This window comes from Meles meles, chromosome 21 (genome assembly GCF_922984935.1).
Source record: "Meles meles chromosome 21, mMelMel3.1 paternal haplotype, whole genome shotgun sequence".
Classification (NCBI taxonomy): Eukaryota; Metazoa; Chordata; class Mammalia; order Carnivora; family Mustelidae; genus Meles; species Meles meles.
Window position 1 is genome coordinate 29,219,727 of NC_060086.1, and position 60,948 is coordinate 29,280,674.

General features: G+C 43.4%; 1 non-coding gene across 1 annotated transcript; it reads right to left on the bottom strand.

Annotated features, from left to right (window-relative positions):
• Window positions 1–45,294: 45,294 nt before the first annotated feature.
• On the bottom strand, window positions 45,295–45,366 carry TRNAA-AGC. The gene has a single exon. It is a non-coding gene; the product is annotated as a tRNA-Ala (tRNA).
• Between the last annotated feature and the right edge of the window lie 15,582 nt (window positions 45,367–60,948).

Here is a 60,948-nt window from a genome sequence, read left to right on the forward strand (position 1 = left end):
CCTCCTACACTGTTGGTGGGAATGCAACCTGGTGCAGCCACTCTGGAAAACAGCATGGAGATTCCTCAAAATGTTGAAAATAGAACTACCCTATGACCCAGCGATTGCACTACTGGGTATTTACCCTAAGGATACAAACGTAGTGATCCAAAGGGGCACGTGCACCCGAATGTTTATAGCAGCAATGTCTACAATAGCCAAACTATGGAAAGAACCTAGATGTCCATCAACAGATGAACGGATAAAGAAGATGTGGTATATACATACAATGGAATACTATGCAGCCATCAAAAGAAATGAAATCTTGCCATTTGCAATGATGTGGATGGAACTAGAGGGTATCATGCTTAGTGAAATAAGTCAATCGGAGAAAGACAACTATCATATGATCTCCCTGATATGAGGACGAGGAGATGCAACATGGGGGGTTAGGGGGATAGGAGAAGAATAAATGAAACAAGATGGGATTGGGAGGGAGACAAACCATAAGTGACTCTTAATCTCACAAAATAAACTGAGGGTTGCTGGGGGGAGTGGGGGTTGGGACATTGGGGAGGGTATGTGCTATGGTGAGTGCTGTGAAGTTTGTAAACCTGGCGATTCACAGACCTGTACCCCTGGGGATAAAAATACATTATATGTTTATAAAAAAAATAAAAAATAAATAAAAAATTTTAAAAAATAGAATATTTTTTTAAAGATTTTATTCATTCATTTAAGAGAGAGAGAGCACAAGCAGGGGGAGAGGCAGAGGGAGAAACAGACTCCCTGCTGAGCTGGGAGCCAGACACGGGCACGAACCCAGAACCTGGAGATCATGACCTGAGCTAAAAGCAGACACTTAACCATCTGAGCCACCCAGGCAGCCCCCCCCCCCAAAAAAAAACCTTAAAAAGAGAGAAAGGATAAACCTAAATGTATCCATTAACAGGGAAATGGCAAAAATAAGAAAAAAAGACAACCAAAACACAATTATATTTATAATCCATGAAGTCTATGGAGTGCTCGGGCACCCTAGTGACTCAGTTAAGTGTCTGCCTTCAGCTCAGGTCACGATCCCAGTGTCCTGGGATGGACAAGATGGGGAAATGAGCTACTAAAAGACACAGTTAGTGCAGAGTGGGTGCTTGCTATTATCAATACTAATAAATGGTTGTTGTTGTTATTATTATTATTACTACTGGCATCAATCTGGAAAGATATACACAAAAATAAAAACAATGATTACCCTGAGAACGGCATGAGGAAGGGAAAGGAGGACAAGGAAGTCTTTAGACCTATCTGTAATTTTCAGTATTTTACAAGGGCAATGTTTCAGGTATTGTGTAACCAACAGGTGACAACAGCAAATAAATAGTTAAACAGGTACAGTGAAGCAGTAGAGGTGCTCAGATATCATGGGGCACAAAGTAGAAAGTAGTCTGTTCCCTCTGAAGGTGGGCATGGTGTCAAGACAGTCTTCGTGGAAAACGCAATTTACTCCAAAATCACCCACACCCCTCCCCACTGATATTTTCTCCATACACGATTTTTCCTCTGTCCCCTCTGTCTGAAGAAGCAGGCCAGGAGGCCCTCCTGAAGTTCCCCACTGATTGATGAAGGTCCTCCTGAGAGGCTGGAGGCTCTGGGGCTGTTTCCAAAGTTCCCAAGGACTGAGTGGGATGGCTGGCCCAGTTGTCTGCCTGGCCTGGCTGAGTCTTCCTGACACCCAGTGAGCAATTCCCACCCTGCTGAGCCGTCCATTAATAAACTCTTGATAACAAGCTACCTTCCGACTAAAGGATCCTGCTACTGATCACTGCTCAAGGGAATCTGTATCTTGTGAAGGGGGTTGGCTAGTAATAGTGATGGATGACGGGGTCCCACCATCCTTCCTCCCTCATCTGCCCTGATCTGCCAGGTTTCTGGTCTGACAGCAGCTGGCTGCCAAGTGGAATGAGGAAACCCACTGGGGGACTTTCAAATAGAAGAAACTAAAACCCCCAACACCTTGGGGCTCAAACCATAGCTGGGCTTTTATTAACTCCACATCTTAACCAACTGAGCTAAATGCCTACGATGAACCAAGCATCTCCTTTCAAAACAATAAACTCACCCAGGGAAAGCAATTAACTGGACCAATAAAGGTAGGAGGGAAGAGAAGAAACATTTATCTATAGTCTCCTAATTACTTTCCTATTTTCCCTCCCATTTAATTCCCCTAAAAAATCTTTTATTTTTTTCTAATTTTTATTACCCAGAATTATAATGTCTTCACCATTATTATTGACCATTTTATGGATGAGAAAACTGAGACAGAGAGAGGTTCTATGACTTTCTCAATACTACATAGCTAAGAAGCTAAATGGATTTGGTCCTTAATAACATTATCACATATTGCACGGAGCACTGGGTGTGGTACAGAAACAATGAATTTTGGAACACTGAAAAAAATGAAATAAAATTTTTAAAAAAGATATTTTTAAAAATATCCATTTTACAGATGAGGGAGATGAGGGTTAGGATACAGATTAGGTGGCTCTCTGGGAGGGACATGTAGCTGAAAAGTGATACGGTCATTATTCTAAACTCAAGAGCAGAGTTCTTTCCCGACTGGATGCCCAGAGACAGAAGCAATATCTCACCCTCTTCATCACTCACTAGGATGCTAGATCAGACCCTTCCTGATCTTCTTACATCACAATGCTTCTTGAAACCTGGTCCTAGGGCGCCTGGGTAGCTCAGTCAGTTAAGTGTCTGCCTTCAGCTCAGGTCATGATCCCAGGGTCCTGGGGTCAAGCCCTCCACTGGGCTCCTTGCTCAGCAGGGAACCTTGTTCTCCCTCTCCCTCTGCCTGCTGCTTCCCCTGCTTGTGCGCTCTCGCTCACGCTCTCTCTCTCTCTCTCTGTCAAATGACTAAAATCCGAAAGAAAGAAAGAAAAAGGAAAGGAAAGGAAAAGGGAAGGAAAGGGGAAAGAAGGGAGAGAAAGAAAGAAGGAAGGAAGGAAGACAGACAGGAAGGAAAGAAGGAAGGGCAAAACAGCTGGTCTTTTCCACAGTGGAACTGAACTGGGGCTCCACTAAATATGTCATAATACATATTCCTGGGCCCTGTCCTCAGTCTTTGAGTCACATATTCTGACCACAACATCAGCAATCTGCATTTGAAATAAACACCCCCGAAAGAGTTTTATGCAGGCTGAAGGTTGAGAACCTTATCTCAAGCATCCTTCCCTAATGCCAGTACATGTATCTTCATCCATGATGGACAAAGCAGCTTTTGAAAGAATGCTGTTTTTTATCAGTTAGCAAATTTTTTTCTTTCATCATCATTTTACCTTTATGAAGTTCATTTTTGTCCCCTGAATCAGAGGGCTAAAGTTGGCAGCCTCAAATTTTTCTTTAGCCAGCTAGTCTCCCTACCCTGACACCTCACCTAGGGTTTTATAAAGAACCTGGTCAAAGCCCAAAAGACAGAACCCCGGGTTCAAATCTTGGTTGCCCTAGTCTCCAGCTGTGCCATTTACACACTCTGGATCTCAGTTTCCTCAACCACCAAATGGGGTAATGACAGTTCATGCCCTGTAAGTATATGAGAGTATTCAACAGGCTCACGGATAGAAAGTTCACTGAAGAGCATCTGGCATAGTGTAAATATAAAGGTTAACTATATTAAAATGTAGATTTCTAGATTTTCTTTTTCCCATGACAACACTTAGCTGGATCCAAGTGGTATTCGCCCACTTTGGACTTGGGCATCCCACAAACAGCACTTAGTCACCTTGCCATCCCTCATGGGGATTCTCCAGGTGGCCCGGCAGGCCTCTGTGTTGGTGACATGGAGGGCTTAATTAAAAGCACATGTCATCACTGCTCCTCCCAAGAGGCAGAATTTCTAACACTCTCATCCATACGCCAGCCCAAACCACACCTGGCCAGGAGCCACCCAAGGACTCAGCATCCACATTCCTGGGGACGGATCTGGAGCAAGAGGCTCCATCAAGCCCTTCAAGACAAACCCCTGTGCTTCCCTGTCCAGTCTCATGGCTCCCTCCTTATCCAGCAGGACTGCTGCAGGTACTCAATGATACTGCATCATCCCATGCCCTGGGCTTAGAGATAGCTCTGCATGATCCTTCCAAGATCCTGTCTTCTGGCTAACTCACCCTCTGTCCTTAGTTTCAGTTTAAATGTCACTTCCTCCAGAATGCTTCCTCAGTCTATGGAGGCTAGATTAGCTGCCTCCCTCTGTGTCCCCAAAGTCTTCTGGACCTCCTAAACACACTGGATTTGAGTTACCTGTTAATTGTATCTCCCCTTACAGACCTGGAGATCCACAAAACCAGAGGTTGTGCCTTGTTCACCACACAATCCTCAGGATCTAACTAACAAAATACTTAGCATATAGTTGACTTTCAGTATATATTTGTTGAATGGGTGACTACAAACAGGGATTCTGCTGAAGTTCAGGAAAAGGGACCAGAATTCTGTTCACAAAAGAAGAAAAAGAGAGAAAAAGACAAGCATTTGTTGAGCATCTACTATATGTGAAATTCCACAACCACCTTATGAAGTGGGTATTACAAGACCACTGCAAACAGGAAAACCGAGGCTCAGAAAGGTTAAATGATTTATTTAAGGTTACTGAGCCAGAGCAGAGGTCAGCAAAGTTTTTCTGTAAAAAGGCCAGTTTGTGAATATTTTCGGCTCATAGGCCATATGATTCTCATACAACTACTCCATTCTGCCATTGTAGCACAAAAGCTACAAGATGTAAACAAATGGACTTAGCCATGTTGCAATAAAATTTTATTTAGAAAACAACTGATGAGCAGAAATTTGACCCATGGACCACAGTTTGTGAGCACCTGAGCTAGGCATTGATTTAAGGCAGACTTGACCCCATGTTTGTCCATAACTCACTCAAATCTTTCAGACAAGAAGCTGGAGAAAAAATAGAGGAAAACAGAGAAAAACATGGAGATGACCCAGGAAGGGATGGTCACTTTGAGAAAAGCTAGAGCAAATTTAGTCCATCTGATTGTAGAAGCTTATGTCATTTACTCAAACATTCACTGTATACCTACTGTGCGCTAGTTCTTTACTAAATATTCAGGGGACCCAACCATAAATAAGGCCAGACCCTGGCCTCTGTTAGCCTGCAAAGTAGCAAAGGAAATGATATGTATGCATTTTTTTAAGATTTTATTTATTTGAGAGAGAGAGAGAGTGCGCGCATACACCTGCACAAGTTGGGGAGTGGAGCAGAGGGAGAAGGAGAGAATCTCAGGCTGAACATGGAGATCGTGACCTGAGCTGAAATCAAAAGTCAGATGCTTAACCGAGTGAGCCACCTTAGAGCCCCTGTATACACTTTCCTTTAATCATTAAATACTTATTGAGCACCTACTTTGTGCTGGGGGTGAGAAAACAGCAGCAAACAAATCAAGGCTTGGTCCCCTGCTTTTAGGCAGGTTACAACCAGCTGCAGAAAGGAACGTGAAATAATAATCACACAGATAAATATTTAATTACAAATTGGGATAAATGCCATGAAGGAAAAAAACATCATGCTATGAGGGAAAATAACAAGAGAAAATGCGCTTTGGGTGGGGGGCAGGGGGCTGATCAGGAAAGAAATCTCTAAAGGAATGATAAATGTCCCAAAACTGAGACAGCAAAGAGTAGAGGCAATTCAGAGGAGTTGAGAGAGGCTTCTGGAAGGCTGCAACATTTGAACATGACCTAAAAGGAGGATGAGTGGGACTTGGAAGTGCAGGTACCAGGCTGCTATGTGCAGCCATACAAACTGTGCACTGCACAAGTCAAGGGGATACCATCACATAATCAATGGGAATGGCACTCCCTACATTTGTGAAGTTGTACAACTCGGTTGGGATGAGGAGAAAAAGCATCCCTAAAAGAGGGAACTGGGAGCAAAGGTGGTGTCCAAGAACCCCTTAATTTCACCAGAACCGCTAGCAAACTGCCCTGGCTTAAATGCTTCATATTCTGTATTCTGCCTCCTTCTCCTCCTTGGGCTGCATCATGGGGCATTCTCTGGCCTACTCAGCAGCTGTGATGAATGTTCTCTCATTGCCTGTATCGATTCCCCCAGTGAGGCTCTTGCCTGGTTCCTCATCAACCCTCCTTCTGGCTGCAGTGTGTTAAGTGGGCACTCAGCCCCATACTTATTAGTGAAATATAATGAGCTGGTGGCAAAAACTTGCTGATATAAAATTCATATTTATTGAATATGATTGTCCTGAGCATGCCCCTCATGTCTAACCTACTTGTCCTAGTGGCTGGGACCATTCTGGGTTATTATGTTATAGTTTTATTGATGGCAGCCCATTTGCTCATTTCTTTGGCCAGAAAATCACAGCCCCCACCACCACCAATCTCTGCTGATCAAGTACAGGAGGATTCTCTGCCTGGCAACTGTCAGAGCTGAGAAGGGGAAAGCTGAGGCAAGGGTCAATTTATATGCCTATGAGGACCAGGTGAGTCTGGCAAATGAGGGCACAGGGCTGGGGGACAAGAGAGGATGATGAATTTGAGAACACAGTTCTAAAGGGAATGGACCTACTCAGTCCCTTGCCATTGTCACCAGAAGCAAATGGGACCACAGGATAACCAGATCTTGGAACTTGGGAAGGCGGGGGACTGGTGTATAAAAACTCTCAATTTTTAAATACCTGCAATTAATCTTTAAGGATGTTAATACTGTGCAAGCTAAACAAACCAGGTATCAAACCCAACTCTTGGGCCACCGGTTTCCAATTTCTGAGCAAGGGGAAGCTAAAAAGTCTGAAAATACGACCACCTCTCCTGGTAGAAACCACAAGGCCTCTGACCTGAAAGAAATCAACTCTTGTAAAGCAATACAACTTAGTAGTTAAGAGAAGGCTCTGAAGTCAGACAGATCTGACCTCAATGCAAGATTCACCCTATTGTGTGACCCTATGTCCTTCACCTTGCTAAGCCTTGGGTCCCTCATTTGTAAACTACAGGGAAGCCCATCTGCTTTGCAGGGTTATAGTGAAATTAATATAACCCTTTGAAATTAGGCATGACTACATGACTTTTTGACCAAGGAAACCTGAGCACAATGACATGTATCATTTTGAGACAAAAACTTTAACAGCTGGGGCGCCTGGGTGGCTCAGTGGGTTGAAGCCTCTGCCTTCGGCTCGGGTCATGATCCTGGGGTCCTCAGATCGAGTCCCACATCAGGCTCTCTGCTCCTCAGGGAGCCTGCTTCCTCCTCTCTCTCTGCCTGCCTCTCTGCCTGCTTGTGCTCTCTGTCTCTCAAATAAATAAATAAATAAAATCTTTAAAAAAAAAAAAACTTTAACAGCCAAAACACAATTCGCTGTGTGTCTTTTCCTATATTGTGACCACATGTGAAGACTAGATTCTCTGCCATCCTGGGTCCCTTAGTAATAGTGAAGAGCAGACTCTCCTGTGGACCTCCAGCAGACATAAAGCATGAATGAAAAATAAGTTCTTGAGGAGCCACTGAGTATTTTGGAGTTTTTGTTACTGCAACAAAACCTACCTTATCCTGACTGGTATGTATCCCATAAAGTCATTTTAACAGTTAAATTAATTTAAAAATAAATACATGTAGAACAGTGTCTAGAACATGGTAAACCCTTTTATTAATCAGCTTTGTTATATCTCAAATAACCCCCAAACTTCAGAGGCTTACAGCTACACAGTTTTACTCCTTGATTTCATTAAGGGCAGTCCCCATCTGGGATAAGCTGACATGTGCCACTCTTCTAGCAAAAGAATAAGAACAAGAGAGCTGGCAAAAACAGGCAACAGCTTTAAAGCTTTTATTCAGACAACTATCTTATCTACCGACATGCCATGGGCCAAAGCAAGTCACATGGCCAAGCCCAGTATCAATGGGCAGGAATGTTGCTTCTCCCATTGGGAGGCTCTTCAATCACATGGCAATGGGCAGTAATGTTTAATTCTCTTATTGGGAAACAAATAAGTGAGAAAAAGTATAAAATCTAACACAACCATTGGTAAAAGTTAGCTATTATAGTTCTCATGCATGACAGAAGGGGCCCCAAAGAGAAGTTTGGATTTTTATGGGCAAAGATAGATGGAAGGACAGAAAATATGGCTTTGGGTCTGCCTCTACCCGGAAACCTTGGGGATCAGGACTATAGGATGGAACTAGTGAAGTCAGTTTCAAATTGGGTCCTGGGATCAGTGATCCAAATACAGTTTTAGGTCCATGGGATTAAATATGATCCAGAGTAACTAAGAAAGATCTCTCCACATTGTGACCAGGATACATCAAGAATGGACTCAGATGCAGTGCTATTTCTGCACCTCAAGGATTTGTCTTTTTTGGGAGCAGAGACAACTCTGTGACCAGAGACTGGAGTTTCTAAAGGTACCAACACAGCAGTCACAGTAAACATTCCCTCTTCTCATGCCTTGTCAGACAGCCAAGATCAGTCAGAGGACACAGAGTGGCAGCCAAAAGGACTGGTTAGGATCATAAGAGATGCCCCTGGGACTCAGAAATTACGGGGGGAAGATTCCAGAAAAGGCCCACTGGGGTTCTGCACTCTGCAGGTAAAGCCAACAAAAGCCAAATTGTCCCAGTAAACAAGATCCCATTGGTCCCCAAAGGCTGCTGGAGGCCTATAAAATCAGGTCACTAATAAAACTGTTTATTAGTAAAGGTAAGATACACACAAATGAAAAAATTATTTTTGGGCAGTAAAATATAGAAACATCACTTGACACTCACAAGGCTTTTTCTTATATTGGTAGGCTTGAGGAAAGGAGAATGTTGCAAAGGGTAAGGCCAAAGGTGGCAGGTGTGACTGCTAACTAGGGTTAGATGGGGTGGGAAAAGGAGTAAAGGGATGGTGACTTTTCCCTGCTGGAGCTCCGAGCAAACAACCCATATTAAGGAGATGAGTAACTATGGTTTGGAAATTAGGGTGAACACTGATGTTATTCAATAACAATTATTACAGTCATCTTAAAAGCTTGTTATTTGGTTGAACAGCATCAAACTGCTTCCTTATAGGTCAGAACTGGTTAGATATCAGCAGTTTCAAATGGTTCAAACTAACACATACCAGGCATTGTGCTAAGCAGCTAACAGGTATCATTTTATTCAATACTTATTCCAGCTCCCTGAGGTGAGTCCCATGATTATCTCCATGTGACAAAGGAAGAGACTGAAACCAGCAAAGTTAGGTTACTTGCTCAGAGTATAAAATTGCACGTATAAGATAAAAACCCAGGCAGCTGAATCCAGGGCTGAGGTCCTTAGCCACTGGACCCTGGCTAGTCAAAGTGAGGTCTAAGAACCAGCAGCAGTAGCATCTCTGGGAAAATGTACAGTCTCTTTTGCACACCCATGTTTGTAGCAGCATTATCCACTATAGCCAAAAAGTGGAAAGAATTCAAACGTCCTTGAATAGATGAATGAATAAACAAAAGTGGTATATCCATAAATGGAATATTATTCAACCTTAAAAAGGAAGTAATTCTAACACATGCTAAAATATCAATGAGCCTTGAAAACATTATGCCAAGTGAAATAAGTCAGACACAAAAGGAAAAATACAGGCATACCTCAGAAATATTAACAGGTTCTGTTTCACACCACTGGAATTAAAGCCAATTATCAGAATAAAGCAAGTCAAATGAATTTTTCGGTTTCCCAGTGCATATAAAAGTTGTTTACACTACACTGTAGTCTATTAAGTGTACAAGAGTATTATGTCTAAAAAAACAATTATACATATCATAATTTAAAAATGCATTATTACAGGGGTGCCTGGGTGGCTCGGTCATTAGGCATCTGCCTTCAGCTCAGTCATGATCCCAGGGTGCTGGAATCAAGCCCCCTGTCAGGCTCCTGACAGCAGGAAGCCAGCTTCTCCCTCTCCCACTTCCCCCTGCTTCTGTTCCCTCTCTCGCTGTCTCTCTGTCACATAAATAAATAAAAATCTTAAAAAAAAAATTACTGCAAAAAAATATACTATCATCTGAGCTTTCGGGGCGTTTTAATCACTGATCATAGACCACCATAGCAAATATAATAATAATGGAAAAGTTTGAAATACTGAGAGAATTACCAAACTATGACATAGAGATACAAAACAAGCTGTTGGAAAAATGGTGCCAATAGACTCACTTGACACAGTGTTGCCACAAAGCTTAAACTGTAAAAAAAAAACAAAAAAACGCAGTATTTGTAAAGCACAATAAAGTGAAGTATAATAAAATGAGGTATCCCTGTACTGTATGATTCCACTTTATGAGGTACCTAAAGTAATCAGATTCATAGAGACAAAAAGTAGAATGGTGGTTGCCAGGGCCGAGAGAAAAGGGAAATGGGGAGTTGTTATTTAATGGGTACAGAGTTTGATTGGGATGATGACAAAGCTCTGGAGATAGTTGGTGGTGATGGCTGCACAACAATGTAAATGTACTTAAAGCCAATGAACTATACTTTTAAAAATGGTAAATTTTAAATGTATTTTACTGCAATTTAAAAAAATAATAGTAATCCCCCCCCCCCCCCCAAAAAAAAAATCCGGTTTCAGACCACACTCAAGACTAGCCCAGGCCTTGCCTTTTTAACAAGATCCCCAGGTACATGTATGCACATTAAAGTTTGAAAAGCAATGCCACTAGAATATTCTGCTGCCTGGGTGCAAAAAAACCATTTGCTAGGATAGCTGTGAATGGGAAATAGTACAAGGTCACCTCAAGGCAAAAAATAAGGCAGAGAGGCCCTGAGCACAACCTCCACAGGTTTTCTCCCACCCTCAAGATGAGATTTTGGTCCAGCCTCCTCCCAATCCTGCCTAGCACTGGGAAAAGGTGCTTGTGACTAATGGGGTCTTGGCCTGCCAGTCATCAGCTGGGACAACAGAGCTCACCTCCCCACCATGTTTAGCTTGGCTGTTTGGAGCCCCTTGGCCACCAACAGAAATCACCATAGTACCTCTGAGCTCTGCTACAGATGAAATTACTTCCTTCAGAGCGGAGGAAGTGGGGCAGGCAGGGAGCACTCACAGGGCTGGTGAAGCAAACTGCTTTGGCAGCAGCTGTTTGATTTGGGGAACTAATGAGACTCGAGGAAAAACCTGCCAAGGGATGCCAAATACTCGTTTGCTTATGGAGCTGATATAGTCTTGGCCAAATTGGACAGCAATGCAAAAATGTCCATCATTTTTTGTTCAATTCTGCAGCTCTGTCTTGCGTTTCAGAAGGAGATGGATTAAAATGATATCTGTCCCCAAGCTCCCTCTCAGTTCCACAAAGATTCAGGGAAGACAGGTACTTTACAATGTTGGGTATTCCTAAAGATTATCTGGACCCACAACTGACTGATTCACCACCAAGCCTTGACCTCCCCTCTTCCTAACCATTTGGCTCTGTTTTGCTTTTTGTAGCCAAAGCATATCTCCTGGCAGCTCGTATAACTTTTAAAAGCCACAAACCCAGGTAAGCAAAAATATAATCTTTCTTATTCCCTCATAACTGCATTTTATGATTTTCTGGAGCCCCCACTCTATCTGGCTGCAGTAAACCTAATCCTGTTCAATTGAGGATAAACATGGACAATTCAGGAAGAACTCGGCAAATTCAAGGCTTCATTGGTTATTTCATGGTCTGTTCCCTTCTGCCTTCTCCTTCAAATTACATCTAATTTCTGGGAGGCTCACAGAGCATCATGACATTGGTGGGGGAACTACATGGCCCTTGGTTATCCCTTCAGTATCCACCGAAAAACTGTTCTGTCTTCGATCAAATCACTACTTTTGTTGGCATCACAGGGACTTCTTAATGCCTTCTGGTTTCTGGTCGACGATAGCTATTCCCCTCATTCTCACTCCAAGACTCAGTGCCCCAACCACTTTGACCTTGGATGACCTTGGGCACAAGGGAATGTGTTCTCTCCTCCGCCAGGAAATACCAGAGGTGTTGAGAACTCAGTGAGCCTGCTCCTGCCCAATCTGCTCAATCAACACTCCTAGCTAACTCTAATCTACTATTTCAAGGCAGGCTGGGTAGGAGCTCCTCTAGGAGATTTGACAGTTGAGGCTCAGGTCCCTCTGCTCTTGGACCCCTAAACCTACCTAGAGTATACTCAACCTCTTCCTCCTTGACGCTCAGTTTGGGAGGAGGCAGGAGACAAAGCCCCTTCTAAACAATACTTGTGACAGATTAGCTTTCCCAAAGCCACAGCAACTTTGTCTTTGATCCCTCATCTTATTACAGTGTGACCTTTACACTCAAGCACTAAGTAGTGGAGTCTATGTCCCTTCCCTTGAACCTGAGCCAAACTTTATGACTGTCTCAATAAACAGAGGAAGGCAGAAGAGACATGATTAGGTTAGATCACTTAAATGCCATACGTTTCCACTTTGCTCTCTTGGGACATTTGTTCTTGGAACCCAGATCTATACTATAAAAAAAATCCAAGGGGCATCTGGGTGGCTCAGTGGGTTAATCCTCTGCCTTCAGCTCAGGTCATGATCTCAGGGTCCTGGGATGAGTCCCACATTGGGCTCTCTGCTTAGTGGGGAGCCTGTTCCCTCCCCCGCCCCCACCCCCGCCCCCGAGCCGACCTCTCTGCCTACTTGTGATCTCTATCAAATAAATAAATAAAATCTTAAAAAAAAAAAAAATCCAAGCATCCCATGGAGGGACTCGTGGACAGGGACTAAGATCCCTGGACACTGCCCCAGCTGAGCTCCCCACCAGCAGCCAACACTAACCTACCAACTGTATGAATTAACCATCTTTCAAATGGATCCTCCTAACTGCCCTCAACCCCTACTCCACCAAGTCATTCTAACTTAGGAGCCTTCTATCAAACCCTGCCCAAATTGCAGAGTAGTGAGCAAAATAAATGAGTGCTATTGTTTTAAGTCACTAAGCTTTGGGGTGATTTGTTATGCAGCAATAAATAACTGTTACAATACTTATCAGCACCTAATTCTCTTGTTTCTCCTTGTTTTTCTCCCTTCCAAGGGAAATTTTTATCACTTCTACAATGATAAAAATGCCTCTTCATCTGCCCTTTCCAATTTCTTTTATTATAGCATAAACTTTACACCCCAAGCTCTTTAAGACTTAAGCCTTTGAACCATTAAAAAAAACAAAAAAACAAAAAAACGTGGCTCTCATAAAGCAAAAGTCTTGGCTTTCAAAATTATTATCAGGTTCCAGGAGTTTCAAAAGCCTATTTTGAAACTCAAAAGGGGAGCATTGTCTTTTTTCTTCCTTTCTGCATTCGTGCTGTGACAGCCTTCCCCTGAGGGTGATGAGGATGCAATATGGCAGCCTGAGGTGGGAAAGACAGAGATATAAGGAATTTCCAGGAGTGGTGGAATGCACTGAATAATATTTTACAATCATTTCATTTTTACCAAAACAGATGCAAATTGCCAGTGTACAAGATTATTCCGTTTCTTTATTTTTCTTTAAATCAACTCAAATCCAACTCTGGGTCCCCATCCTACTGTACCGGTGGGAAAGCAGACCTCAGCCATTACTAGAACACCTTTCCTGAGCCCTGCAGCCACACCTCTGAAGGTCATGTGAAAATCTTGAGGTCTTACTCAGCCCAAGCTCTGTTTCTTTGACCTTTGCTATCACTGCTAAGACATACAGGTCCAAGCAAAGATTTTTGTGAAAGGCCAGATAGTAAATATTTTTGACTTTGAGGGCCACATAATCTCTGTCACAACTACTCAGCTTTGCCACTGCATTGCAAAAGGAGCCATAGGTTGGACAAGTGAATGGTCATGGCTGGGTGCCAATATAACTATTTATACAAACAGGCAGCGGGCCATAATTTGCTGACCCTAGGTCTAAGCAGACATAATTCCCCTGAATTCTCAGTTTTTGCCCCAGAGAAGGGCATAGAAATTTTTTGCCAAGGTTGGAAACCCTGATTCCTAGGGTTCAGAATCCCAGGCAAATTGTACATGTATAAGGTGTCACTTCTTTTTTTTTTTTAAGAGTTTATTTATTTGACAGAGATCACAAGTAGGCAGAGAGGCAGGCGGGGGGGCGGGGGGGGAGAAGACTCCCTTCTAAGCAGAGAGCCCGATGTGGGGCTCAATCCCAGGACCCCAGAATCATGACCTGAGCCAAAGGCAGAGGCTTTAACCACTGAGCCTAAGGTGTCACTTCTAAGCAAGGTGGCAGAACCAAGTGTATTTGTCAGGGTTCTCCAGAAAAACAGAACAAATAGGATATATATAAACATATATAAAGAGATTTATTGTGAGAGACTGGCTTAGGTGATTATGGAGGCTGAGAAGTCCCACAGTCTGCAAGCTGGAAACCCAGGAACCCTGGAGTGGTTCCAGTCCAAACCTAAAGTCCTGAGTACGAAAAGTGCTTATGTCCAACGACAGGAGAACATGGATGTTTTAACTCAAGCTGAAAGCAAATCCCCCTTTCCTCCACCTTTGTGTTCTACTCTGGACCTCAGTGGACTGGATCATGCCCACCTGCGTTGGTGAGGGTAATCTTCTCTACCCAGTCTGCCAAATAAAATGCTATTCTCTTCCCAAAACACTGTTACAGACACACCCAGACATAATATTTCACCAGCTGTCTGGGCCTCCCTTAGCAAAGTCAAGGTGACACATAAAATCAACCATCACACCAACTAATCAAGTGACCTGCCAACCTTCAACCGCCCCAGACTCTAGGGTCATGTCCTTTCTCTGACCTAGCCTTCCAGTGCCCTCCCACCTCCACCTCCTCCTTTATATTTTCAGTCATTTCAGGCATTTTATAAAAGACAGGAAGAGCTATCTACTCTAAGCAGATTCTTCTTTCGATCTTGTAAATACTCCCAAGGGTTAGGAAATGCGATGTCTAGCAATCTGCTTGAAATGGGAAAAGGGAAACATAAAGGTACAATGAACACAAATTAACATACCAACACATTATCCTGCCAAATATTATATTACACTTATCTATTTACTTGACTTTCTCTCACCCATGCTGTGAGCTCCTAGAGGGCAGAGACCAAATCTTACTCAATGCTGTCATTTAGTTCAGCCCCGGTACACTGTAAGTGCTCCATAAATATTGCTTGAAACAAATAAAGTACATGCTGCAGGAAAATGTGGTGGTGGAATTCCCAGAGTCATTCCCAATAGCTTACTTAACACTAACATAGCTGAAGTCCTCCATATTTACAACTTTCAAAATGGCAGGAAGAAATTCTGGTGAGTGCTAGTAATTCAAATATTAAATAAGAGACAGCCTTAGTTAGGTTAGAGGCAGATGCTCTGCACACAGTAGGATGTGCACCACTGAGAAGGGGGAAAAGCAGGTTTAATTCAAAAGATAACAGAGAAATCAGGGGAGGCATTTGTGTAGATTCGGAACACAGCCCTGCGCCTTTCTGTTGGCTTCTGAGGTTAACAAGACGGTTCTCTGTGACACTGCTGACAGTTCAGAAAGAGAAATTTTCGTCAAACACAGAAACGGACCGTAGAATGGTGGGAGCAGGCCTGAAACAGGGAGATGCTGGTCAAAGGGTACAAACCTCCAATTATGAGATGAATAAGCTCTGGGGGCACCTGGGTGGTACAGTCAGTTAAGTGTCCCACTCTTGGTTTTGGCTTAGATCATGATCTCAGGGTTGTGAGACTGAGCCCAAGCTCAGCAAGGAGTTTGCTTGGGATTCTCTCTCCCTCTTCCTCTGCCCCCTCCCCATTCATGCTCCCTTTCTCCCTCTCTAAAACAAACAAACAAACAAAAAAGATGACTAAGCTCTGGGGACCTTTGTGAGTACAGTTAATAATGCTATGTTGGGAGCTCAAAATCTGCTGAGAGAGTAGATCTTAAACATTTCGGCATAAAAGAAAAAAAAGTAGTTATGTGAGATGATGGATGTGTTGATTAACCTGATCGTGGTAATCATTTCATCAAGTACACATATATCAAATCATCATATTATTACACTTTATACAGTTTTGTCAACTATTATATTAAAAAATCTGGATTTTTTTTTTTTTTTAGGGAAAACTAGAGCTTTTCCTTTACCTTAATATAGATACACCCTGGGGGCGCCTGGGTGGCTCAGTGGGTTAGCCTCTCCCTTCCGCTCAGGTCATGATCTCAGGGTCCTGTGATCGAGCCCCACATTGGGCTCCCTGCTCGGCAGGGAGCCTGCTAACCCCCCTCTCTCTGCCTGCCTCTCTGCCTGCTTGTGATCTCTCTCTCTCTCTGTCAAATAAATTTAAATATATATATATATATACACACACATATATAGATAGATAGATACACCCTGCCAAACTACTCTGCCACTTAGCAAGCCTGTTTATGACCCTTTGGTGCTTTTACATGAACTAGATAAAATAAAAGGAAAAGAAAGGAAGAGATTTGCCTAAAGTCAAAGAGCTGGGCAAGCAATGGAAAAGAGAGTTGTGATTAAAAGGCACATGTGTGGTATGTGCACCAATGAAAGTCCCAAAGTAAAACTAAGGTTTGTTTTCGAAGACAGAGGTCAAGACTGCACAAAATCCCCTCGCAGAAGCCAAAAAGGAGCTAGCAAGAAAACGAGTCTGACAATCCCAGCACAGCCACTAGGAGGAGCTAAGGGTCTCAAACAGCTTGGGTACTGCCCAGTTTTATTGAGAATCAAGGGGAAATTTTGGCCTGCTTCGGAAATTGTCCATCCACCTGTGTATCACATCTCCACTGTCACCTGGTGCACCGTCTTGTCTCACTAAATGACTAAGGAAAGGTAAATGCTGCATCCTGTCATGCAAATATTTGGAGCCTCCAGCACTGAAGAGCAGTGTTAAGGTCAATCCTTACGATTAGTGCCCCATGACTACCTCTTGGTCTCTTCTTTCAGATTCAAGTTACTCAGGCCCTCACTGGTAACTTGTTCCCTTTACTGAGGTCTGTCTACTCCTGCACTGTTGATTTGAGCCCTGGGTCCAGCTCCCGTCTCACCATATGCCCTGCCAAGGTCTTTACCTCCCCAGTCCCACTGCTATCATCTTGTTTGAAGTATTCCAGCAACCTCTGTTTTTTTTTTTTTTTTTTTCTTAAGTACACTCTATGCCCAGTGTAGGGCTTGAACTCATGACCCCAAGATCAAGAATCACATGTCCTACCAGCCAGGTAGGACATAAGGCACCCTGTAACAGCCTCTTCATCTTGGTCTCTCTGCCTTTACGCTTGCCCTCCATTCCCCAAATATCAGCCAGGGTAATCCTTTAAAAACCAAAATCTGATGCTTAAAACCCTCCAGTGACTTTATGACTAGAATAAAACTGAACATCTTGACCTGGGCCCATGGGTCCCGGTCCTGACCACATCTTTGCCACACTGCCATTCTTTTTGTTCTTTAATGACACTAAGTTAGTTCCTATCTCAGTATCTGTTCATAAGTCAGACTTGGTCCTGAACATTACTTGACTCCCATGGGACATATCTTTGGCCCAACAAAATCTCCTATGGCTCTGCTGTAATAACTTAGTACTTTGCCATGAGGATCTTGGAGAATGCACTGGAAAGCAGTGTCCTTGGGAATGGGTGGCTGATCTGGTAACCAATGATCCTGTACCAAGCAGAGTCGCTGATGAGTCCCTTTGAGTTACTAGGCAATTTCAAAGATTTTTTTTTTTTTTTAAGATTTTATTTATTTATGACAGAGAGAGATCACAAATAGGCAGAGAGGCAGGCAGAGAGAGTGAGAGGGAAGCAGGCTCCCTGCCGAGCAGAGAGCCCGATGCGGGACTCGATCCCAGGACCCTGAGATCATGACCTGAGCTGAAGGCAGCGGCTTAAACCACTGAGCCACCCAGGCGCCCAAGTTACTAGGCAATTTCAACCACCATACCTCTACCCTCAGCCTTCATGAGACATAAATCAGTGGCCTGAATGCACCACCTTCTCTGAATCTTCTGAGTATATTCATCACACTGATGTGTGTCAAACCTTTCAGCACAACTCAGAAAGGAGAGAAGGCCAGAAATTGGATGGTGGGGAAGAGGGGCAGCTGTAAATCAAAGAAAGATGAAATTAAACATGCTGTCTACAGAGTTCTTTCTCCTATGCTCCAGGAATGTTCTATTGGTCTGTCTAGCTAAGCTATGTTCTTGTGCGGCCTGGGAACAAACATTTTCCAAGGAAGGGACTAAAGTGAAGGAAAAAGAAAGAAAGAGAGAGGGGCACCAGGGTGGCTCAGTCCATTAAGCATCTGCCTTCAGCTCAGGTCATGATCTTGGGATCTTGGGATCTTGGGATCCTGGGATCAAGCCCTGAACTGGGCTCCCAGCTCAGTAGGGAGTCTCCTTCTCCCTCTCCCACAGCCTCTACCCCAGTTCATGTTCTTTCGTGCACTCTCTCTCTCTCAAATAAATAAAATCTTTAAAAAAAAAAAAAAAATGCTTGATCAGCATTAGTTGGGTCATCTGCCTAATAAGACGCTTGCCATCCCCTAAAGAAAGTGACCTTGCAATAATCACCCCACCTTTTTGCCTATCATAATTTCCTCGTTCTTGCTCCCTTCTGCCTCTAATAGTCTTTCTTTTTTTTTTCCTTTTAAAGATTTTATTCATTTATTTGACAGAGGGAGAGAGATCACAAGCAGGCAGTGAAGCAGGCAGAGACAGAGAGGGAAGCAGGCTCCCCAATGAGCAGGGAGTCCGATGCGGGGCTTGATCCCAGGAATAAGATCATGACCTGAGCCGAAGGCAGAAGCTCAACCCAGTGAGCCACCCAGGTGCCCCTCTAATAGTCTTTCATTCTGTGCAGCTCTTCACAGCTCCTTTTTATCTGCTGGATGGGATGCTCCTGATTCATGAATTGTTGAATAAGGCCAATAAGATACTTAAAATTTACACAGTTGAATTTTTTAATACTATAAAACTCATTTTTTTCATAAGAACCTAAAGCCAAAGCCATAGTCTTCAAATTTTTTTTCTTGCACACACCATTAATAAAACGTCATTGAGCATGCACTCCCAGTACCCACATACATGTATACATTGATTATATGCATGTCCTGTTATCCTGTTATATGGATATATGGGATGATTATAAAACATCCATGGAGGCAGGGGTGGGGGGATTTTTTAAAATGAAATGAAAAAGAAAAAGAGAAGTCTAATTTTTCTCCCCTTACCCCAAGAAATGTCTCGATTTAGAAGTCCATTGCCCTAAATAGTGAAGGTCCCCCTACAAAAAAATTTGAATGTAAGTCACTTATGCAAATAAATATTCCTTAAGGGGATTCATAATTACCTAACCAACCTATGCAAATCAGTGTCTCCTTAAATCTCTAATTCCCAATAAACCACTTAGACAAGCTAAGGTATTCTCTCTTTTCTTAAAGATTTATTTATTGGGGCACCTGGGCGGCTCAGTTGGTTAAACATCTGACTCTTGGTTTTGGCTCAGGTGGTGGGATGGAGCACCACATGGGCTCTGTGCTCAGCACAAGGTCTGCTTCAGATTCTCCCTCTCCCTCTATTCTCCCAGCTCTCTCTCTCTTCCCCCATCTGTCTCTCAAATAAACAGCATATTAGTCATTAGTTATTTATTTGACAGAGAGTGTGTGTCCATGAGCAGGAGGAGGGGCAGAGGGAGAGGAGAAGCAGACTCCACGCTAAGCATGGAGCCGGACACAGGGCTCAATCTCATGACCCTGATATCATGACGTGAGGCAAAGCCAAAAGTAGGACCCTCAACTGACTGAGCCACCCAGATGCCCCCAAACTATTCTTAAAGACGCAACAGTCTAGTAGCTGCAGTTCCCTACGTGCAGTCTGTGGACCAGCAATATGAGCATCACCTGACAGCACAGGAGAAATACCTCATCCCAGGCCCAACCTCAGATCTGTAGCATCAGCAGCTGCATGTGACTAAGATATCCAGATGAGTCTTGAAAAGCATTGATCTAAAACATTGTCTCCCGGGGCGCCTGGGTGGCTCAGTGGGTTAAGCCGCTGCCTTCGGCTCAGGTCATGATCTCAGGGTCCTGGGATCGAGTCCTGCATCGGGCTCTCTGCTCAGCAGGGGGCCTGCTTCCCTCTCTCTCTGCCTGCCTCTCTGCCTACTTGTGATCTCTTTCTGTCAAGTAAATAAAATCTTAAAAAAAAAAAAAAAAACTAGAAGGCTCCTTTAAAAAAAAATTTAAAAAAACATTGTTTCCCCAAATTCCCCATTATAAGAGCCACCTGTGATATGTGACCAACACTATATCCTCCATTCCCATTCCAGACCTCCTGAACCAGAACCTTCTGTGGCAGGGCCTGGGAATCGGTATTTTTAAAATTCTCAGATCAGGCAAGTTGGGAAAAGCTGTATCAAACCCTCTTCCTTCTTCAGAATAAAAAGTCTAAAGAGGCAGGTGCACAAGAGAAAGCATTAAGCAAGACAGGCAACAACCACCCTCCTACCTGTGCACACATCTGGCAAAACTCAATGAGAGGATGGCAAGGCATGTACTGCAGACAGGCCAAAGCCTACTTCAGTGAGTACCTTCACTTCCACAGGAGAGAAAAAAGGTCGGTTTTCCCTATAATCATTGATTAATAGAACTTAAAATGGATATGACATGAGTTTTATGTAAAGTCTCTGTAATGAAATCACAAATAGGGGCTTGAAAGGGAAATGGAATAAATTATTCACAAGGGAAGCCTCAGCTTTAGAAGTCTGAACTGGGGTCTATCATTTAGTGGGCAGGATCAGTGAATGTGTGCTGTTCACTTGCTCTAACTAGATATATCAGGTATCTTCTCAACACAATGCTATTTAGACCAAAATAACTTAAGTGGATAAAATAAAATCCAAGTAAGCCACTGTCCGAAATGGTCTTCAACTGTTATTTGGGAAATGTTACTCTGAAGAGTTTCTTTGCCTGGTTTATTGTCTCAATTTTACCGTGCAGCAGCATGCCCATTTCACAGAAAAGAAAAATCAAAGCCAGGTTAACCATCTCGCAGTCATAGCAGCTACCACTTATTGAGTGCCTACTATGTGCCAGGCATTATGCTAAGTGTTGCACAAAGATACTATCATTACCACCACCATCCCCATTTTAACCTCTGAGGCTCAGTGAGGTTAAGTAACCTGCCCAAGGTCATGCAGTTGGTAAAGGGCACAGAGCCAGTACTGGAATCCCCATTTGCCAATTCTACAGTTTGTATTTTTAACCCATATGTTATGCTGCCTCCTTTTCCCAAACTCACACACCAGGAGATGCCAAGGGCCATCCTCATGTGATGATAGCTTTCTGGAAGTCCTCCCTTTGATCAGAAAAGATCTATTGAGTGTTTACTACATGCTGTGTATAATGCCACCTGCTAGGCACCCATAACTTCCACCCTCAAAGCATTCATGGGTAGATGCAGAGATATGCAAGCATCTAAATAAACTGTATATATGTAAGTACATACATATACGTAAGTATATGTTAAATGTAAATGTAAATGTAAATGTAAATGTTAAATGTTGAGGCACAGAAAGAAAGCAGACAATTCTCTCTGGACTGGAAGGACTGAGACAAATGTGTGGAGGAGACCTACCTGAAAGAGAGAGAGTGAGTGCTGGACAGAGCACAGGCCAAAGTCTGAGCCTCACAAGGGTCCAAGAAGCTCTTTATGCTGCAGTTTCTCGGTAGGAGGAACAGCAAGGAGCATGACAGAAAAACCCACTGTGGAGAATATCTATTGTTTTGTCTTCCCCACAACTTCCTTCTTCTGGTCATTCATTCTTTCCCAGCTCTGTCCACAACATTTCCATGAAAGCTGCCAAGTTCCTTGACCTCAAGCCACAATTGATTAGTGAGATGGGCACCTGACCCACGTTGAGTCAAACAGAAGCCAGGAGGTGGCCTCTCTCTTGTTGGTACAACCATAATTTGAAAGTCAACACCTGTGGCCACTATGCTTCCTACCATATGGAATAAACACATCCATCACAAGAGAATTAAGCTAAAATGTGGAGAGGAACAAAAACAAGAAAACAATAGTCTTGCTTCATCAGGCCCAATGGCCTCACACCCTGCCTGTGGCTGTTCAATCCTTGCTTGGATTCTGTGCACCAACAGATCCCCTATTGACCTAGGTAACCTTGAGTTATGGTTCTGTCACTTTCAACCAAACCAATTTATTTGTGCTTTATAGTTTCCAAAAGATCAATCAATTAGTACCAATTCTTGATTCTTCTGTTCCCTATGAATTCAACTTCATTCTGAAATATCTGTTCAGCAACTAGCACGTGTCAGACCAAGCTGTAACTAGGATGAGGTGACTGAAATTTGCTGCAGAGCACCAAAACTTAGATTTGAGTATCAATGGATTGAGAGGGCCTTGAAAAAAGTGGGTGAAGCTCTCAACCCTTAAAAAGAAAAAAATACTCTTTATGCTGGTGTTGTCAGTCAAATGTGAAGAGAAGGATGTCACAGTATACTACTGCTTAATATTGTAGAAAAATATGTGAAAAAAAAGAAAAAGAAAAGGTGTGTAAAAAACGGTGATGCATTTAACTTAAGATTTAGTGCAGAGTTGTGGGGCACCTGGATGGCTCAGTGGGTTAAGCCTCTGCCTTCCAGCTCAGGTCAAGCTTCAGCTGCTCAGCAGGAACCCTGCTTCTCACCCACCCCTCCACCCCCACCTCTCTGCATACTTGTGATCTCTGTCTATCAAGTAAATAAATAAAACCTTAAAAAAAATTTAGTGCAGAGTTGTTGTATAACCAAAATTATAGAAAATACATCAAACATAATATAAAACTTAGCTTTCCCAATTCTAAAACTCCATCTTTCCATTTTTATTGTTGTTCATTTTTTCTGCACTGTCTACAATGAAATCTTGGTCCTCTCTTAAAGGAGATTCACTTGCAGTGGGCTGACCGAAGCATAAATAATCTCTGAATAACAAGGACCCCCTATAGTTAAAATAAGCAGTTACCATATGGTGCACAATGAGAACCCTTTAGGCCTCTTCTCAGGATGGCTATGACAAGTTCAGCCAGTACTAATGAATCCTAGAGATGCAGACTCCCTGCCCTCAAGGAGCTCTCAGTCTGACTGGAAGCCTCAAACCCCTTCCAATCAAAGTACTTTTCTGGTACTGAAGCTAGTGAAAGAAAGTGAGATTCTCCCAGGACTCCCACTAGGTCCCCCATGAGGTCCCAGGCCTAGCAGATGCCCTAGGGGCTCCTAGCACTCCTATTATGTGGGGAGGCATTTTTACTATAGATACCTTCCTCTAGAGCAGGAATCTGCAAACTTTCTGGAGAGGACCAAACAGCAAATATTTTAGGCTTTGCACATCATGCAGTCTCTGTTGCAACTGTTTAGCTCTGCTGTTGCAGCACAAACACAGCCAAAGACAAACAATATGTAAATACACAGTATCTGTGTGCCAATAAAACTTTATTAGCAAAAATAGGTGGTGGGCCAGATTTGGCCCTCAGGCCACAGTTTATTGACCCTTCCTCTACGTCATTTAGGGAACAGAAATATGCTAGTCCTAGGCCTTCTGCCTACTCTCAGCCGTACTGACCCCTGCTGGCTGTTTCCCAGGATTCTGAATCAGTTGGCAGCTAGCCATTGTTAGCAGGACACTGGATGGTGGGAGGAAGTGCAAAGCCAGGATATTTCTCCTTTCCTGCCCCATGGCTTCAGTCAGCTTCTCCAGCAGCAGCTCTGACTTCTCTGAGACTTCAGCCCCCACAAGACATATGTCCCTTGTTGTTCTTCTAGAAGAACCCAGCCTTGGGTTCTGCCAACCCTATTCCTTCCCTTTGTCCTTCCGTCCCTGATGATAGAGGTGGCTTCCCGCTTTGGGTTGTATCACAGTGCTCTGCTTGGCTCCCAGCTCTTCCTTCTCATGTGTTATACACCCCTGAGTATATAAATTTTAAAAACTTGGAGAAGTTTCTTCTCTTCCTCCCCTCACCATGATTTGGACCCTGGTTGATCAAGGAAGCAATGATTATGTCTTGACTCTCCAAAAGCAAACAGTGCTAAGAAACATTGCTGGCTGGGCCCAAGCAGGTTTTAAAGATGATATCCTTTCTTGGCTCTGTTGGAAGAAATAATGAGTTTTGCAGAGAAAGCACTTTGCTTTGAGAGTGAATCTTTCAGCAGTGCTTGACCTGAGATGATGGATGGCTGTGTGCATGGAAACCATTTGGCTACTGTGGAAGGATCACAGAATGGGGTTGGGGAAGTGACAGGAGGTGGTGAGTGAGAGTACCCCATCTGTAGGAGACTGCATGAACACCTCATAACAGCCAGATTCTGTTCAATGCAAAAAGTTGGTGACTGTGACAATGCTGTGTGTTACGCACTATCATTAATAAAATGAAAGTAAATACACAGAAAGCTAAATGTTTTGCATATTTATCTTGGTGTTTCCCAAACTTGCTTATTAAAATTACCCATTCCTGCACCCCACCTATTTTATTAACTTCAGAGATAAAGCTTCAGAGAAGCTGAATTTTGATAAACAGCTGAGTGATCCACTGACCAGGTAAGTTAGGGGCAAAATGTATCATCTCATTCCATTTTACATGGTACTTGTGAAGTAAATACTCTTACCCTCAATTCACAAATGATAAAACTAAAGCGCAGAGAGGCAAAGGGGCTTCAAAAGGACCACACAGCTAGAAAATGGCAGGGCTTGATTCAAATCCAATTCTGTTTGGCTCCAAAGCCCACAGTACATTTCCAGTTCACTGGCCAGCTCCAATGAGCTATACACTTGTCAGGCATCTCTATCCTCACCATAACCCTATGGAGCAGGGATTATTAGCCTAGGAATAAATAGGAGGTGAAATGGGGATTTGAACCCAGCTCCATCCACCCTCTTACCCATGTCCTCTCCCATCCTCCTTTTGGTTCCTGCTTCTCTGCACTTTCAGTGATGTGTCCAGCATCTATCGGAACTAAAGGCAGGTGCCTGTCTATCCATCTATCTATCCTCAGGCAGGAGATGAAACCAATACAAAGGAAAGGACTGTATGTTGGGTACTAACCTTTTCCCCACTACATGCACGATCACACCCATATTCACAAGTCCATGAAAGAAGTGCCATCAGGAGTCTCATTTCACAGTTAAGGAAAAAGAAGTACCATTTTTTAAGTCACTCACCCAAAGTCACACAGCCTAGACTGAAGCCAGACAGACCAGCTCCCAAGCCTACTCCAAGGTATGTCCACCTTGGGGACTGGACATGTGATTAAGCCAAGGGTCAGAGAACATGATACTGAAACAAAGGGAAGCTACATCAGTCTTTAAGCTCCCTCCATGTCTCTCCCTGTCCTTATGGTGGTTCCTGACCCTTTCATAAAATATGTCCCAAGTATTCTAGGTTCATGTCACCCACACTACTGAGAGCATCAGAAATAGGGTCTCCTTGGTAGGCACTCAGAAGAATGAAAAATAGTATGTCCACACAAGGACTTCACGTGAATGTTCACAGCAATGTCATTCATAATGACCAAGAACTGTAAGTAATATAAATGCCTATCAAGTGGTAAATAAATAAACTGAGATATACAAAGGGAAACAGTCAGCAATAAAAAGGAACACTACTGACACATGCTACAACATGGATGAATCCCAAAAAACATTATGCTAAACAAAATAAGCCAGACGTAGAAAATACATCTATTGTGTGATTTCATTTATATGAAATATCCAGAAAGGGCAGATCTATGGAGATGGAAAATACATTACCTCCAGCTGGGGCTGGAGGTAAGACTAAGGATTAGCCAGAAATGAAGGATCTCTTGAGGATGGCAAAAATGATCAAAAACTGGGGCACCTGGCTGGCTCAGTTGGTAGAGCAAATGACTCTTGATTTCATGGTTCTGAGTTCAAGCCCTATGTTGGGTGTGGAGCCTAGTTATTTAAAAGAAAAAAAATCTAAACCTAAATTGTGAGGGGTGCCTGGGTGGTTCAGTCAGTTAAGTACCCACATTTGGGTCAGGTCATGGTCTCAGGATTGAGACCCACATCAGGCTTCCCGCTCAGCACAGAGTCTGTTTCTCCTTCTTCCTCTGCCTCTCCCACTATGGTCGGTCTCTCTCTCTCTCTCTCTCAAATAAATAAAATCTTTAAAAAAAAAAACTAAATTGTAGGGGCACCTGGGTGGCTCAGTTGGTTGAGCGACTGCCTTCGGATCAGGTCATGATCCTGGAGTCCCGGGATCGGGTCCCGCATCGGGCTCCCTGCTTGGCAGGGAGTCTGCTTCTCCCACTGACCTCTCTCCTCTCATGCACTCTCTCATTCTCTCTCTCTCAAATAAATAAATAAAATCTTAAAAAAAAATAAAATAAGGTAAAAAAACTAAATTGTGATGATATGATAGACTCTAAAAAATCACTGAATTGTGTACTTAAAATGGGTGAACTTTATACAGATAATACCTCAATAAAGTTCCTTTTACAAGTAAGAATAGGGTCAAAGGCTGTAAGGATGATCACTATCACCCTTGAATCCAACCATATAGCTACAGCCTCCAGAAACCATCCAGGGTAAGACAAATCTCTGAGGACAAAAGTTGGGGAAACAATGGTTGATCCTCCCCAGTGAGACTCTCCCTCCAACAGGGGTTCCAGCCTTTATTTTATTTTTTTTTTTAAGATTTTATTTATTTAATTGACAGAGAGAGAGATCACAAGTAGGCAGAGAGGCAGGCAGAGAGAGAGGAGGAAGCAGGCTCCCTGCGGAGCAGAGAGCCCGATGCGGGGCTCGATCCCAGGACCCTGAGATCACGACCCGAGCCGAAGGCAGCGGCTTAATCCACTGAGCCACCCAGGTGCCCCCAGCCTTTATTTTCTTAAGGAAGGTAACATGTCCTCCCACCTTCTCTGGTTCTTCACCCTTGGGGCATTCTGCAATGTCCCAACTAAGCAATGTTTTGGAAGTCTCTCTCCAGATCAATCAGTTGGTCCCTCAGAAAGCAAGGACCCAGGGGCACATGGGTGGCTAAGTTGATTAAGTGCCCAACTCTTGGTTTTAGCTCAGGTCATGATCTCAGGGTCCTAGGATCAAGCCCTACGTCAGGCTCCCTGCTCAGCATGGAGTCTGCCTGAGATTCTCTCTCCCTCTCCCTTTGTCCCTCCCACTTGTGCTCTCTCTATATATAAAATAAATAAATAAATGGGAATGGAACGGAACAGAAGGGAAGGAAAAGAAAAGAACCCAGCAAGTGTTTCCATTTATGTCCAGATGTTTTTCTGCTCATTGTGGGGGCAGGTGGCCAGCCAGGTAGTGGAAAGCTATGGGCTCAGGGCTGCAGAGGCAGGTGTCTTATGCAAGAACAAGCAAAATATAGACTGAAAAGTTTCTACTGGATTTCAGGCACTGAGATCACTTGCAAATTTAATGAGAGTGTGGTGCTTGCATTCTAGGAGAGGAGGATATTAGTGATCTATTGCCATGTAACAAATGACCACAAAACTTAGCAGCTTAAAACATCTCACACATATTAGGTCATAGTTCCTGTGAGTCAGGGAGTCCAGGAACAGCTCAGCTGGCTCCTCTGCTCAGATTCTATCACAAACTGTGTAACTAAAGTGTCAGCCAGGGCCAGAGTCTCCTCTGAAGGCCCAAATGAGGAAGGATCAACTTCCAGCCTCGCATGGTTGTAGGCAGGATTCCATTCCTTGCAAGTTGTTGGACTGAGGGCCTCAGTTCCCACTTGCTGGATGTTGGCTGGAGGCCTGTAAATTTCTTGCCACATGAGACTCTCCGTGTGACTACTTACTTCATCAAAGCATGCCAGCTGAGAAGGCAGTAGAGACAACTGCCTACCAAGATGGAAGTCACAATCTAATCACAGAACTGACATCCTCTCAACACTGTTCCCATTTATTGACGAGAAGCAAGTTACTCAGTTTGAGGGGATTACACAAGGGCATAAATACCAGGAAGTGGGGACCATTGGGGTCCTTCACAGTGGCTGCCTGCCACAGAAAGCAATACAATAAGCAAGAAAAATAAATGAACTAGATTATATATGAGGAATGGTATATATAGGAGAAAATACAGCAAGGAATAGAGATGGGCAACATGAGGATATAATGTTAAGCAGAGTAGTTAGTCAAGTCCTTGCTGAAAAGGCGGCATTTCAGTAAAGACTGGGAGGAGATGATGGCATAAGCCTGGTTAAAATTTGGGGACAGACCCTTCTCAGCAGAGGGGACAGCAAATGCAAAGACCCTGGGGTGAGTGTAGGGTTGAAGTGAAGACCAGCAAGGAGGCTGAATTGGAGTGAGAAGAGGGTGACAAGTGATAATTCCTGAGAGGCACAGGGATGCCAAATCATACAGGTCTCATGGTGACAGAGTAGTCACTCCAGGGCTTGAGAAGGGTAGGAAGTGGGTGATGGGTGAAGCACTTGCCAGAGGGAACCCCCAAAATCTCCTGCTCTATTCTACCTCCCACTCTCGCTGGAAAGCATGGCAGGTAAGCCTGGCCAAGGTCCAGACAACCAGCTGCAACCAGGCAGAAAAGAGTGTGTGCAGGGCCAGCCACTTCCAGAGGTGGCCTCGGTTGCCTTGGCAACAGGGGCTTCCAAAAACCTCCCCAGGGACTCCTCAGGGCGGCAGCAGGCCTGGCTCATTTCTTGTAATCTAGCAGCATAAGGACATAAAGAAATCAATTTATTGGCACAAACAGTCCTTCAGGCTCCTGTTCTTACCCTCCCTAGAATTCCATTCAGTGCAGAGCTCATTGGATCTCAGTGTGCAGTGGACTAAAGAACATTACTCTTGGTGGGAATGGGCCTCTCATGAAAGGGACAGCATGGTCTCCCCAAACTTCGTGAAGTAAAAGGCCTACTCCGTGCGGTTGGTGATGGCTCTGGGTTCCAATCCCAGTTCTGCCATCTGCTAGCTGCATGACCTCAGGCAAGTCACTTAACCTCTCTCAGCTCCATGTTCTTTAGTCTAGTGTTTATGAGGATTAAAGAAGCTGACCCAAGTATTGTGCCCACTGTCTCCTCCCATATGTGACCAAGACCCCTATGTGCCCCAGATTCTGACCCCTCCCACCTTACCTCCCTTTTTCCTGAATTATTCAAGTCTTTTCTCAAATGTAACCTCCCCAATGAGGCTCACCCCTCCATCCCTATTTTTTTTAAGATTTTATTTTATTTATTTGACAGAGAGACAGATCACAAGTAGGCAGAGAGGCAGGCAGAGAGAGAGGGAAGCAGGCTCCCCGCTGAGCAGAGAGCCCCATGCAGGGCTCGATCCCAAGACCCTGGGATCATGACCTGAGCCGAAGGTAGAGGCTTAACCCACTGAGCCACCCAGGCACCCCCATCCCTATTTTAAACTGCAACATCTGAAATATCCAAATGACCTGTCAAATATAAAGAAGGGGTTCAACTTCACTGTGATGAAGGAAATGCAAATTAAAACCACAAGACACACAAGCCCTTTGCAACCAAGCTTCCCCCAAAAAGGAATTAACATGTGTTTTTATTTTCTAGCCTCTTATCCACTACTTAGCCCCTGCAATCTCACCTCTAAAGGAGCCCTGCACAGAAACAGCCAATGACTTTAAGACTGCCCAAAGTTAACTGGGCCAGATTTAAACCTACCTGAGATCCTGCCCATTCCATATCCTTGCACAGCAAAATGAGATAAAAACTCTGCAAATGCTTTGCAAGGAATCTCTTCCCAAGGCCAAAGTGAAAGTCACGTGAAGGTCAAAAGCAAACTCATTTGAGACCATTCAAAATCTCTCTCCTGCTCATGTGCCCACCACACACACACACTGTCTCTCTCTCTCTCTTCTCGCCCTGGCCCTACATAAAACCAAATGTCTCTAAGTAGGGGAGACACCCCAGACGTCCTCCAGCTGGGCTCACCCTTAATCAGACACCTCTGGTCGAGCTTCATAAATGCCGCTGCTGCTGTCTGGTTGGATTTCTGTCAGACGTTCCCTATTAACGCTCAGAGGCAGCGAGACAGGGCATTACAACATTTCCAGCTGGCCTCTCCTGGGGGCTTTCTGTCCCTGGGCCCCACTTCCCTCACTGTGTGTACCCCTCAAAACACTGCTATTTCCCCCCAGCCTCTTGTAACAGATGAACAGACCGCACATTATCCCAGAACTGAAAGCAACCTTTTGTTCAGCAGTTATACCCAACAGACCCGGATGGGTACTGGGACTCCAGAAATGGATCAGTTTCTCTATACAGAAGTGGAACTAATGATAGTACCTGACTTAGAGAGTCACAGTGAAGATTAAATGAGATAATGTACTAGTACAATGTCCTACAAAAAACAGGTGCTCAATAAACTGAGGCTCTGCTGTGCATCCTTAGAGGGGCAGATCTGTGTCATCAATACTCCTTCCTAGGGTGCCCCCTGAGGCTAATGGCACACATCGGCATAGGGTCACCATCTCTGCAAAAAGGACTCCTAGCAGTTCAAAGGTAATATTATACATGAAATGCATCACAAAGGGTTTGGCACTAGTCACTGTTCTATTACTATTGCTATGACTTTTAACTAATAATTATTAAGCACAGTTGCCCAATACTGTTCCAATCACTTTATGTATATTAGCCCACTTAATCCTCAAACAACCCTATCAGATGAGCATTACTATTACTTTTTTGCTGTTGTTATCATCATCTCCCGCATTTACAGGTATGGAAACGAAAACAGAAAGAGGTTAATTTGTCTGTGGTGACTCAGAGAGTAAGTGACAGAGCTGGAATTTGAACCCAGGCAGTCTGACTCCCAAACTCTCAAGTGTTTTTTGCTTTTTAGGATTTTATTTATCTGACGGAAAGAGAGACATACGGAGAGAGGAAACACAAGTTGGGGGAGTGGAAGAGGGAGAAGCAAAGCAGGTTTCCTGCCAAGCAGGGAGCCCGATGCGGATCATGACCTGAGCCAAAAGCAGATGCTTAACAACTGAGCCCCCCGGGCACCTCCCCCAAACTCTTAGTCTTAACTGCATGCTCTGCTGTTACAATTATCCTTCACACCCTGCATACTCCACCAGATTGGACAAGGATCAAATAAGACACAGTAAAGTCCAAGATCACACAGACATTCAGTTGAAACACTGAAAAATCAGTATTTAAGGCAAAACTCATATAATCTAACATTCGTCTTAGAAGATATATCATCCATAAAGTCAGCACGGTTCTGAGTATTACTGTACTACTTCCCCCCGCCAATTTTTCTCCCAGCATCAAAACAGAAGGCCAATCCTTCAGTTAAACACCAAAAACAAAACAAAAACACCTGATGGTCTTGCTGAGTGAATTTTGGCCAAGCCTGCACAGTTTAATTCCCGCTAAGTTAAATGAGTGTCTCATGTGACGTGGTTCCACTGTGCTGTGTGTGTGGATTTGCTGCATAAACTGCATAGCTAACACTTACGTAAGAGCATTTGTCATGTGTCAGGCATCACTCTATGTGTTTTACACGTATAGATACACTTACCCCCCAACAGCTCAAAGAGGTAGGTACTATTGTTATCATTCTCATCTTACAGATGGGGAAACTGAGGCACAGAGTTTCAAGCATTTGCTTTGATACCACCTAACTGGATTTGACCCCAGATACTGTGACTCCAGGGGCCATATGCCATGCCATCTCTCTGAGGACCCCAAGGTGAAGTGTGCTTATGACTCTCTTCCCCTCCCTCCATGCCTCCAGCCAGCTTCCTCCATGATCCAGCTGCCTCCAAAGAGCCTGCTGGTCTCTGGGAAGAAACAGTCTCATTGAATCCTCCCTGAAAGCTAATTCAGCCATTTACCCTCAATTTGTAGCGGATGCTGTCGTCTCTCAGATTTCAAAGAAGATGAATGCATGGGTCAAATTGAATTAAAAAATTTAATTGAATAAGACAGAACCAGACAGCTTGATGGAAGACTTTGATCTGATAAAGGGAGAGTAGAAATGTGTGCTCCTAAGGCCGGGGTGTGATGGGGAGCTGTCTGGACCTTGTCTAGCCTCTTCTCATCTACAGGAAAGCCAGTTATGCCAATTATGGGTGAGATTGCCCTGAGGTGGTATAGGGAAGACTGTTCCAAGGCATTTACCAGATTACCATGTCCCCAAACAGGCTGCCAGCTCGCCCACCTTCTTGTCTATCCCTCTCTCCAGACCAACACATCTCTGAGCCCCTGAAATCAGGGGCTCTGTCTCAGACCTCACAAGACCCCTGTGTCCTGGACACAACAGGAACCCTACAGCAGTGTCAGCACCAACCAGGAGCCTGGCAGAAATGCAGAATCTTAGGTCCCACCCCAGACATTGTAAACCAGAATTCACATTTTAACATTAAAAAAGGAAAAGCTGCTTGCTTCATATATCAGTGGTTCTTAACCCTAGCTACACATCCCAATAACCTGAATATTTTAAAAATCAAGACACTCAGGCCACACTCTACCCTTTTCATTCAGAATCCCTAGGGGTAGTGTGCCTGGGTGGCTCAGTGGGTTAAGCCGCTGCCTTCAGCTCAGGTCATGATCTCAGGGTCCTGGGATTGAGTCCAGCATCTGGACTTCTGCTGAGCAGAGAGCCTGCTTCCCTCTCTCTCTCTCTGCCTGCCTCTGTCTACTGTGATCTCTGTCAAATAAATAATAAAATCTTTAAAAAGAAAAAAAAAAAGAATCCCTAGGGGTAGGGTGCAGACATCAGCATTTTTTAAAGCTCCCAGGTGATTCCAATGGGTGACCAAGGTTGAGAAGCAATCGATTAAAATCAAAATATCAGGGGGTGCCTGGGTGGCTCAGCTGGTTAAGCAGCTGCCTTTGGCTCAAGTCATGATCCAAGGGTCCTGTGATTGAGCCCCGCATTGGGCTCCGTGCTCGGCGGAGAGCCTGCTTCTCCCTCTGCCTCTGCCTGCTGCTCTGCCTACTTGTGCTCTCTCTCTCTCTGTGTCAAATAAATAAAATCCTCTTTTTAAAAAAAAATCAGAATATCTGGAAACACTTGGTTTCCTATCCCCACATGGCAAAGAGTGGCTGAGGCTGTGGAGCCATTCTCCAACCCCACCTGGCCTCATCACGCACTTTTATAACCTGTACCTACCACATGCCTATGATCCACAACTTATGTATCTGCTCAATGTCCTTGAACCTCCTCTCCTCCCAGAATGCTTTCCCTACATTCCCCATCCCCCCTCTTTTAGGAGGGCCACTAGCAAGAACCAGCCAAGCAGTTCCTAATAAAGTAAATATGCATGCAGTGTATGACCCAGCAATTGCACCCCTAAGCTTCCATCCAAGAGAAATGAACACACATGCCCACAAAAAGACTTATACAAGAACATTCATACACCTTTATTAATAACAGCCAAAACCAGGTACAACCCAAATAACCATCAACAGAAGAAAGGATAAACAAGCTGCAGTACATCCATTCAGTGGAACACATCTTGGCAATAAAAGGGAACAAAGTATTGATCCATGCAAAACATGGATGAATCTCAAAAACCTTATAGTGAAGGAAAAAAGCCAAACATAAAAGTGTACATGCTACATGATTTCATTTATATGAGATTCTTTTATAATGCAAAACAAAGATATAGGGAAAGAAATCAGAGTAGTGGTTGTCTCTGATGTGAGAGTGGACAGTGAATATAAAGAGTCATGACAGCACTTCCTGGAATGATGGGAATGTTCTCTATCTCGATCTGGGTGATCATTACATGGGTGCACACATTTGTCAGAAGTCATCAAACTATACTGTTAAGATCTGTGCATTTTGATCTATGCAAATTTTACCTCAATAAATGTTTAACCACTAATTTTAAAAAAAAAACTGTCAAGAGGGAACGTGGGCTAGAGGAATATGTGTGTTTGTGTGAACTTAGGAATTTGAGTCTTGACTCCTCTACTTTCAGCCTAAAAGATCTCAGGCAAAGGAGGCAGAAGCCAGGCCTATAAAAGTTGAGAACAACAGCACTCCGGTAAACACAACTGCTTAGCTACCCAAATCCTTTCTCCCTTGCTGACTCTCATTAATGAGGGATGAAAATCACATACTCACTTTCCCAGCCTTCCTTGCAACTAGGAGTGGCCATGTGACCAAATACCATAATATGTAGACAGATGTCTAGGAGAGAGTTTGCATTTCTTATTAAAAATGAATAAATAAAAGGAACAGTTGTAGCTGGTGCCATCCTTCCCTCTCCCTGTTTTTTGCTTTGAAAACAGATGTGATGCCTGGAGCAGAAGCAGCCCTCTTTTGACCAGGAGGCAATAAGCAGTTTAAAAAAGCTGTGGGAATTCAGAGATACTGGTCCTGACGCTGCTGAGATGCTAAATCAAGGTCAGCATCTGCCTACCTCCAGACTGCTTCTGTAAGAGAAACAACCGCCTGTTTACTTATACCACTGTAAGCCAGGCTAAGTTCCTTCCAGCCAAAAGCATCCCTAACTATCCAGCACCAAAGATTTCCAGGAGGAATAAGTGAAATAATCTTTATAAAATCACAAAACTCTGTACCAAACAACATTCAGTGTTCAGTACATAGAATTTCTTTCCTCCCAAACCCCCTTGCAGAAATCTGGACTGCTTGACAGCAAAAACCATATAATGGGTTAAGGTGGATTTTTTTTTTCCTAGTTAGTGGACAGTAATATAGGCATGTGTGATACCCAGAATAATGTGGCAGCCACCATAATATCCACATGCTACTCCCCAGAATCTGCAAATATGTTTCATGATACGGGAGGATTAAGACTGTAGCTGGGATTAAGGTTGCTACAAAACTGATCTTGAAATGGGGAGATTATCCTGGATTATCTGGGTGAGCCCACTGCAATCACAATGGTCTTTAAGCATAAAAGAGGGATGGAAAAATGTGTCGGAGGGATGCAATGTTAAGAAATCAGTGCAACTGAGCACTGACTGTTTGAAGATGCAGAAGTCATGAGCCAAGGAACGGGGTTATCTCTAGATAGCAAAGAAAACAGATTCTCTCCTAGAGTTTCTACAAGGAATGCAGCCCTGCTGATGCTCAGTGAGGTCCACTTCAGACTTCTAACCTCCAGGACTATAAGATAATAAATTTCTGTTGTTTTATGCCATTACATTTGTGATCATGTTACAGCAGCCATAGGAAACTAATGCAGTGAGATTTGGAGGCTGAGGTGAACACAACAAACAACCCCTTCTTCTAGAAGGATAAAACAACTTCAAATATTCTAGCCAAACATTCTAAATCTTGATCTGGCTGGTGGTATATGCACATGAAAACATATGTAAATTCTGTTTGCCATATATGCATTATACATCAATTAAAAAGTCAAAACGGCACAGCAAATGTCATGAACAGACCTTTTCAGAAAAGTCCCCCTAAATCCAGCCAACTGAGTCAGCGGGCTGGAAGGGGGCAGGTGGCAGTTTATAGGGGAGTGGCCAAGTCTCATTATAAGACGGTAGGGACTTGAGGCAGAAGCCAGCTCAGTTAAGAAGCTTCCATCCTCTGACTTCCCTCTCTTGCTTAACACACCTGTCAGTCTTGCTTTCATACCACCTTCTCCAACATCTTTCCACAAGCATGTTGCCACCCTTACCTAGGATGATCCTTCAATTCTATTTCCCCAGTAAAATCTTAATTTGCACCTCTTGTCCCAGTGTAATCAACAGTGTGTCCAGGTTAAAATGATAAGTCATATAACCATTTACCTCAAGCAAATTGTTGAAAAAGTGGCATTCAGGGAGACTGAACCTAGGGGGAAAAAAATCACTGCCCTACCATACCCCCTTCCAATGCTTCTGAATTATGGCAAAATAAAGAGGAACATGAAGTCTCACTCACTGTTTGGGTGAGTGATCATACCCTCTGGCCCACTGACCGCACCAGCCTTATCATCACAACGATGAGCTCAGAACAGCTGAGGATATAGATTTATAAAACCTCACTCACGTCCTGCCCCTGGCCCAAACCAAAATGCCCACTCCATCCTCCCTGGGCAAAAGCTAGGTGCTTAAAAGCATCACGTGGGACCTATTCAAGGTAATTAACAACCTGTTAGATGTCATAAACCAGCCCCACTCCCCGGATCTTTCCCCAACCTTGGGACTTAGATGAAAGGCAGACAAATTTGGTTTCCACTTATCTTTGGGCTGAACTTCTTTTTCTTGAGCTGTCTAAATGACATCCTGCCTTCTCATGATCAGAAAACACAGTCTATTTTGTGTTCAGCGACTGTGGAGTCCCTCTGAAAGTGACCTTGTGGAGTCATCTGGTGAATTCAGCCCAGGTTTTCCCAATAGTGTGAAGATGATTAGACTTTGGTCTGTGGCTCAGCCACCTCCTGAGGCTAGAGACACACTATGTCCCATTAGGCTCACCTGACAGCCAGCATCAACAACCAAACGTGTGGGTGGATGCATCTTCAGATGATCCCAGTCCCCAGCTGTAAAGTCTTTCAGCTAATAACACAGTCATCATAGGACAGAGACAATCCATCCCACTATGCCCCATCTGAAGTTCTGGCCTGCAGAAACTGAGAGAGATAACAAATACTGTTAGTATTTAAACCACTGTGTTTCTATGGTCATTTGCTATGCAGTTTATAATGAATACAGAAGAACCTGAATCATGCCACGTCATGTGGCATGCAGATGTAAAATCCCATGGAAGGACAGGTATTGGTACTTTTTGAGGTATATAACCACCTCTGGACCAATCACTGAGTCCAGGAGAAAGCTACACACTCTGACTGACCCAACTGTTGGCCAAAATGGGACACCATGATGGACAACTCCACTTACAAAGCAAGGAGGGAGAGAGACGCTCTCTCAAGAAAATGATGCTGGCAGACAAAAGCAATGTCAAATACAATGACCTCATTGCTTATCTCTTTTCCACTCCTGCCTTTCCTGCCCGTTAACTATAATGATGCCTTCTGCTGATGGCAAAAGCGTTAGCCCATTCCTATTAAGATATCTCCACTGATGTTTCCCACAGATAACTGTGCTAGGACCATGGACATCAGTGTTATTGCCAAGGTCAGTCTCTCACTGAAGCTGGAACTCTCTACCCATTGATGCCTTGAGCTATATTTTTCCATTATGATCATTTTATTGTATTCCTGGCCTTAGGAATCAGGTATTACTCTGAATTGAACTATAACATCAAACCACTCAGTTTCTGTTCCAGTTACTGTGTTGGAACCCAACACATGTCCTCAGTGCTCCTTTTACTTAGAAAAGTGATTCTCAACCTTGGATGCATATTAAAATTACCTGGGGAGCTTTTAAAAACAATACAAATGCCCAGGCCCTACTCAACGTAGAAGACTGAACATTTGTATTTTTAAATGCTCCTATAGAAGATTCCAGAGTTACAACCAGGGTTGGGACCACTGATTTGTTGGAGTGAATCAATCACACTCAAGGCTGGCAGGACCACTCTCATAGCCACCACTCCTCCCTCCCTATCACTGCCAAAAGCAAGTTCTATCAGTTCCACCTTCTAAATATCTCTAGTATCTGTCCATTCCAATCCAGTTTCATCAGCACAACTCAGCACAAGCCACCATCATCACCTGCCTGGCCCACTCCAAAAACCCACTTACTCTTCCCCCTTTTCTCCCTCACTCTGCTCCCCACTTCTAATTCTGCCTCCTTGCAATGCTTCCCCACATAGCATCCAGAGTAACCCATTTAAAACATAAATCAGGCAATGTCATTTCCTTGCTTAGAAACCATCAGTGACTTTCAAATGGCCTTAAAACCCAGTGTTTCCCCCACAGATAACTGTGCTAGGACCATGGATATCAATACTATTGCCATTGATGGAGACCTTCAAGGGTCCCTATGAAGACCTTCAAGGCTCTAGTCCCTGTCCCCTCTCCAACCTCACCATTTGACATTCTCCCTGATCACTAAGTTCCAATCATCTTAAACCAGCCCAACCCAAGAGAACTTTCTGTGATAAATGGAAATGTTCTATATTTGCACTGTCCAACATGGGACTCCACAGCCAGCCACATGTGGCTACCGAGCACTTCAAATGTGGATAATGTAAGCAAGGAACCAAATGTTTTACGTAATTTTCATTCATGTAAATTTTAAATAGCACATGCGGTTAATAGGTATATTGAACAGTGCAGTACTTGGATTTTGAGCATGGCTAATTCTTTACCCCCTTAGGGTTTTAGAACAATTCTCTCTGCTTGAACTTGGACATGAAAAAGGAGTTTTTCCTTTGGTTCTCCAAAGGAAAATAAGGGAGAGAGATTCCCAGATTCAGGGATGCTGTGGTGGTAAAAGCAAGAGGTGTCCACCTTAGTGAGGGAGAAATCAGGGCTGACTCTGAGAGCAAATAATAGGGAATGGTAACGGGGCAGCCCAAAATGCTGAGTTCAAGTTAAAGAAGTGTTCAAATGTGAATGTGCTACAAGACAGTGGAAAGGTTATGGACAAATATAGTGAGTCCATTGACATAAATTCAGAAATCCACCCAATGAAACAATACACTGTTTACTCCTACAAACATATTATGCAATACCAAAGAAAAGCAACAAAATGATAAACACAAAATTCACAATAGTAGTGACTTCTGAGGGAAGACAGAAGGAGACACAATCAGGGGAAAACAGAGCAGTTCACCCTGAGCACAGGTACGGTTCATTGCTACAGGGAATTTTAAAACACTGAAACAAGTAAAATATCGACTGGTCTGTTTTTCACTTTCACCAAGCTCCGGAAATTCTAAACAATGTCAGTGATAAAATACTTCTCCCCTAGAAAATAAGCTTTTGTTGGTTTAAGTTCTAAAAAAAATTGTTGTAATGGGTTATATAGGTATGTATAGAGATGGATACAGATTTTCACATTTTATTGCTTATCCTTTGTGCCAGTTATCAGTTTTTTGGTCCATCAGCTCCAAATTTAGCGTTCTCTGACCTGTTAGGAGATTCTGAAGCTGGACCCTGTGAATGGTACTCCTCTGCCAGCCGGCATGACGTTAGGTTATGCAGTAGAGGGCGCTGGAGGGACACTGCAAAAGGGTGGCACTTCTATTACTGATTGGCAAGTTTTTCTTGCTCCTAGAGGATGGCAGCCTGCAGGTGGCCTCCCAGGGGGTTTCTGGAGTACCCCAATGAAAGGGTTCCTAGTGAGATTTGCCAACATCCCAATGGACTGTTTTCTGCTTACCAGCCCTGGCCAGCCCTGGCCTTTGGTACTTCAGACCTTGCTGCTGTGTGGTGAACCACAGCCCTTCCTCTCCCACAAGGTCCAAATCTCTTCCTTGGGCAGGCAGTGTTTTACAATTTGTTCCTTCCTTCATGTGGTAGCCAGAATCATAAGGTAGACTCCAGGGACACCTCCCCTGGTGCATATGCCCTGTGTAATCCCTAAGGCTGAGAATATGATAAAGTATGCCTAATAGCACATGACTTTAAGAAAAGGAGATTATCTGGGTGAGCAGGAGCTAATCACAATAGTCCTTTCAGTCTGGGTCTAGTGGTGAGAGACAGGAAGTCATTCTGGCTGACACCTTGATTTCAGCCTTGTCTTACCCTTTCTTACCTTGTCATACCTACAGAACTGTGAGCTAATAGGTGGGGTTTTTTTTTTTAATATTCTTTAATGTTGTAAAATACACATTCAATTTACCACTTTAACCATTTTGAAGCATACCACTCAATGGCATTAAGCACATTCACACTGTTGTGCAACTATCACCACCATCCGTCTCCAGAATATTCTTATCATCCCAAGATGAAACTCTGCCCCTATTAAATAATAAATCCCCATGTCTCCCCCCAAACCTGCTGGAAACCAATATTCTACTTTCTTGTCTCTATGAATTTGACTATTCTAGGTACTTTGTGTAAGTCTGTGTAGACAGTATTTGTCCTTCTGTCTGGCTTATTCTGCTCCATATGTTTTCAAGGTTGTTCTACAATATATCACGTGTCAGAACTTCCTTCCTTTTTTAAAGGCTGAAGGATAGTCCATTACACACATATACCACACTTGTTTATTCATTCGAGTATCGATGGATACTTGGTTTGCATCCACCTTTTGGCTATGCTGTATAATGCTGCTATGAACACAGGTGTACCAGTAACTCTGCAAGTCCCTATTTACAATTATTTTGGGTGTATACCCAGAAGTAGAATTGCTGGATCATATGGTAACTCCATGTTTAATTTTCTGAGGAACTACCATGCTGTTTTCCACTGCAGCGAAATAGGTATTGTTTTAAACTGCTAACTTGGTGCTCATTTGTCACTCAGCAATAGAAAATTAATACACGTGAGTGCTCTCTTCCAGCCCTAGAGATAGTAACTGCTTCCTACATGTGTTAGTCCCATACTGTTTAGGGTTTTCTTTACCTCTCTCTGTAAGTAATCATCTCTACTAGTAAATACTTTATAAAATTTTCTCTGTTCAGACTACTTGTGTGGTGTGTGTCTCCTGAGTGGCCCTGATGAATAAACTCTTTAATAAATGGTGTGTTCTATACGGAAAGTAACTTGGAGAACTAGTTTCACAGCCAGCCCCTGACATACATAGCAGATTCAGCAACACCCACACATTTTCTGTGGTAAACTCGTAAGAGTTTGAATTTGTTTGGGTTTGTTTTGGGTGCAATTCATATCTCTAACCTCTGTGATATTGCATATTCCTGTTATTAAAAAGCATATTGGAAATAAATGATAGCACAGTGATCTAAAGAAAAAGAACTTGACGTTCATCAATTCTGTCACTCTATTTGATCACTTGGAGTTTTTATTCATGTTTAAAATCTAAAATATCAAAAAGGCATAAGCTACAAGATGTTAATTTTTTCTGGTGGTTCCAAATTTTGATTCATATATTAAATATTTTATTAAATTTGAATAATATGTTTAAATGGAATTTCATATTTCCTTTTAAATTATTTATTTTAAATCTAACTATGGACCAAGAAATAAATGATTATCACTGAACATTAAATCTTTTTTTTTTAAGATTTTTATTTATTTATTTGACAGACAGAGATCACAAGTAGGTAGAGAGGCAGGCAGAGAGAGAGGAAGGGAAGCAGGCTCCCTACTGAGCAGAGAGCCCAATATGGGGCTTGATCCCAGGACCCTGGGATCATGACCTGAGCCGAAAGCAGAGGCTTTAACCCACTGAGCCACCTAGGCGCCCCTGAACATTAAATCTTTACTGAATATAGTTTTGGTGTATAAAGGAGGGAGATACTAAAAAATAATCTACGGCGCCTAGGTGGCTCAGTGGGTTAAAGCCTCTGCCTTTGGCTTGGGTCAGGATCCTGGGGTCCTGGGATCAAGCCCTGCATCAGGCTCCCTGCTTGGCAGGAGGCCTGCTTCTCCCTCTTCCATTCCCCCTGCTTGTGTTCTCTCTCTCACTGTCAAATAAAGAAAATAAAATATTTTAAATACAATAATAAAAATAATAATCTACCCCAGGTGTAAAATATTATGTATACCATGGGGAATAGACCCATTAACTTTAGATTTGTACTCACTATATTGTTACAAATACTGCTTTGTCTTTATTTAATATATTAAAATAATTTTAAATCAAACAGCACAAAGACATACAGTATAGGTCTAATTCTACCTTCTAAATTCTCTTCCCTAATCTTGTGCTCTCTAATAACTTACTTTCCTTCGACCTTTCTGTGTACTCTTGGTTCAAGCTTTGCTCTTGAGACAAAACAGCAACACTGGGACTTTAAGTTTCTCAAGTTTTCCTCTTCTTGGCTGCTGCTTTTTTTTTTTTTTTTTTTTTTTTTGGAGGTTGGGCAGGGAGGGGTAGACGGAGAAGGAGAGAGAAACCCAAGTAGATTTTACTGTTGTGAACACAAAGCCTGACCCAGGGCTCGATCTCACAACCCCGAAATCAGTCCTGAATCAAAGCAAAGAGTCCAACACTCCACCAACTGCACCACTCAGGTGTCCTAGCTGCTTCTTTTAAGATAAAATGATGGAAGCACTGAATTCTTCCAAAGAGAAAGACATGAGGAAAGTAAAGGGTCTCTCTCTCTTTTTTTTTTTAAGTAATCTCTACACCCAAGGTGGGGCTTGAACTTAGAACCCCAAGATCAAGAATTGCATGCTCTACCAACTGAGGCAGTCAGGCACCCTAAGATATTTTTCTTCATATGGTTTCGATCCCTTTGAGCCAGGGGCTTGCCCCTCCAGACCTGTCCTCCAAGAACTCTGTCTCTCTGAAGACCCAGCTGTCTGTCAATTTCATGTCCTATCAGGCCAGGAACCCCAAGCAAGCACACGGGGGCATTGATTCCCAAACCAAGTACCCACATATCGACTGGCTACCATAGCAACAGGAGTTGAGACACATTAGCCCCTGAGCCACTCCATCTGCAGGCCCCACTGAACCCCACAGCGAGGAGGGTTATTGATTCTCTCCCTATATATCTCCTTCCTGCCCCTGCCGCATATTTACTCCACAGCAATACTGAGCAGAAAAGAGCCCCCGATCATCCATGCCCCTCATACACAACTAAAGGTACACATCAGAATCAGTTAGGGAGCTCTTTAAAAGTACCTGACATCCTGTACCAAAATCCCCAGGGCTGGGGACTATGTTTATGCATTTCAAACATGGTGATCCTCATATACCATCCCAGTTAAAAACCACTGCTGTGTAGAGCATGAACAGAGTTTACAGAAGGAAATACCAATATATTTCAGACATAAGATGCTATCCTCGCCCAGAGACAAGGACCCCATAACGTGATACTATGTTTTTCACCTATCAGATTGGCAAAGGTCAAAAGTTTGACAATCATAGACAAAGAGCTAATACCCCTAGTTTATAAAGTGTTTCTACAAATGGATAATGAAAAGACCAATAATCTAATCCAATAGCAAAAGGGCAAAGGAGAAGAACAGACAGTTGGCAGAGAAATACTTCATTCATAATAAGAAAATCTAATACAACAACCCATCCAAATGTACCAAAAGTTTGGTAATACACTGATAAGGTCATAGGGGAAAAGGCTGGTGAGAAGGCAAATTGGTATAGCCCCATGCACGCAGTACCTATGAAAACTGCAAGCACTTTTCATCTTTGAACAATTAATTCTACTCCTAGGAATTTAACCAACTGATATTAATTGCACATGTGTGAAAAGATTTAAGTACAGGGTTATTCATTTGCAGCATTGTCTGCAGCAGCAATAGATCAGAAATAATCCATTTCCCTGCAGGAGACCAGTTAAATCAATTATAGTATAGTCATACAGTGAGATACTCTGCTAGACAACCATTTAAATAAAAGTCAGATCAATGAAAGAATCATAGGATATTTTATTATTTTTTTTTTTTAAGATTTTATTTATTTGACAGAGAGAGAGATCACAAGTAGACAGAGAGGCAGGCAAAGAGAGAGGGAAGCAGGCTCCCCGCTGAGCAGAGAGCCCGATGCGGGACTCGATCCCAGGACCCTGAGATCATGACCTGAGCCGAAGGCAGCGGCCCAACCCACTGAGCCACCCAGGCGCCCAATAGGATATTTTATTAAGTGAAAAAAAAATTACAAGGTGAAAAACAGTATGTGATTAATGGCAAAATTATTTTCAGTGATGATCATTTAATAATCACTAATAATCATTATTTTCTCAAGTCATACTTCAGATTTAAAACAACTGCTTTTAAATAATAAGTTTCTATTTAAAAATATTTAAATTTGACATATACATATGTAGCATGTGTTATACAGGTAACTCTGAAAGATACACACACAAACTGGTTACACAGCACAGGATCCCAAGAGATATTTTCCCAAAGATAGAAAGATGGCCAACAGGTACATAAAAAGACGCTCAACATCACTCATCATCAGTGAAATGTAAATCAACCACAGTGACCTACCACCTCCCACCTCTTAGAAGCCTATCATCAAAAAGATAAGAAATAACAAGTGTTGGCAATAATGTGGAGAAAGGGAACCCTAGTGTACTACTGAGATTGTAAACTAGTGTAGCCACTACAAAAAACAGTGGTGTTTTCTGCAGTTTAATTTTGGAGGTTCTCCCCCCAAAATTAATGATCCAAAAATTCAACTTCTGGGAATTAATGCAAAGAAAATGAAAACAGTAACCTGAAAAGATATATGCACCCCTATGTTCACTGAAGCATTATTTACAACAGCCAAGATATTGAAACAACCCAAGAGTTCATCAATAGGTGAATGGATAAAGAAAGTGGGGTATGCATATACAATGGGATGGTATTTGTCCATTAAAAAAAAAAAGAAGGAAATCTTGTCATCTGTGACAGGATGGAACTTGAAGGCATTGTGCTAAAGAAGTAAGTCAGACAGAGAAAGACAAATATCCTATCATTTCACTTCTATGTGGAACCTTAAAAAACAAGCTATAGACACAGAATGGATTGGTGGTTGCTATGGGATGGGGGAGTGAAATGGGTGAAGGGAGTTAAAAGGTACAAACTTGCAGTTATAAAATAAATAAGTCACGGGGATGTAATGTACAGCATGGTGACTATCATTAATAATATTGTGCTGCCTATTTAAAAGTTGCTAAGAGAGCAGACCTTAAAAGTTCTCTAGGGGCACCTGGGTGGCTCAGCCAGTTAAGTGACTCCTGATACTGGCTCAGGTCATCATCGCAGGGTTGTGAGATCAAGCCCCAAGTTGAGCCCTGTGTGGAGCCCCCACCCCTTGATCCCCACCATCAGGCTCCTCACTGGAAGTGGAGACTGCTTATCTCTCTCCCTCTGCCCTTCTCCACCCTCTCTGCCTCTCCCCACCCCCCAAAAATTAATAATAATAAAAGTTTTCGGGGTGCCTAAGTGGCTCAATGGGTTAAAGCCTCTGCCTTTGGCTCAGGTCATGATCTCAGGGTCCTGGGATCGAGCCCCACATCGGGCTCTCTGCTCAGTGGGGAGCCTGCTTCCCCCTCTTCTCTGCCTGCCTCTCTGCCTACTTGTGAGCTCTCTCTGTCAAATAAATAAATCTTTAAAAAAAAATAAAATAAAAAATAAAAGTTCTCATCACAAGAAAAGTCATTTTTTTGTAACTATATATGGTTACAGATGTTAACTAGATTTATTGTGATGGTAATCTCACAATACATACAAATATGTAATCATTATGTTTGCATACCTGAAACTAATATAGTGTTATATACCAATTATAAGTCAATTAAAAAATAAAAGAGGAGAGTCATCAGTATAACAGAAGAAAAACATGAGTACTCGGAGACAAGATGATTAATTTGCAGATTCTATAGGAATGTGGTATAGCTGAACAGAGAAGAAAGGTATTTTCCCAAGCCAGGACACAATAGAATGGAGATGCTGGGGATTGAACCCAAGACCTCATGCATGCTAAGCATACGCTCTACCACTGAGCTACATCCCCACCTGGTGATAATACTGCTTTTCTAAGCTGTTTTCATGAAACAAATCAGAAATGTGCTCCCTTAAAACACTGGTTATAGTGACAGCCAAGAGGTTTGGGAGCAGGGGGAGGATGGTAATGCAGAGGATGTGTAGGGGGATGTTCTGGGAGTTAGGCATAAAAGGAATTTACTTCTCTCTCTATGCTTTTTGTACTACTTGAGTATTTTACCATTACACATTGCCTACTTAAAACAAAGATGGAAAATAAAAGAGAAAATAAACGTTAAACAAAACCACTTTTCCACAACAATGCCCCCACTTTATAGATGGAACACTGAGGCTTAAAGAAGAGAACGGCCTCTCCAATCTACAACACCTCCAGCTCCTCCAAGCAGTGGAACCACCTCCCTCCAAGCACCAGAATCCTTTGTTCTTTTCAGGGTGAGAGACTATCCATGCCTTGCTGTCGTGATTTCCATGCCTTATCCAACTCTCTGCCCTCAGTACCCAGCTCAGAGAATCCAACATTTTTGTGAATCCTTCCATTCTGCAACTAATGTTTGTTGAGGACTGACCATGGCCCAGACATTACACTAACTGCCAGAAGTACACTAATAAGCATCGAGGTCAAAGTCCCCGCTAACCTTGTAGATAGGGCTGCATATACATTCACACAAGCTGTGCACTACACAATTTCAGGAAATGCCCATTCACATAAACTACTGTTTAACTGCCATCCCCTGGATTTGTGCCAGGTAAATCTAACTATACCCAGTGGCCTTGCCCATATGTCCAATAGCCCAGTGGAGAATATAGCCCAGCGGAGAAAATGAAGTAATACGTATATATTTCCTTTAATTGGAATCATTGCAATGAAAGAAAAGAACCAGGTGTTCTAAGAAAGAACAAAAGGAGGGACCTATTTTGAGTTCCACACAAACCAATCTGAGAAAGTGATATTTAAGCCAAGAAATTATATTAGTTAGGAATTTTTTTAGTTGCTAATAAGAGGCCCAGCTTAGCAGCTTTAACAAAACAGTTTTCTGTTTTGTTTCTCATTCCATGAGAAACCAGAAGGTAGACAGCCCAAGACTAATTTGGTAGCTCCATCAGTTACCATGAGTCCAGCCTCCTCCTGTCTTTCTGCTTTACATTCCTTAACATGTGACTTTCATTCTCTAGGTCACCTCATGGTCCAAAATGATGACGAGAGCCCAAGTCACCACATGGGCATCACAGATAACAGGACATGGCAAAGGCACTGGAGGAAAGGGAACATGTCCCCATCTATTTAAGGAGAGGACTGTGCCTTACAGAATATTCTACTTCCACCTCGTTGACCAGAAAATGGTCCCATGAACATACCATGCTGCAAGAGAGGCTGGAACTGTAGTCCCTAATGCACTGCCCAGAGTTCTTACTAAAAAGGAAGAATTGTTTTTGAGAGGCAATGAGCAGCCTCTGCTATGGACTAAGAGAATAACGGGAGTTAATTAAGTGAAGAGGCGATAGGAGAACAGGTTCCAAGCAGAGGGAACACAAGTACAAAGTCTCCAGTAAAAAAAGGAGGTTGGTGTGATCTCAGAACTAAAAGGAGGCCGGGGTGGCCAGAACACACTGAGGAGGAAAGGAGGAGCCAAGAAAAGGAGCCGGAAAGGGAGTCAGTCCCTTATGCACATTAGCAAATGCAGGTGCCTACCTCCCACTCTGGGCAAAGCCTAGGAATCAAAGAGACCCATGTTCACATTCTAACTTCACTTCTTCCTCACTGAGGACTTTTGGATACGTCTTTTAACTTGTCTGAGTCTGTTTTCTTACTTATAAAACAAGAATTATATGGGAACAATCTATATAGATTATGTGAACTAAATGAGATAATGTATGTGAGGAAGTTAGCACAGCACCTATTTAGCACACACTATTATTTATTAATTACATCTTTGACCAAAAAGACTCACATAACTGTGACATAGTCAACAGTCAAGGTTGTATCCCCAGCTTTGAACTAATCACCTGACACATAGTTAGTGCTCGAAAAAATGGTCGCCCTTCCTATTGTGACTGTTGCCAAGGAGAGTAGACAGCTCATCACAATTTCTTCCATGCTCTTTCTTGACTCCTCATCCCAGGCCAGCCTACTACAGGTCTATCCCATCTTTAGTTCATCTACCTTAACAACAAACTAGAAATAAGGATGTGGGGATGAGGGAACGCCATCCCAGGGAGCTAACAGACCTCCAGGTTATTAGTTAGAGTCGCAGTCTCCGTTTTGCTCAGGTAATAAGGGTAAATAAGCTTGGCCCCAATGCAGAAATGCTTACTGCACTGAACTTTAATAAAACCCACACTTGGACTCCAGGAAATACTGCCATTTATATCCCCATTGATTTTCTAAGACTGTTTTATTATTCCTCTTCCTGGTGAGGGTTGTATGTATTTTGGGACTGCATTCCTTTCATAAATAAGTAAATATGTAAGTAAATACTAATAAGAGCTAACAGTTATTAAGTGCTTGGCCCAGGGCCAGGGATGGTGCTACAGGGTTTTGCCTCTGTTAGTTTATTCCCCCCCCCCCCATAACAACCCAATGAGGCTGGCACTCCAGTGGTTCCCATTCTACAGAGAAGGAGACCAAGATCCCAGAGATGAGGTCACTCCCCCCAAAAAGGAGCAGGGTACATGCTACAGAGTCTAGTAGTTCTTAAAAAAGTTAAACATGGAGCTGCCATATGACCCACCAATGTCACTCCTAAGTGTATACCCAGAGGAAATAAAGACATGTCCATCCGTGTTCATGGCAGGGCTAGACATGAGAAAAAGTGGGAAAAATTCAAATGTCCATCAATGGACAAATGGACAAACACAACGTTATATATGTACTCAAGGAAATACTGTTCAGCCATAAAAAGTAATGAGAGACTGACACACACCACAAAATGGACAAATCTTGAAAACATTATGCTAAGTGAAAAAAGTCAGACACAAAACGCCACAAATTGTATGATTCCATTGATACATCCAGATTCGTCAAATCCATAGAGATGGGAAGCAGACTGGTGGTCGCCAGGGGCTGGGGAATAGAAGGGAAATAGGAATGATGGCAAATGGAAACAAGGTTTCTTGGGGACGGGGGATTATAAAAAGGAGATGATAAAAATGTTCAGGAATTAGTGATGATGGTTGTACATCTCTATAAATATACCAAAACCCACTAAATTGTACTTTTACATTGTGAATTTTATGGTAAATTGTATCTCAATTTTTATTGAAAAAGAGGCAGAACACAGATTTAACCCCTCAAGGTTATCTGACCTAAAGGCTTGATTACTGCATCCTGAGCAGCTCATGTGGACATGAACCCAAATTCCACCTTACCTAAGTGCCTTCCTTCCCTCAGTCCCCACCAGTCAAGCTTCTGAAGTCAGTGGCAGGCCAGAGGGAAATGATGAGTGCCTGAAATAAGGCAATAGTTTGAAAAAGCCAAAAGTCCAGTCTTTCCTTTCTGCTAAACCCCCTGAGCCTGGGGCTCTCTCCCAGGCCTGGGACCCTGAGCACATCATAAAGGAGCTACATTAATGGAAGGTTTATGGCATTTGGGAGCTACTGGGGCTGAGAAAATCTCAGTGGTCAGCAAGTTAATTACAACTGCCTGACTGAGGCCAACTCGCCCATTAATATCAACAAGCCAGTTCCAGAAGGAAGAGACAAGATGACTGACACAAATCAATCTAACTGTAGATTCAACAACTGACCCCCCAGCTATATCTTCAGATATAAAATAATTTGTACTTCTGCAAGTACACACACACCAGTTCACACACACACACACACACACACACACACACACACACACGCCTGAAGAAGACCCCAAGCAAAGAATATAGCCCGGCACAAAGGACAGGGGCTTTAATGTTTAAGAGTCCTAGATTCAGATCCTGGCTCTGCCACTTAGGGGCAGAGTAGCCTTAAGCAGGTCATGTCATTTCCCTAAGCCTCAGTTTCCCCATCTGTCAAATGGGGCTAATAACTTCTAACTCTTTCATGGCTACTGGGAACTAGGAGATGTTATATCTGAATGTTCCCACTTGCACTGGGGCTCAGCACGTGGTATCTGTTATCAATAGTACTGTTAAATGACTCAAAACATTTCCACATCATGTTCCCCAAACACTGAAGTTTGGGGGGGGGGGTGGCAGTGGCCACGTAGCCAGAAAATGATTCTCTAATTTCAGTGTGCCTGGGATGCTTGTTTAGAATGCAAGGATCCCCAACCCCAGTGTTTCTGACTGCAGGGAGGGAGGCTGAAGGTGCTGCATTTTTTGATTACCAGCTCAGGGTTTAAAACTTTCAGATAATAGGGAGGCACCTGGCTGGCTCAGTTGGTAGAGCATTTAACTCTTGATCATGGGGTCATGAGTTCAAGCCCCATGCTAGGTGTGGAGATTACTAAGAAAATAAACTTTTAAAAAAGAAATGAGATGCCATTTGGATTTCAGAAGAAAAAAAACAAAACAAACAAAAAAACAGAAAAACCAATTCCCAGCCCTGGTTACATACTGCAAAGGTTGGGCTTATTCCTTTGTTTTAATGCCTGGATCCCACCCCTCTACAGATTTTGATGTCTTGGGACCCTTGTGTTGCTGGGACACCGGTATTTTTTAAGGTTCCCAGATGATTCTAATGTGCAGCCAGGGCTGAGAACCCCTGCTATAAGCCAGTGCTTCTCAGAGTATGGTCCAGGGACCCATGGTATCAGCAGCACTAGGAACTTTTTAAAAAATGTATAATATCTGTCTTTCCCCCAACCTACTGAATCAGAAACTCTGGGAGGGTGACCCAGCACATAGTGGTTTAATAAGACCTTTAGGAGATTCTGATGTCCACTCAGGTATAAGAACCCCCACTGTGAGGCAAGGTATCCCCTAAACTGCATAATGACAAGAATCACTTTGGGGTGTGCTTACCATTCCTAGACAACCCCCCTACCCGCTCACCCAGATTCTGAGAGGAGGGAATGGGGCCTGGGTATGTGCACTTTTTAAACAAGTACTCCGTTACTCTCCTGCTCAAACTACCAACGGCTCTTACAACCCTTGGAATTAAATTCAAAATCCTCTCCTCAGGATACCCCTTCTGAACCTCAGGCAAGTCAAGACAAGGATGAGTTTTATTTTCGTTTTTAAGATTTGATTTATTTATTTGACAGAGATCACAAGCAGGAAGGAAGAGAGGTGGGGGGGGGGGGGAGCAGTCTCCCCGCCAAGCAGAGAGCCCAACGCAGGGCTCGATCCCAGGACGCTGGGATCATGACCCGAGCCAAAGGCAAAGGCTCAACCCTCTGAGCCATCCAGGCACCCGACAATGCTGGTTTAAAGAAACACCAACTAGTGAGGGGGCCTGGCTGACTCTTGATTTTGGCTCAGGTCATGGTCTCTGGAGATCGTTGCGGAGGAGACTCTGTGCCTCTCCCTGACCCTCACCCCTGCTAGGGCTTGCGCTCTTGCGCTCTCTCTCAAATAAATAAGTAGAATTTTAAAATAAAAAACAAACACCACCTCAGGGACTACAATCCCCACCCACTCTCTTACCACCACCACCAGTCTTAAGCCTCACGGGTTTTTTTAAACTCTTACAAAGGCTGTTTGAGGAACCGCGAGAGGCTGCACCCAGTTTCCCTGAAAAGCTTCTCTAGCAAATACCCCCACACCCCCTCCCGCGCACACCTGACCCGGAGGAGAGAACTGAACACTGGCTTACACTATCTTCTCCTCTACGTACTTCTCATGAGAGAAGTTTAATTTATAAATTCAGCGCAGTGAAAGATGAACAAGGATAGTTAAACAGAACAACTTTAACAATACACGTAATAAAAGTTGTGTGAGTGTGGCCCCTCCCTCACTCAACCCCGTACTCACCCTTCCTGGGGCCACGTGAGGTGGTAAGATGCCCACTTGGTGAAACAAAATGAGGTAGGTGCCCTGACGTAAGCACCATGACGCAGGCGCCGTGACGTAGGCGCCCTGGCGTAGGCACCCTGATGTAGGCGCCTTGACGTAGCGTCAGGCATCTATTGATCTTCCGCAGATTCGTCACAACAAGGAGCGGTCGCTTCAGACCGCTGCTGATCCCAGGATAACCGAAACTGCGGTTAAAGAAACCGCAGATAAGGGGGGATTACTATAATTACTGTTGCAACCAAACCGCTATTACCTCTTTCTTCTCTTTATTTAGACCAGAACTTAAATCAGAGAATATTAAAATACATCGACATGCCACACCTGCATACACACACAGCACTGCACATAACATATACAAATATCTACCTAGAACACTTCCTGAAAACCAGCTCTGCGCCCCTGCCCTGCGGCAGTCAGACCCCTCTCTGTCCACCTACATATCAGAAGCTTTCCTTGTTCTGCGCCGCCTAGGGCCTGAGATCTTCGCGGAGAGGCTGGAACTGACCATCAGTGGGGAACAGACACCGATAGCATCCTACCCAACAGCAGCCTCCCTTCTTCCCTGCTAACAGCGCCTCAATTTTGCGCAGGGATCAGGCGTCCAAGCACTCAGAGAAGGTGCTCCATCTCCAGAAGATACTTCTAAGCTAAGGGGTGGCAACCTTTCAGACCCAGTAGCTCCTTTTTTATAATAAAAATGTTTGTAATCTCATTACTCTTCCTAAAGGGAAATTGAACACATTTTTTTTCCCCACACATATTTTTTTTGTTAGGTCAATACAATAACCTCATTGTAATACAAAGGGGAAAATAGTAATAGGATATCTATAATAGATAATAGGCATTTTAATATATAAATGCTCAGACACCATTACACAGAAGACATCAGAAAGAAGCAGCCAGATGCTTACAGCTAGACCTAACTATAGAAGGAACCGCCACAGACATGGACAGGCATGGACCTGCTGATGGTCCCTCAAATACCACTGAGCTGGCTGCCACCAGTGATAGGAGTTCCTGAAAGAGAGAAGTAGCAGAAGAATGTTAACAAAGAATTCTCAACAAAACAAAGTACAGACTTCCTTTGTTAATGGTCAGTAGCTGCATCTCTGGAAAAGTTGGTGTATATTAAAACACTCAAAGCTGTTTTATGCAAGTGTAGTTAGGTTCTTGGCTCAAATGATTATAATGAATGTCTACGAGGGACACTCCACTGCAGGAATTGACCTATGCATTGCAGGATGTATAAAATCTCCGACTCCCAGCACTCTAATGCTCCTGGCACCTTCTGATCATTGTGACAACAAAAATGTCCCCATTCATTTCCAAAAACACCCCATGTGATCAATACTGCTCTTGTGGAAAACAGCAGGTTCCAACAAGGAAATGGCCTTCTTGCTCCTTTCCTCCCAACCTTCCCGTTTCAAATGCTATTGCATTAGGTTGTGATACTTGGAGCTGTGGCGACTCATGAGGCCATGAGGTAACCCTAGTGCCTAGCAATCACTGAGTGACTTCCCCAACTCTCTAACCGCCTACCTCCAGATTTTGGAGTATACAAATTAATCAAATGCTTTTATTGTTTAAGCTTATTATTTAAATCTTCTCTCACTTACTGTGGAACATATCTTTACTGATAGAGGTAGGAAGAACAGGCCAGTGTGGTGGGTAGAACAAATTTAAAAGTTCCAGGCCATATGATGATTTGATGCTCAGGGCTTTGCTTTAAATATTCTCAGCAAAAACAAACAACCCCCCCCCCCAATTCCTAGTTACAAAATGAATAAGTTCTGGAGATATAATGTACAGCATGGTGACTACAGTTAACTAGATTGTCTATTTGCAAGTTGCTAAGAAAGTAGATTTTCAAAGTTCTCACCATACCAAAAAAAATGTAACTGTGTGAGGTGATGGATGCCTTAACCAACCTTACTGTGTAATCATTTTGCAATAGATCCATATATCAAATCGTTACATTGTATACCTTAAACTTGCGCAATGTTACATGTCACTTGTATATCACTAAAGCTCCAGGAAAAAAAAAATGTGTGGAGGGAGGACCGGGGTGGGTTTGACAAGATTTTTTAAGTTAAATCTTGAGAAATCCCTCTTTGAGAAACAATTCGTTTTGGTGGTGGGAATAGATTCAACAAGACAGCAAATGCTGATAACCCTTGAAGCTGATAATGAATATACCACCCACATATATGTTGTATATGATTGTGAAAATTATCATAATAAAAAAGTGGGGATAAATACACATTTTAAATGTTGTTTTTCTTTTTCTTTTTCTTTTTTTTAAAGATTTATTTATTTATTTGACAGAGAGAGATCATCACGAGTAAGCAGAGAGGCAGGCAGAGAGAGAGGAGGAAGCAGGCTCCCTGCGGAGCAGAGAGGCCGATGTGGGGCTTGATCCCAGGACCCTGAGATCATGACCTGAGCCGAAGGCAGCGGCTTAACCCACTGAGCCTCCCAGGCGCCCCTTCTTCTTTTTTTTTTTTTTTTTTTTAAATAATAAAGTTTGGTTTGTTTCTTTTCTGGAACTAGGATTTAATTCCTATTTTGGTGTTTTGTTTTGTTTTTTAGAAGAATTGGAGACTATCCATGAGGATTGGTGGTCAGAATCTGCATCACACAATGGGTCGCTATAGATCTTATCCTGAGGGTACAAATTAGGAAAACTGAGAGACATTATAGCACATCAGCTAAGCCCAGTGGCTTTGACATCCAAAAGTTCAGGCTCTGCTATTTATCAGCTGTACCACCTTAGGCATGTTACTAAACTCTCAGAGCCTTGGTCACCCTTGCTGTAAAATCAGTTAAGAAATAGTTGTGAGAAAACAAATGAAGTAAGATATGTACTTAAAGGAATAGTAGCTACTGTGGTTATTATTTTATCTTTACTTCTAAACTAAAGCCTAGATTCTCAGCTTTCCCCCCATCTACCCAGGGAAATGATTAGGTGCTCCCTAACTTGACTATATTTTAACTTGACTCTATTTCTGAGCCCTGCCCCACCTCCATTCTAACCTCAGCTACACTCCCTTCCCCTCCCCACTCCAACCCAGTACTGATATGTAATTCACAATTTTAATATGCCAGGGACTGGGCTAGGCTCTTTACTGCATTATCTCATTTAATCCGTGATTTTATTAGACCCATTTTACAGAGAAGGAAACTGAGGCTTAGAGAAGCTAAGATCATACAGCGAGGAAATAGGCTCTAAAACCAGGTGTACCTGATTCCCCAAAGTTGCAATCATTTTAAAGTTTTCCCAGCATAGTACAGAAAGTTCTGAAGAAAGATCTCATCCCCAAGGCTAGCTCACATTTGATCTCTACACACACATACTACTCCATTGTTTATTCTCATTTTGCAGATAGGAAAACTAAGTCCTAATGTCTACCCAAGCAACATAGAAAGGCCATCTTTCTTTTTTTTTTTTTTTAAGATTTTATTTATTTGACAGAGAGAGAGATCACAAGTAGACAGAGAGGCAGACAAAGAGGGGAGGAAGCAGACTCCCCACTGAGCAGAGAGCCAGATGCAGGGCTCAATCCCAGGACCCTAAGATCATGATCTGAGCCGATGGCAGAGGCTTAACCCACTGAGCCACCCAGGCACCCAAGAAAGACCATCTTTCTGATTCCATTTCTCATGAGCTGGGTGGGAAGCTCACATCTGTGGACTCCAGATCCAGTGCTCCTTTCATTCCTCTCCCCACTCCACCACTGACTCAACCTGTGTCCAGACCTAGGGAAGCAGGCGGGGTGGCACAGAAGTGGTCCGGGGATCAGAAAGTACAGTTCTGGCACGAGTCAGCTGTGTGATGTTGGGTCACCCATTTGCCCTCTCTGAGTCCCTTGCTCCTCATCTCACCACAAATTCTCCGTGATCATCTCATCATCCTCCCGTGGGAAAGCCCCACTCTCACAGTCTGAGCCCCACCATTCCTCAACCTCACCTTCAGAAGGTGGAAACAGAAACAGCTGTAAAACACAAAGTCGTCTGCTCTTTGGAGCCAAAAGTTGCTGTCCTTTCAAGGACAAAGAGAAACGGCCCTGATTTAACCACTTACACCCTGAGCTCGCCTGAGCGGGTGAGGAGCCATATCTGCGGGAAGCACTGCCACCCTGTGGCCACTGTGCTCCACTGCAGGCGGGCCACCTCCCTGAGCTTGCAAGGGTAAGCCTGCCATCAGCTCAGAGGCTGTGAATTCAAAAGGAGAGGAGGAAGGCACAGTTGGCCTTTGGTGGTGGGAAAACTCAACAAGGCCTAGAGGAGAGAAAGGGCAGCATGGCATACTGGGAAACACAAAAAGTTGCTCCCCCACCTGGAATGCTCTTCCCCAAATATATACATTGCTCCCTCTCTCAGGCCTGCAAGCCTGGCTGACGTATCCTTCTCTTACTTCCCTATTTATAATACCACGCCTGCAGCCCCATCCCCTTGCGCTCCATATTTTTCCCCATATCACTCACCCCCTTCTGAGGGTCTACATGTTTTAGTACCTTAGACCATAGGTTTTTTGCTCATCATCTTTCCCCTGACTAAAATGTCGATTTTAACAGGACAGGAATTTTTGTCTGTCCGACTGGCTGCTGTATCCCCAGCACCTAGGACATTGCCTGACCCATATCACATTTACTCATTCATTTCATGTATGCATTCATTTTTTTAAAAGATTTTATTAATTTATTTGAGAGAGAGAAAGAGCAAGAGAGCAAGAGAGAGAGAGCATGAGCAGGGGAAAGAGGGAGAGGCAGACTCTCCCACTGAGAAGGAGCCCAATTTGGGGCTCCATCCCAGGGCCCCGAGATCAAGACCTGAGCTGAAGGCAGATACTTAACCAAGCATGAGCCACCCAGGCACCCCTCACATATATTTATTAAATGAGTGAATAAACAATGTACTGGTTCAGTGCCTTGGGCAAGTTGCCAAGGCTCTCGGAGCCTCAGTTTCCTCAATTGTAAAATAAGGATGAAAATAATAGTCTCCAGAGCGCCTGGGTGGCTCAGAGGGTTAAGCCTCTGCCTTCAACTCAGGTCATGGTCTCAGGGTCCTGGAATCAAGCCCCACATCAGGCTCTCTGCTCAGCGAGGAGCCTGCTTCCCCCCCGCCACTCTCTCTCTGCCTGCCCCTCTGCCTACTTGTGATCTCCCTCTGTGTCAAATAAATAAATAAAATATTTTTTAAAATCCTCTCCTGTCTTCCTCATAGGATTGCTGTGAAGAAAAAAGGAGTTCCAATTCAGTGGGTTCTGCAAGGAGGTTGAACAGTGTCTCTCAAAAATTCACTGGAATCTGTACACTTGGAACCTCAGACTGTGTTCTTTTTTTTTTTTTAAGATTTTAATTTATTAGAGAGAGAGCATGAGTATGGGGGAGGAGTTGAGGGAGAGGGAGAAGCAAATTCCCCGCTGAACAGGGAGCCCAATGTGGGGCTCCATCCCAGGACTCCGGACATGGGACTCGATCCCAGGACCCCGGGATCATGTCCTGAACCATTTAACCAACTGAGCCACCAGGTGCCCACCTTAGAATGTGATGTTATTTGGCAATATGGCTTTTATATATGAGGTCATACTAGATTAGGATGGGCCCTAAATTCAATGACTGCTGTCCTTCAAGACAAGGAGAGGACACAGAGAGATGCTCAGGAACACAGGGAAGAAGACCTGTGAAGACAGAGGCAGAGACCGGAATGATGCCACAAATGATGGAGCTCCTGCCACCACCGGAAACTGGAAGAGACAAGGAAGGACTCCTCCCTTCAGAGGGAGCATGCCCCTGCTGACCCCTGGATTTTGGACTTCTAACCTCCAAAACTGTGAGACAATACCTTTCTGCTGTTTGAAGCCACCTAATTCATAACACTTTGTTATAGAAGTCACAGGAAATTCATACAGGTTCCTATTTAATACACTGGAATTACATGCATATCCTGTTCACCACAGCACCAGTCAGCACAGATCTCTTATAACAGTATTTTTGCCATGGTCCAACCACTCTTTCCTTCCTTCTCTTTCTCAGACACTGGAAGATCACGCCTACCTCAGGTCCTTTGCACTTGCTGTTTGCCCTATATAAACCCCAATTCCCTTTCCTCTTCCACCTGTGGCTCCTTGTCATGCTTCAGGTCTCTGCGCACAGAGACCTGCGCTGACCACTTTATCCATTTCTCTCCATGACATCATTTTACTTTATTTTCTTCATAGCACTTACCAATCTGAAGTATCTCAATCATTTTACTTGCTTTTTTTTTTTGTCTATAATGAAGGTACACTGCCTGAGATCAAGAACCCTCCTATCTTCTTTGCTGCTGCATCTGCAAGGCCTAAAACAGTGCTCAGCAAATAAGAAGGGCTTATTGTGTCAATGAGTCTTATAGGTAATAATATTATCACTATTATTATCACACCTATTGTACAGAAAAGAAAACTGAGTCTACGGCCATACCACCCTGAACGCGCCCGATCTCGTCTGATCTCGGAAGCTAAGCAGGGTCAGGCCTGGTTAGTACTTGGATGGGAGAAAAGAAAACTGAGGTACCGAGAAGTTCTGTAACTTGTCCAAGGTCATCGAGCTATGTAGTAGGTTCCTGAGCTGCCATAACAAAGCATCACAAACTGGGAGGTTTAAACAACAGAAGTTCATTGTCTCACAGTTCTGGGGGCTAAAAGTCCAAGATCAAAGTGGCATTAGGAATCCTCTGACCCTGCAATTGCACTCCTGGGTATTTACCCCAAAGATACAGAGGTAGTGAAAAGAAGGGCCATCTGTACCCCAATGTTCATAGCAGCAATGGCTACAGTCGCCAAACTGTGGGAAGAGCCAAGATGCCCTTCAACAGACGAATGGATAAAGAAGATGTGGTCCATATATACAATGGAGTATTATGCCTCCATCAGAAAGGATGAACACCCAACTTTTGCATCAACATGGACAGGACTGGAGGAGATTATGCTGAGTGAAATAAGTCAAGCAGAGAGAGTCAATTATCATATGGTTTCACTTACTTGTGGAGCATAAGCAATAATATGGAGGACATTGGGAGATGGAGAGAAATGAGTTGAGAGAAATTGGTGGGGGAGACAAACCATGAGAGACTGTGGACACTGAGAAACAATCTGAGGGTTTTGGCGGGGGGTGGGTTGAGCCTGGTGGTGGGTATTATGGAGGGCACATATTGCATGGAGCACTGGGTGTGGTGCACAAACAATGAATTTTGGAACACTGAAAAAAATAAAATAAAATAAAATCTGAGGTTCCTTCAAGAAAAGAAAAAAACAAAACCAAAGTGGCAGCAGGACTGATTCCTTCTGGCGGCTGTGAGGGACCAACCTCTTCCAGGTCCATCTCCTTGGCTTGTACATAGCTGCCTTTTTTTTTCTTTTTTTTAGATTTTATGTATTTATTTGACAGAGATCACAAGTAGGTAGAGAGGCAGGCAGAGAGAGAGGAGGGGAAGCAGGCTCTCGGCTGAGCAGAGAGCCCGTTGTGGGGCTCGATCCAGGACCCTGGGATCATGACCTGAGCCAAAAGCAGAGGTTTTAACCCACTGAGCCACGAGGCACCCCATAGCTGTTTTTTTTCTGTGTCTCTTATGTTGTCTTCCTTCTGTGCTTGTCTCTGTACAAATTTCTCCTTTTTATAAGGACATATAAGGACCATTTTATAAGGATCTCCATTTTATAAGGACCAGTCATATTAGACTAGGGTGCACACCCTAATGACCTCATTCAATTTGATCATCTCTGTAAAGACCTTATGTTCAAATAGGCCATATTCTGAGGTCCTATGTGTTAGGATTTCAACATAGGAATCTGGGGAGAGGGGAGGACACAACTCAAGCCCCAAGAAGCTAGTATGACAGAGGCGACATGGCATCACTGAGAGACTAAGGCAACTATAGTAGCCTATGACATTGGTGGCCCACAACGGACTGCTTCTCCTGAGAGACGTCCTTGTGCAGTCTCCTCCCACACTGATTTGATCTGGCCAAGTGACTTGCTTCAGCCAATGGGGCAATGGCAAGCATGAAGATCGTAGAGGCTTGTATTAACTCTTGTCTGGTCCAAAGGCTCAGATTGGTCCCTCTTGGAACCCAGCCATCGTGATGCAACTTCTCACTCACCCTACTGGAGAGAAAGTCCACATGAAGAGAAGCTCCACAGCTTGAGAGACCATCTTGGACCTGCCAATCCCCACTGATGCCACAAAGAGCACAGACAAGCCCCTCCAGATCACACAGACATGAGCAAGTCAATGGCCATATTTTAAGCCACAGCATTTTGGAGTGGCTTACCCGACAACTCAAACCCCAAACACATTCAACCTCAAGCATGTTCTGAGTTGTCTACAGTGTTGTTCAAGAAGCTGTTTAGTAAGTAATAGGCTTACTCAATTCTTTGTGGAATGGGACCAAGAATAGATGAATGACTGAATGAATTCATTAACAAACAAATATATCTGCGTACACATTGTAATATTATTAATCCTCAGAAGATGATGCTCTCACACACCTTTAAGAGTATGTGCCATGGTTAAGTGCTGGGGTGGCTCAGTCAGTTGGGTGTCAAACTCCTGATTTCAGCTCAGGTCGAGGTCTCCGGGTTGTCAGATCGAATGTGGGGCTTGGCTGGGAATGGATTCTCCTTAAGATTCTCTCTCTCCCAGGGAAAAATTAAAGAAGATCAAATCCAAGAGGGAGACAAACTCTAAGAGACTCTTTTTTTTTTCCTTCCATAAGAGACTCTTAATCACAGGAGAGGAACTGAGGGTTGCTGTAGAGAAGGGAGGTGGGGCGATGGCATAATTGGGTGGTGGACAGTAAGGAGGGCACATATACCTCTGAAACCAATTTCTACCTCTGAAACCAATAATACATTATATGTTAATTATTTGAATTTAAATTTTAAAAAAATTTTTAAAAAGATTCTCTCCCTGCTCCCTCTGCCCCTCCCCTTGCCTTTGTGTGCATGCACTTTCTCTCTGTAAAATAGATAAAATATTAAAAAAAAAAAAAAAAAGAATGTGTGCCACGTTGTGTCTCAGACCCCAGGGATCCATGGACTTTGGGGAGCATCTGACCAGTGTAGAGGCTGCCAGTTCAAAAAGCTATCAAGGCTACTCTGACTCCTGCCCCTCATCCCACCGACTCATTGATAACAAAGCCCAAAGCATAGGACATGCCAAAGAGACACGGTCAAAATAAAATTAAAGGGAAAAAAAAAAAAAAGGATGTCAGTCCAGAGCCGAATTCAACAGGACAAAGAGAGACATCTCCCCCAAGTGGGAATCGTGGGAAATGCCTTCGGAGTGAAAGGCATTCTCTGAACGAGAACTCAGAAAGTGGAGCTGGAGAACATTCACCATTTAGACCAAGGTAGCAAATTGAATGCCTCCTGCGACAGGCAGGGGGTGGACAGGAAGAGGTAGGCTGGGTGGGGACCAGGGCGAGCACCAGCCCCAGGAGGCGGGGCAGCCACCACTCTGCAGCAACTCAGGACATCACAGTCTTGGCTTGCAAAGGGGAAAATCCCAACCAGGGGACACAGCAAATATCATGAAATATCAAACTGCCGCTGCCATCGGGTCTCTTTGGGCTCCTCACAGTGCGAGACGAGCCAACAAGGAAAG